The following is a 72,089-nucleotide window of genomic DNA, read 5'->3' as shown; positions in this document are numbered from 1 at the left end:
ATGAGCGGGGGGTGGGTGGGAACAGGGGAGACAAGGGGCATGAGCGGGGGCGGGGGGGAAAAGGAGGGAGACACGAGGCATGAGCCGGGGGTGGGGGGAATAGTAGGGAGACACAGGGCATGGGTGGCGGGGAACAGAGAAGACACGTGGGCATGAGTGGGGGTGGGGGGAACAGGGAGACACGTGGGCATGAGCGACGGGTGGGAAGGAACACGGGAGACACATGGGCATGAGCGGGGGTTTGGGGGGGACAGGGGACACATGGGGCATGAGCAGGGGTGGGGGGAACAGGGCACACATGGGGCATGAGCGGGGGGTGGTGGGGAACAGGGGAGACACGGGGCATGAGCGGGGGTGGGGGGGAACAGGGGAGACACAGGCCATGAGCAAGGTGTGGGGGGAATAGTAGGGAGACACGGGGCATGAGGGGGGGTGGGGGGGAACAGGGGAGACAAGGGGCATGAGCAGGGGGTGGGGGGAACAGTAGGGATACACAGGGCATGAGCGTGGGGTGGGGGGAACAGGGGAGACGCGTGGGGAGGAGCAGGAGGTGGGGGGACAGGGGAGAAATGTGGGCATGAGCGGGGGGTAGGGGAGAACAGGGGAGACACATGGGCATGAGTGGAGGGTGGGGAGGAACAGGGCAAACATGGGGCATGAGCGGGGGTGGGGGGAACAGGGCACACACGGGGCAGGGGCACGGGGTGGGGGGAAACAGGGGAGACACGGGGCATGAGCGAGGGTGGGGGAACAGGGCAGACACAGGCAATGAGCGGGGGTGGGAGGGAACAGTAGGGAGACACGGGGCATGAGCGGGGGGTGGGGGGAACAGGGGAGACCAGGGGCATGAGCGGGGGGTGGGAGGGGAAAAAAGGGAGACACGGGGTATGAGCGGGGGGGAACAGTAGGGAGACACGGGGCATGGGTGGGGGGAACAGGGGAGACACGTGGGCATGAGCGGGGGTGGGAGGGAGGGAGGGAACAGGGGAGACACATGGGCATGTGCGGGGGTGGGGGGGAACAGGGCACACATGGGGCATGAGCGGGGGTGGGGGGAACAGGGCACACACGGGGCATGAGCGGGGGGTGGGAGGGAACAGGGGAGACATGGGGCATGAGCGGGGGTGGGGGGAACAGGGGAGACACGGGCCATGAGCGGGGGGTGGGGGAACAGTAGGGAGACACGGGGCATGAGCAGGGGGTGGGCGGGAACAGTGGAGACAAGGGACATGAGCAGGGGGTGGGGGGAAAAGGAGGGAGACACGGGGCATGAGCAGGGGGTGGGGGGAACAAGAGAGAGACATGGGCCATGAGCGGTGGGTGGGGGGAATAGTAGGAAGACACAGGGCATGGGTGGCGGGGAACAGGGAAGACACGTGGGCATGAGTGGGGGTGGGGGGAACAGGGGAGACACGTGGGCATGAGCGAGGGGTGGGAGGGAACACGGGAGACACATGGGCATGAGCGGGGCTTGGGGGGGACAGGGGACACATGGGGCATGAGCAGGGGTGGGGGGACAGGGCACACATGGGGCATGAGCTGGGGGTGGCAGGGAACAGGGGAGACACGGGGCATGAGCAGAGGTGGGGGGGAACAGGGGAGACAAGGGCCATGAGCAGGGTGTGGGGGGAATAGTAAGGAGACACTGGGCATGATGGGGGTGGGGGAGAACAGGGGAGACAAGGGGCATGAGCAGGGGTGGGGGGAACAAGAGAGAGACACGGGCCATGAGCGATGGGTGGGGGGAACAGTAGGGATACACAGGGCATGAGCGTGGGGTGGGGGGGAACGGGGAGACGCGTGGGGATGAGCGGGGGGTGGGGGGGAACAGGGGAGACATGTGGGCATGAGCGGGGGGTGGGGGGGAACAGGGGAGACAAATGGGCATGAGTGGGGGGTGGGGAGGAACAGGGCACACATGGGGCATGAGTGGGGGTGGGGGGAACAGGGCACACACGGGGCAGGAGCAGGGGGTGGGGGGAAACAGGGGAGACACGGGGCATGAGCAAGGGTGGGGGGAACAGGGGAGACACAGGCAATGAGCGGGGGGTGGGGGGAACACTAGGGAGACACGGGGCATGAGCGGGGGGTGGGGGAAACAGGGGAGACATGTGGGCATGAGCAGGGGGTGGGGGGACAAGGGAGACACGTGGTCATGAGCGGGGGGGTGGGGGGAACAGGGCACACACGGGGCATGAGCGGGGGTGGGGGGAACAGGGCACACACGGGGCAGGAGCAGGGGGTGGGGGGAAACAGGGGAGACACGGGGCATGAGCGAGGGTGGGGGGAACAGGGGAGACACAGGCCATGAGCGGGGGGTGGGGGGGAACAGTAGGGAGACACGGGGCATGAGCGGGGGGTGGGGGAAACAGGGGAGACATGTGGGCATGAGCGGGGGGTGGGGGGACAAGGGAGACACGTGGTCATGAGCGGGGGGGTGGGGGGAACAGGGCACACACGGGGCATGAGCGGGGGTGGGGGGAACAGGGCACACACGGGGCATGAGCGGGGGTGGGGGGAACAGGGCACACACGGGGCAGGAGCAGGGGTGGGGGGAAACAGGGGAGACACGGGGCATGAGCGAGGGTGGGGGGAACAGGGGAGACACAGGCAATGAGCGGGGGGTGGGGGGAACGCTAGGGAGACACGGGGCATGAGCGGGGGGTGGGGGAAACAGGGGAGACACGTGGTCATGAGCGGGGTGTGGGGGGGAACAGGGGACACACGGGGCATGAGCGGGGGGTGGGGGGAACAGGGGAGACCAGGGGCATGAGCTGGGGGTGGGGGGGAAAAAAGGGAGACATGGGGCATGAGCGGGGGGGAACAGTAGGGAGACAGGGGGCATGAGTGGGGGGAACAGGGGAGACACGTGTGCATGAGCGGGGGGTGGGAGGGAGGGAGGGAACAGGGGAGACACATGGGCATGAGCGGGGGTGGGGGGAACAGGGCACACATGGGGCATGAGCGGGGGTGGGGGGAACAGGGCACACACGGGGCATGAGCGGGGGGTGGGGGGGAACAGGGGAGACATGGGGCATGAGCGGGGGTGGGGGGAACAGGGGAGACACGGGCCATGAGCGGGGGTGGAGGGAACAGTAGGGAGACACGGGGCATGAGCGGGGTGGGCTGGAAAAGGGGAGACAAGGGACATGAGCAGGGGGTGGGGGGGAAAAGAAGGGAGACACAGGGCATGAGCAGGGGTTGGGGGGGCACAAGAGAGAGACACGGGCCATGAGCGGGGGTGGGGGGAACAGTAGGGAGACACGGGGCATGAGCGTGGGGTAGGGGGGAACAGGGGAGACACGTGGGCATGAGCGGGGGTCAGGGGGAACAGGGGAGACTCGTGGGCATGAGAAGGGGGTGGGGGGGACCAGGGGAGACACATGGGCATGAGCGGTGGGTGGGGAGGAACAGGGCACACATGGGGCATGAGCAGGGGGTGGGGAGGAACAGGGCACACATGGGGCATGAGCTGGGGGTGGGGGGAAACAGGGGAGACACGTGGGTATGAGCGGGGGGTGGGGGGAACATGGGAGACACTTGGGCATGAGCGGGGGGTGGGGGGAACAGGGCAAACACGGGGCATGAGCAGGGGGTGGGGGAACAGGGGAGACAAGGGGCATAAGTGGAGGGCGGGGGGGGAACAGGGGACACGGGGCATGAGCGGGGGGTGGGGGGAACAGGGGAGACACGGGGCATGGGCGGGGGTGGAGGGAAACAGGGGAGACACGTGGGCATGAGCGGGGGGTGGGGGGAACAGGGCACACACGGGGCATGAGCAGGGGGTGGGGGGAACAGGGGAGACAAGGGGCATGAGTGGGGGGTGGGGGGAACAGGGGACACGGGGCATGAGCGGGGGGTGGGGGGGTACAGGAGGGAGACACGGACCATGAGCGGGGGGTGGGGCGAACAATAGGGAGACACGGGGCATGAGCGGGGGTGGGGGGAACAGTGGAGACACGGGGCATGAGAGGGGGGCAGGGGGGAACAGGGGACACGGGGCATGAGCGGGGGGTGGGGGGGAACAGGGGAGACAAGAGGCATGAGCAGGGGGTGGGGGGGAAAAGGAGGGTGACACGGGGCATGAGCGGGGGGAACAGTAGGGAGACACGGGGCATGAGTGGGGGGAACAGGGGAGACATGTGGGCATGAGCGGGGGGTGGCAGGGAGGGAGGGAACAGGGGAGACACATGGGCAGGAGCGGGGGTGGGGGGGTAACAGGGCACACATGGGGCATGAGCGGGGGTGGGGGGAACAGGGCACACACAGGGCATGAGCGGGGGGTGGGGGGAACAGCGGAGACACGGGGCATGAGCGGGGGTGGGGGGAACAGGGGAGAGACAGGGCATGAGCGGGGGTGGGGGGAAACAGGGGAGACACGTGGGTGTGAGCGGGGGGTGGGGGGGAACAGGGGAGACACGTGGGCATGAGCGGGGGATGGGGGGACCAGGGCACACACGGGGCATGAGCAGGGGGTGGGGGGAACAGGGGAGACAAGGGGCATGAGTGGGGGGTGGGGGGGAACAGGGGACATGAGCGGGGGGTGGGGGGGAACAGGGGAGACACGTGGGCATGAGCGGGGGGTGAGGGAACAGGGCACACACGGGGCATGAGCAGGGGGTGGGGGAACAGGGGAGACAAGGGGCATGAGTGGGGGTGGGGGGAACAGGGGACACGGGGCATGAGCGGGGGGTGGGGGGGAACAGGGGAGACACGGGGCATGAGCGGGGGTGGGGGGAAACAGGGGAGACAAGTGGGTGTGAGCGGGGGGTGGGGGGAACAGGGGAGACACGTGGGCATGAGCGGGGGGTGGGGGGAACAGGGCACACAAGGGGCATGAGCAGGGGGTGGGGGGAACAGGGGAGGCAAGGGGCATGAGTGGGGGGTGGGGGGGACCAGGGGACACGGGGCATGAGCGGGGGTGGGGGGGAACAGGGGAGACACGTGGGCATGAGCAGGGGGTGGGGGGAACAGGGCACACACGGGGCATGAGCAGGGGGTGGGGGGAACAGGGGAGACAAGGGGCATGAGCGGGGGGTGGGGGGGAACAGGGGAGACACGGGGCATGAGCGGGGGTGGGGGGAAAGAGGGGAGACACGTGGGCATGAGCGGGGGTGGGGGGAACAGGGCACCCAAGGGGCATGAGCAGGGGTTGGGGGGAACAGGGGAGGCAAGGGGCATGAGTGGGGGGTAACAGGGGAGACATGTGGGCATGAGCGGGGTGTGGGGCGGAACAGGGCACACATGGGGCCTGAGCGGTGGTGGGGGGAACAGGGGAGACACGTGGGCATGAGCGGAGGGTGGGGGGACAGGGGAGACACATGGGCATGAGCGGCGGGTGGGGGGAAAAGGAGGGGAACACGTGGGCATGAGCAGGGGGTGGGGTGGAACAGGGGAGACACGTGGGCATGAGCGGGGGATGGGGGAACATGGCACACACGGGGCATGAGCAGGGGGTGAGGGGAAAATAAGGGAGGTAAGGGGCATGAGCGGGGAGTGGGGGGGAACAGGGGACACGTGGCATGAGCAGGGGCTGGGGGGAACAGGGGAGACACGGGGCATGACCGGGGTTGGGGGGGAACAGGGGAGACACGGGGCATGAGCGGGGGTGGGGGGGTACAAGAGGGGGACACACGGCATGAGCGGGGTGTGGGGGAAACAGGAGGGAGACACGGTGCATGAGCAGGGGGTGGGGGGGTCGGGGGTAACAGGAGGGAAACATGGGGCATGAACTGGGGGTGAGCGGAAACACGAGGGAGACACGTGGCATGAGCGGGGGGTGGGGGCAACAGGAGACACACGGGGCATGAGCGGGGGGTGGGGGGAAAAGGAGGAGACACGGGGCATGAGCGGGGGTGGGGGAACAGGGCACACACAGGGCATGAGCGGGGGGTGGGTGGAACAGGGCACACACAGGGCATGAGCGGGGGATGAGGGGGGCAGGGGAGACACGGGGCCTGAGCGGGGGTTGGGGGAACAGGGCACACATGGGGCATGAGCAGGGGGTGGGGGGAACAGGGGAGACAAGGGGCATGAGCGGGAGGTGGGGGGAAAAGAAGGGAGACACAGGGCATGAGCAGGGGGTTGGGGGAGCAAGAGAGAGACACGGGCCATGAACGGGGGGTGGGGGGAACAGTAGGGAGATACAGGGCATGAACAGGGGTTGGAGGGGAACAGGGGAGACACATGTGCATGAGCGGGGTGGGGGGAACAGGGGAGACACGTGGGCATGAGCGGGAGGTGGGGGGAACAGGGGAGACACTTGGGCATGAGCAAGGGGTGGGGGGTACAGGGGAGATACGTGTGCTTGAGCGGGGGGTGGAGGGGAAAAGTAGGGAGACATGAGGCATGAGCGGGGAGTGGTGGGGAACAGGGGAGACAAGGGGGCATGAGCAGGCGGTGGGGGGGAACAGGGGAGACATGGACCATGAAGCGGTGTGGGGGGAACTATAGGGAGACACGGGGCATGAGCGGGGGGTGGGGGGAAAAGGGGAGACAAGGGGCATGAGCAGGGGGTGGGGGGAACACGAGAGAGACACGGGCCGTGAGCAGGGGGTGGGGGAACAGTAGGGAGACGCGGGGCATGAGCGGGGGGTGGGGGGAACAGGGGAGACACCTGGGCATGAGCGGGGGGTGTGGGGAACAGGGGAGACACGGGCCATGAGAGGGTGTGGGGGGAACAGTAGGGAGACACGGGGCATGAGCGGGGGGCGGGGGTACAGGAGGGGGACAGGGGGCATGAGCGGAGGGTGGGGGGTACAGGAGGGGGACACGGGGCATGAGCGGGGGGTGGGGGGAACAGGAGGGAGTCACGGCGCATGAGCGGGGGTGGGGGGAACAGGGCACACACGGGGCATGAGCGGGGGTGGGGGGAACATGGCACACACGGGGCATGAGCAGGGGGTGGGGGAACAGGGGAGACAAGGGGCATGAGCGGGGGTGGAGGGGAAAAGGAGGGAGACACAGGGTATGAGCAGAGGGTTGGGGGGAACAAGAGAGGGACACGCGCCATGAGCGGGGGGTGGGGGGAACAGTATGGAGACAAAGGGCATGAGCGGGGGTTGAGGGGAACAGGGGAGACACTTGTGCATGAGCGGGGGTGGGGGGAACAGGGGAGACACGTGGGCATGAGCGGGAGGTGGGGGGAACAGGGGAGACACATGGGCATGAGCAGGGGCTGGGGGTACAGGGGAGACACGTGGGCTTGAGCGGGGGGTGGAGGGGAAAAGGAGGGACACATGGGGCATGAGCGGGGGGTGGGGGGAGAACAGCGGAGACACGTGGGCATGAGCGGGCTGTGTGGGGGAACAGGGGACATGCGCAGGGGGTGGGGCGGAAAGGAGGGAGAAACAGGGCATGAGCAGGGGGTGGGGGAAACAAGAGAGAGACACAGGCCAAGAGCAGGGGATTTGGGGAACAGTAGGGAGACACAGGGCCATGAGCGGGAGGGGAGGGGAATAGGAGAGACACCTGGGCATGAGCGGAGGATGGGGGGAACAGGGGAGACATGTGGGCATGAGCGGCGGGTGGGGGTCGCAGGGGAGACACGTGGGCATGAGCGGCAGGTGGGGGGAAAAGGAGGGGGACACGTGGGCATGAGCAGGGGGTGGGGTGGAACAGGGGAGACATGGGGCATGAGTGGGGGTTGGAGGGGAAAAGGAGGGAGAAACGGGGCATGAGCGGGGGGTGGGGGGAACAGGGGAGACACGTTGGTATGAGCGGGGTATGGGGGGAAGAGGGCACACATGGGGCATGAGCAGGGGGTGGGGGGAAAAGGAGGGAGACACAGGGAATGAGCAGTGGGTGGGGGGAACAAGAGAGAGATACATGAGCCAAGAGCGGGGGGTGGGGGAACAGTAGGGAGACACAGGGCCATGAGCAGGGAGTGGAGGGGAACAGGGGAGACAGATGGGCATGAGCGGGGGTGGGGAGAACAGGGAGACACGTGGGCATGAGCGGCTGGTGGGGGAGACAGGGGAGACATGTGGGCATGAGCGGCGGGTGGGGGGAAAAGGAGGGGGACACGTGGGCATGAGAAGGGGTGGGGTGGAACAGGGGAGACACGTTGGCATGAGCCGTCTGTGCGAGGAACAGGGCACACAAGGGGCATGAGCAGGGGGTGGGGTAAAAGGAGGGAGACAAGGGGCATGAGCGGGGGGGAACAGGGGACACAGGGCATGAGCGGAGGGTGTGGTGGAACAGGGGAGACACAGGGCATGAGCAGGGGGTGGGGGAACAGGGAAAACAAGGGCATTGGTGGGGGAACGGGAGGGAGACACGGGGCATGAGCGGGAGGTGGGGGGAACAGGGCAGACACGGGGCATGAACGGGGGATGGGGGGAACAGGGCACACACAGGGCATGAGCAGGGTATGGGGAAACAGGGGAGACACGGAGCATGAGCGGGGGGTGGGGGGGAAAGGAGAGAGACACGGGGTATGAGCGGGGGGTTGGACGGAACAGGGGAGACACAGGACATGAGAGGGGGTGGGGGGTACAGGAGGGAGACACGGGGCATGAGCGGGGTTTGGGGGGGAACGGAAGGGAGACACGAGGCATGAGCGGGGGGTGGGGGGGCAGGGGAGACACGGGGCATGAGTGGGGAGTGGGGGGGGAATACGAGGGAGACATGGGGCATGAGCGGGGGGTGGGGGAACAAGAGAGAGACAAGGGGCATGAGCGGGGGGTGGGGGAACAGGAGGGAGACACGGGGCATGAGCGGGGGTGGGGGGTAACACGAGGGAAACACAGGACATGAGCAGGGGTGGGGGGGAACACGAGGGAGACACGGGCCATGAGCGGGGGGTGGGGGGCAACAGGAGACACACGGGGCATGAGCGGGGGCTGGGGGGGTACATGAGGAAGACACGGGGCATGAGCGGGGGGTGGGGAGAACACGAGGGAGACACTGGGCATGAGCGAGTGGTGGGGGGTACAGGAGGGAGACACGGACCATGAGCGGGGGTGGGGGGAACAGTAGGGAGACACGGGGCATGAGCAGGGGGTGGGGGGAACAGTGAAGGCAAGGGGCATGAGTGGGGTGGTGGGGGGAACAGTGGAGACACGGGGCTTGAGTGGGAGGTGGGGGAGCAGGCGAGACACGGGGCTTGAGTGGGAGGTGGGGGGAGCAGGGGAGACACAGGGCATGAGAGGGGGGTAACACAAGGGAGACACGGGGCATGAGCAGGGGGTGGGGGGAACAGTGCAGATACTGGGCATGAGCGGGAGGTGGGGGGTACAGGAGGGAGACACGGGGCATGAGCGGGGGTGGGGGAACAAGAGAGAGACACGGGGCATGAGAGCGGGGGGTGGGTGGACCAGGAACAGGAGGGAGACATGTGGCATGAGTAATGTGCGGGGGGTGGGGGGTAACACGAGGGAAACACGGGGCATGAGCAGGGGGTGGGGGGAAAAACGAAACACGAGGGAGACATGGGGCATGAGCGGGGGTTGGGGAGCAACAGGAGACACACTGGGCATGAGCAGGCATGGGGGAACAGGAGACACACAGGGCATGAGCAGGGGGTGGGGGGAACAGGGCAGATACTGGGCATGACCGGGGGTGGGGGGTACATGAGGGAGACACGGGGCATGAGCGGGGGTGGGGGGTACAGGAGGGAGACATATGGGGCATGAGCGGGGGTTTGGGGGGTACACGAGGTAGACACGGGGCATGAGCGGGAGTGGGGAGAACACGAGGTAGACACGGGGCATGAGCGGGGGTGGGGGGAACATGAGGGAGACACAGGGCATGAGCGGGGGTGGGGGGAACACGAAGGAGACACGGGGCATGAGCGGGGGGTGGTTGGAACGCGAGGGAGACACGGGGCATGTGCGGGGGGTGGGGGGAACAGGGCAGACACAGGGCATGAGCGGGTGGTTGGGGGGTACAGGAGGGAGACACGGACCATGAGCGGGGGGTGAAGGGAACAATAGGGAGACACGGGGCATGAGCGGGGGTGTGGGGAACAGTGGAGACACGGGGCTTGAGAGGGGGGCAGGGGGGAACAGTGGAGACACGGGGCTTGAGTGGGGGAACAGGGGAGACACAGGGCATGAGCAGGGGGTGGGGGGTAACACAAGGGAGACACGGGGCATGAGCGGGGGGTGGGGGGAACAGTGAAGATACTGGGCATGAGCGGGAGGTGGGGGGTACAGGAGGGAGACACGGGGCATGAGCGGGGGGTGGGGGAACAAGAGAGAGACACGGGGCATGAGAGCGGGGGTTGGGGGGAACAGGAGGGAGACATGTGGCATGAGTAATGAGCGGGGGGTGGGGGGTAACACGAGGGAAACACGGGGCATGAGCGGGGGGTGGGGGGAAAAACGAAACACGAGGGAGACATGGGGCATGAGCGGGGGCTGGGGGGCAACAGGAGACACATGGGGCATGAGCGGGCATGGCGGGAACAGGAGACACACAGGGCATGAGCGGGGGGTGGGGGGAACAGGGCAGATACTGGGCATGAGCGGGGGTGGGGGGTACATGAGGGAGACACGGGGCATGAGCGGGGGTGGGGGGTACAGGAGGGAGACATATGGGGCATGAGCGGGGGCTGGGGGGTACACGAGGTAGACAAGGGGCATGAGCGGGGGTGGGGAGAACACGAGGTAGACACGGGGCATGAGCGGGGGTGGGGGGAACATGAGGGAGACACAGGGCATGAGCGGGGGTGGGGGGAACACGAAGGAGACACGGGGCATGAGCGGGGGGTGGTTGGAACACGAGGGAGACACGGGGCATGAGCGGGGGGTGGGGGGAACAGGGCAGACACGGGGCATGAGCGGGTGGTGGGTGGGTACAGGAGGGAGACACGGACCATGAGCGGGGGTGGGGGGAACAGTGGAGACACGGGGCATGAGAGGGGGGCAGGGGGGAACAGTGGAGACACGGGGCTTGAGTGGGGGGAACAGGGGAGACACAGGGCATGAGCGGGGGGTGGGGGTAACACAAGGGAAACATGGGGCATGAGCGGAGGGTGGGGGAACAGGGCAGATACTGGGCATGAGCGGGAGGTGGGGGGTACAGGAGGGAGACACGGGGCATGAGCGGGGGGTGGGGGAACAAGAGAGAGACACGGGGCATGATCGGGGGTAGGGGGAACAGGAGGCAGACACAGGGCATGAGCGGGTGGTGGGGGGTAACACGAGGGAAACACGGGGCATGAGCGGGGGAAACACAAGACACGAGGTAGACACGGGGCAAGGGCGGGGGTGGGGGAACATGAGGGAGACACGTGGTCATGAGCGGGGGGTGGGGGAACAGGGGAGACATGTGGGCATGAGCGGCGGGTGGGGGTGACAGGGGAGACACGTGGGCATGAGCGGAGGGTGGGGGGAAAAGGAGGGGGACACGTGGGCATGAGCAGGGGGTGGGGTGGAACAGGGGAGACATGGGGCATGAGTGGGGGTTGGAGGGGAAAAGGAGGGAGAAACGAGGCATGAGCAGGGGTGGGGGGGAACAGGGGAGGCACGTTGGCATGAGCGGGGTGTGGGGGGAACAGGGCACACATGGGGCATGAGCAGGGGGTGGGGGAAAAGGAGGGAGACACAGGGCATGAGCGGGGGTGGGGAGAACACGAGGTAGACACGGGGCATGAGCGGGGCAGGGGGAACATGAGGGAGACACAGGGCATGAGCGGGGGTGGGGGGAACACGAAGGAGACACGGGGCATGAGCGGGGGGTGGGGGGAACAGGGCAGACACGGGGCATGAGCGGGTGGTGGGGGGGTACAGGAGGGAGACACGGACCATGAGCGGGGGGGTGGGGCGAACAATAGGGAGACACGGGGCATGAGCGGGGGTGGGGGGAACAGTGGAGACACGGGGCATGAGAGGGGGGCAGGGGGGAACAGTGGAGACACGGGGCTTGAGTGGGGGGAACAGGGGAGACACAGGGCATTAGCAGGGGGTGGGGGTAACACAAGGGAAACATGGGGCATGAGCGGGGGGTGGGGGGAACAGGGCAGATACTGGCCATGAGCGGGAGGTGGGGGGTACAGGAGGGAGACACGGGGCATGAGCGGGGGGTGGGGGAACAAGAGAGAGACACGGGGCATGAGCGGGGGGTAGGGTGAACAGGAGGGAGACAGGGGGCATGAGCGGGTGGTGGGGGTTAACACGAGGGAAACACGGGGCATGAGCGGGGGGGAAACACAAGACAAGAGGGAGACACGGGGCAAGGGCGGGGGTGGGGGGAACACGAGGGAGACACGTGGTAATGAGCGGGGGTGGGGGGAACAGAGGAGACATGTGGGCATGAGCAGCGGGTGGGGGTGACAGGGGAGACACGTGGGCATGAGCGGAGGGTGGGGGGAAAAGGAGGGGGACACATGGGCATGAGCAGGGGGTGGGGTGGAACAGGGGAGACATGGGGCATGAGTGGGGGTTGGATGGGAAAAGGAGGGAGAAACGAGGCATGAGCGGGGGGTGGGGAGGAACAGGGGAGGCACGTTGGCATGAGCGGGGTGTGGCGGGGAACAGGGCACACATGGGGCATGAGCAGGGGGTGGGGGGAAAAGGAGGAAGACACAGGGCATGAGCAGTGGGTGGGGGAACAGTAGGGAGACACAGGGCCATGAGCGGCGGGTGGGGGGGACAGGGGAGACATGTGGGCATGAGCGGCGGGTGGGGGGAAAAGGAGGGGGACACATGGGCACGAGCAGGGGGTGGGGTGGAACAGGGGAGACACATGGGCATGAGCGGTGTGTGGGGGGGACAGGGGAGACATGTGGGCATGAGAGGCGGGTGGGGGGAAAAGGAGGGGGACACATGGGCACGAGCAGGGGGTGGGGTGGAACAGGGGAGACACGTGGGCATGAGCGGTGTGTGGGGGGGAACAGGGCACACACAGGGCATGAGGAGGGGGTGGGGGAAAAGGAGGGAGACACAGGGAATGAGCAGGGGTGGGGGGACAAGAGAGAGACATGGGCCATGAGCGGGGGGTGGGGGGAATAGTAGGGAGACACAGGGCCATGAGCAGGGGTGGAGGGGAACAGGGGAGACATGTGGGCATGAGCAGAGGTGGGGGGAACAGGGGAGATACGTGGGCATGAGCGGGGGTGGGTGGGAACAGGGGAGACACGTGGGCATGAGCAGGGGGTTGGGAGAGCAGGGGAGACACGGGGCATGTTCGGGGGGTGTGGTGGAACAGGGGAGACACAGGGCATGAGCAGGGGGTGGGGGAAACAGTGAAAACACGGGGCATGGGTGGGGGAACGGGAGGGAGACACGGGACATGAGCGGGGGGTGGGGGGAACAGGGCACACACGGGCATGAGCAGGGGGTGGGGGGAACAGGGGAGAAATGGAGCATGAGTGGGGGGGAAAGGAGGGAGACACAGGGTATGAGCGGGGGGGTGGGACGGAACAAGGGAGACACAGTGCATGAGAGGGGGTGGGGGGTACAGGAGGGAGACACGGGGCATGAGCGGGGGTTGGGGGAACGGAAGGGAGACACATGGCATGAGCGGGGGTTGCGGGGGCAGGGGAGACACGGGGCATGAGTGGGGGGTGGAGGGAACAGGAGGGAGACACGGGGCATGAGCGGGGGTGGGGGGTGACACAAGGGAAAACGGGGCATGAGCAGGGGGTGGGGGGAAACACGAGGGAGACACGGGGCATGAGAGGTGGGTGGGGGGCAACAGGAGACACACGGGGCATGAGCGGGGGCTGGAGGGGTTCACAAGGAAGACACAGGGCATGAGCGGGGGGTGGGGAGAACACGAGGGAGACACGGGGCATGAACGGGTGGTGGGGGGTACAGGAGGAAGATACGGACCATGAGTGGGGGGTGGGGGGAACAGTAGGGAGACACGGGGCATGAGCGGGGGATGGGGGAACAGTGGAGACACGGGACATGAGCGGGGTGGTGGAAGGAACAGTGGAGACACGGGGCTTGAGCAGGAGGTGGGGGGAGCAGGGTAGACACAGGGCATGAGCGGGGGGGTGGGGGGTAACACAAGGGAGACACGGGACATGAGCGGGGGGTGGGGGGAACAGGGCAGATACTGGGCATGAGCGGGAGGTGGGGGGTACAGGAGGGAGACACGGGGCATAAGATAAGAAGGGGGTGGGGGAACAAGAGAGAGACACGGGGCATGAGCGGGGGGGAACAGGAGGGAGACATGGGGCATGAGCGGGGGTGGGGGGTAACACGAGGAAACACGGGGCATGAGCGGGGGGTGGGGGGAAACACGAGACACGAAGGAGACACAGAGCATGAGCGGTGGCTGGGGGGCAACAAGAGACACATGGGGCATGTGCGGGGTGGGGGAACAGGAGACACACGGGGCATGAGCGGGGTGTGGGGGGAACAGGGCAGATACTGGTCATGAGCAGGGGTGTGGGGTACAGGAGGGAGACACGGGGCATGAGCGGGAGTGGGGGGTACACGAGGAAGACACAGGGCATGACCAGGGGCTGGGGGAACAAGAGGGAGACATATGGGGCATGAGCGAGGGATGTGGGGTACACGATGTAGACACGGGGCATGAGCGGGGGGTGGGGAGAACACGAGGGAGACACGGGCCATGAGCGGGGGTGGGGGGAACACGAGGGAGACACGGGGTATGAGCGGGGGTGGGGGGAACACTAGGGAGACACGGGGCATGAGCGGGGGGTGGGGGGCACAAGAGGGAGACATGGGGCATGAGCAGGGGTTGGGGGAAAAGGGAAGACGTGGGGCATGAGTGGGTGGGGGTTACAGGAGGGAGACAGGGACCATGAGCAGGGGGTTGGGGGGAACAGTAGGGAGACAAGGGGCATGAGCGGGGGTGGGGGAACAGTGGAGACACGGGGCATGAGCGGGGGGGTGGGGGGAACAGTGGAGACACTGGGCTTGAGTGGGGGGAACAGGGGAGACACAGGGCATGAGCGGGGGGTGGGGGGGTAACACAAGGGAGAAACGGGGCATGAACGGGGGTGGGTGGAAGAGGGCAGATACTGGGCATGAGCGGGAGGTGGGGGGTACAGGAGGGAGACACGGGGCATGAGCGGGGGTGGGGGAACAGGAGGGAGACACGGGGCATGAGCAGGGGTGGGGGGAAAAGGGAAGATGCAGGGCATGAGTGGGTGGGGGGTACAGGAGGGAGACAGGGACCATGAGCAGGGGGTTGAGGGGAACAGTAGGGAGACACGGGGCATGAGCGGGGGTGGGGGGAACACTAGGGAGACACGGGGCATGAGCGGGGGGTGGGGGGAACAAGAGGGAGACATGGGGCATGAGCAGGGGTGGGGGGAAAAGGGAAGACGCGGGGCATGAGTGGGTGGGGGGTACAGGAGGGAGACAGGGACCATGAGCAGGGGGTTGGGGGGAACAGTAGGGAGACACGGGGCATGAGCGGGGGTGGGGGAACAGTGGAGACACGGGGCATGAGCGGGAGGGTGGGGGGAACAGTGGAGACACCGGGCTTGAGTGGGGGGAACAGGGGAGACACAGGGCATGAGCGGGGGGTGGGGGGTAGCACAAGGGAGAAACAGGGCATGAACGGGGGGTGGGGGAACAGGGCAGATACTGGGCATGAGCGGGAGGTGGGGGTACAGGAGGGAGACACGGGGCATGAGCGGGGGTGGGGGAACAGGAGGGAGACACGGGGCATGAGTGGGGGGTGGGGGAAACACAAAACACAAGGGAGACACGGGGCATGAGCAGAGGGTGGGGAGCAACAGGAGACACACGGGGCATGAGCGGGGGGTGGGGGGAACAGGGCAGATACTGGGCATGAGCAGGGGTGGAGGGTACATGAGGGAGACATGGGGCATGAACGGGGGGTACAGTAGGGAGACACGGGGCATGAGTGGGGGTGGGGGTACACGAGGAAGACATGGGGCATGAGCGGGGGGGTGGGGGAACACGAGGGAGACATATGGGCCATGAGCGGGGGGTGGGGGGTAACACGTGGGAAACACGGGCCATGAGAGGGGGTTGGGGAAACACGAGGGAGACATGGGGCATGAGTGGGGGCTGGGGGGTAACACGGGGGAAACACTGGCCATGAGAGGGGGTCGGGGGGTAACACGAGGGAAACACAGGGCTTGAGCGGGCGGTGGGGGGAACACGAGGGAAACACGGGCCATGAGAGAGGGGTGGGTGAAACACGAGGGAGACATGGGGCATGAGTGGGGGCTGGGGGGCAACAGGAGACACATGGGGCATGAGCGGGGGGGTGGGGGGAACACGAGGGAGACACGGGGCATGAGCTGGGGGTGGGGGGCAACAGGAGGCACACGGGGCATGAGCAGGGGTGCGGAGATCACGAGGAAGACACTGGGCATGAGCAAGGGTGGGAGGAGCAGGAGTGAGACACGGGGGATGAGCGGGGGGCAGGGGGGTACAGGAGGGAGACACGGGGCATGGGCAGGGGGTGGTGGGGTAACACGAGGGAAGACACAGGGCATGAGCGGGGGGGTGGGGTGGAAAAGGGGAGACACGGGGCATGAGCGGGGGTGGGAGGAACAGAGGAAACACGGGGCATGGGCAGGGGGTGGCGGGGTAACACGAGGGAAGACACGGGGCATGAGCGTGGGGGTGGGGTGGAAAAGGGGAGACACGGGCATGAGCGGGGGTGGGGGGAACAGAGGAAACACGGGGCATGAGCGGGGGTGGGGGGAACACGAGGGAGACACGGGGCATGAGCGGGGTGGGGGGTACAGGAGGGAGACACAGGGCATGAGCGGGGTGGGGGGGTACAGGAGGGTAACATGGGGCATGAGCGGGGGGTGGGGTGGAATAGGGGAGACACGGGGCATGAGCAGGGGGTGGGGGGAATGGGAGGGAGACACGGGCCATGAACAGGGGGTGGGGGAAAGGAGGAAGACATGGGGCATGAGCCGGGTGTGGGGGGGAACAGCGGAGACACTGGTCATGACCAGGGGGTGGGGGGAAACACGAGGGAGACACAGGGCATGAACGGGGGGTGCGTGGGGAGCAGAGGAGACACGGGGCATGAGCGGGGGGTGGGGGGGAACGGGAGGGAGACACAAGGCATGAGCGGGGGTGGGGGGAACAGGGGAGACACGGGGCATGAGCGGGGGTGGGGGGGAACGGGAGAGAGACGCAGGCCATGATTGGGGGGTGGCGGGAATGGGAGAGCGACACGGGGCATGAGCGGGGGTGGGGGGAACAGTGGAGACACGGGGCATGAGCGGGGGGATGGGGGGAACAGTGGAGACACGGGGCTTGAGTGGGGGGTACAGGGGAGACACGGGGCATGAGCGGGGGTTGGGGGGAACAGGGCAGATACTGGGCATGAGCGGGAGGTGGGGGGTACAGGAGGGAGACACGGGGCATCAGTGGGGTATGGGGGAACAAGAGAGAGACACGGGCATGAGCTTGGGGTGGGGGGAACAGGAGGGAGACACAGGGCATGGATGGGGGGTGGGGGGAAACACAAGACACGAGGGAGACACGGGGCATGAGCGGGGGGAGGGGGGAACAGGAGACACACAGGGCATGAGCGGGGGGTGGGGGGAACAGGGCAGATACTGGGAATGAGCAGGGGTGGGGGGTACATGAGGGAGACATGGGGCATGAACGGGGGGTACAGGAGGGAGACACGGGGCATGAGCGGGGTGGGGGTACACGAGGAAGACATGGGGCATGAGAGGGGGTGGGGGAACACGAGGGAGACATATGGGGCATGAGCGGGGGCTGGGGGGTAACACGGGCCATGAGAGGGGGTGGGGGGAACACGATGGAGACACGGGGCATGAGCAGGGGGTGGGGGGCAACAGGAGACACACAGGGCAGGAGTGGGGGTGGGGAGAACATGAGGAAGACACGGGGCATGTGCGGGGTGGGGGAGCACGAAGGAGACATGGGGCATGAGCGGGGGTGGAAGGTACAGGAGGGAGACACGGGGCATGAGCGCGGGGTGGGGGGTACAGGAGGGAGACACGGAGCATGGGCAGGAGGTGGTGGGGTAACACGAGGGAAGACACGGGGCATGAGCGGGGAGGTGGGATGGAACAGGGGAAACACGGGGCATGAGCGGGGGGTGGGGGAGCAGAGGAAACACGGGGCATGAGCGGGGGGTGGGGGGAACGGGTGGGAGACACGGGGCATGAGCGGGGGGTGGGGGGTAACACGAGGTAAGACACGGGGCATGAGCGGGGGGTGGGGTGGAACAGGGGAGACACGGGGCATGAGCAGGGGGTGGGGGAACAGAGGAAACACAGGGCATGACAGGGTGTGGGGGGAATGGGAGGGAGACACGGGGCATGAGCAGGGATTGGGGAACAGGGGAGACACCGGCTTGAGAGGGGGGTGGGGAGAACAGGGGAGACACAGGGCATGCGCGGGGGGTGGGGGGTAACTCAAGGGAGACACGGGGCATGAGCATGGGTGGGGCGAACAGGGCAGATTCTGGGCATGAGTGGGGGGTGAGGGTTCCAGAGGGAGACACAGGGCATGAGCGGGGTATGGGGGGTACAGGAGGGAGACACAGGGCATGAGCGGGGGTTGGGGGGAATAAGAGAGAGACACGAGGCATGAGCGGGGGGTGGGGGAACAGGAGGGAGACACAGGGCATGAGCGGGGGGTGGGGGGTAACACGAGGGAAACACGGGGCTTGAGCAGGGGGTGGAAGGAAACACGAGGGAGACATGGGGCATGAGCAGGGGGTGGGGGGTACAGGAGGGAGACACGGGTCATGAGCGGGAAGTGGGGGGAACAAGAGAGAGATACGGGGCATGAGCAGGGGGTGGGGGGAACAGGACGGAGACAGGGGGGGAAGGGCGGGGGTAACACAAGGGATAAATAGGGCATGAGCAGGGGATGGGGGTACAGGAGGGAGACACGGGTCATGAGCGGTGAGTGGGGGGAACAAGAGAGAGATACTGGGCATGAGCGGGGGGTGGGGGGAACAGGACGGAGACACAGGGCATGGGCGTGGGTAACACAAGGGAAACACGGGGCATGAGCGGGCGTTGGGGGAAAACGAGGGAGACACGGGGCATGAGCGGGGGCTGGGGGGCAACAGGAGACACATGGGGCATGAGCGGGAGGTGGGGGGTACACGAGGAAGACACGGGGCATGAGCAGGGGGTGGGGGGCAACAGGAGACACACGGTGCATGGATAGGGGGTCGGGAGTACATGAGGAAGACACGGGGCATGAGCGGGGGTGGGGGGAACACGAGGAAGACACGGGGCATGAGCGGGGGGTGGGGGGAAACACGAGGGAGACACAAAGCATGAGCGGGGGCTGGGGGGCAACAGGAGACACACGGGGCATGAGTGGGGGGATGGGGGTAACACGAGTGAAACACGGGGCATGAGCGGGGGTTGGGGGGAACCCGAGGGAGACACGGGGCATGAGCTAGAAGTGGGGGGCAACAGGAGACACATAGGGCATGAGCAGGGTATGGGGGTACAGGAGGGAGACATGGGGCATGAGCGGGGGTGGGGGTTAACACGGGGGAAACACGGGGCTTGAGCAGGGGGTGGGGGGTACAGGGGGGAGACACGGGTCATAAGCGGGGAGTGGGGGAACAAGAGAGAGACAAGGGACATGAGCGGGCATTGGGGGAAACACGAGGGAGACACGGGGCATGAGCGGGGGGTGGGGGGCAACAGGAGACACACGGGGCATGAGCAGGGGGTGGGGGGTACATGAGGAAGACACGGGGCATGAGCGGGGGGTGGGGGCAACAGGAGACACACGGTGCATGAACAGGGGTGGGGGTACACGAGGAAGACACGGGGCATGAGCGGAGGTGGGGGGAACATGAGGGAGACACAGGGCATGAGGGGGGTGGGGGGGGAACACGAGGGAGACACCGGGCATGAGCGGGGGCTGAGGGGCAACAGGAGACACACGGGGCATGAGCGGGGGTGGGGGTAACATGAGGGAAACAAGGGGCATGAGCGGGGGGTGGGGGGAACCCGAGGGAGACACAGGGCATGAGCTAGGAGTGGGGAGCAACAGGAGACGCATGGGGCATGAGTGGGGGGTGGGGAGAATACGAGGAAGACACGGGGCATGAGCGGGGGGGTGGGGGCAACAGGAGACACATGGGGCATGAGCGGGGGGTGGGGAGAATACGAGGAAGACACTGGGCATCAGCAGGGGTTGGGGGGAACACGAGGGAGACACGGGGCATGAGCGGGGTGGGGGGTACAGGAGGGAGACACGGGGCATGAGCGGGAGTTAGGGGGGGACAGGAGGGAGACATGGGGCATGAGCGGGGGGTGGGGTGGAACAGGGGAGACACGGGGCATGAGCAGGGGGTGGGGGGAATGGGAGGGAGACACGGGCCATGAACAGGGGGAGGGGGGAAAAGGAGGAAGACACGGGGCATGAGCGGGGTGTGGAGGGGAACAGGGGAGACACGGGTCATGACCAGGGGGTGGGGGGAAACACGAGGGAGACACAGGGCATGAACGGAGGGTGGGGGGGAACAGGGGAGACACGGGGCGTGAGCGGGGGGTGGGGGGGAACCGGAGGGAGACACAAGGCATGAGCGGGGGTGGGGGGAACAGGGGAGACACGGGGCATGAGCGGGGGGTGGGGAGGAAAGGGAGAGAGACGCAGGCCATGAGTGGGGGGTGGGGGGAATGGGAGAGCGACACAGAGCATGAGCGGGGGGTGGGGGGAACGGGAGAGAGACACGGAGCATGAGCGGGGGGTGGGTGGAGTGGGAGAGAGACACGGGCCATTAGCGATGGGGGGGGGAACGCGAGAGAGTCACGGAGCATGAGCGGGGGTGGGGGGAACACGAGGGAGACACGGGGCATGAGCGGGGGTTGGGGGGAAACACGAGGGAGACACAAAGCATGAGCGGGGGCTGGGGCAACAGGAGACACACGGGGCATGAGCGGGGGGATGGGGGTAACACGAGGGAAACACGGGGCATGAGCGGGGGGAGGGGGGCACCCGAGGGAGACACGGGGCATGAGCTAGGAGTGGGGGGCAACAGGAGACACATGGGGCATGAGCAGGGTATGGGGGTACAGGAGGGAGACATGGGGCATGAGCGGGGGTTGGGGGGATAAGAGAGAGACACGAGGCATGAGCGGTGGGTGGGGGAACAGGAGGGAGACACAGGGCATGAGCGGGGGTGGGGGATAACACGAGGGAAACACAGGGCTTGAGCAGGGGGTGCGGGGAAACACGAGGGAGACACAGGGCATGAGCAGGGGGTGAGGGGTACAGGAGGGAGACACGGGGCATGGGCCGGGTAACACAAGGGAAACACGGGGGAGCGGGCATCGGGGGAAACACGAGGGAGACACGGGGCATGAGCGGGGGGTGGGGGGCAACAGGAGACACACGGGGCATGAGCGGGGAGTGGGGGGTACACGAGGAAGACACGGGGCATGAGCGGGTGGTGGGGGCAACAGGAGACACGGTGCATGAACGGGGGGTGGGGGTACACGAGGAAGACACGGGGCATGAGCGGAGGTGGGGGGAACACGAGGGAGACACGGGGCATGAGCGGGGGGTGGGTGGGAACACGAGGGAGACACAGGGCATGAGCGGGGGCTGAGGGGCAACAGGAGACACACGGGGCATGAGCGGGGGATGGGGGTAACACGAGGGAAACATGGGGCATGAGCAGGGGGTGGGGGGAACCCGAGGGAGACACAGGGCATGAGCTAGGAGTGGGGGGCAACAGGAGACACATGGGGCATGAGTGGGGGTGGGGAGAATACGAGGAAGACACGGGGCATGAGCGGGGGTGGGGGGCAACAGGAGACACATGGGGCATGAGCGGGGGGTGGGGAGAATACGAAGAAGACACTGGCATGAGTGGGGGGTGGGGGTAACACGAGGGAGACACGGGGCATGAGCGGGTGGGGGGTACAGGAGGGAGACACAGGGCATGAGCGGGGGTTAGGAGGGTACAGGAGGGAGACATGGGGCATGAGTGGGGGATGGGGTGGAACAGGGGAGACACGGGGCATTAGCAGGGGGTGGGGGGAATGGGAGGGAGACACGGGCCATGAACAGGGGCTGGGGGAAAAGGAGGAAGACACGGGGCATGAGCGGGGTGTGGAGGGGAACAGGGGAGACACGGGTCATGACCAGGGGGTGGGGGGAAACATGAGGGAGACACAGGGCATGAACGGGAGTTGGGGGGAACAGGGGAGACACGGGGAGTGGGGGGAACGAGACGGAGACACGAGGCATGAGCGGGGGTGGAGGGAACAGGGGAGACACGGGGCATGAGCGGGGGGTGGGGGGGAAAGGGAGAGAGACGCAGGCCATGAGTGGGGGGTGGGGGGAATGGGAGAGCGACACAGAGCATGAGCAGGGGGTGGGGGGAACGGGAGAGAGACACGGAGCATGAGCGGGGGGTGGGTGGAACGGGAGAGAGACACCGGCCATTAGCGGGGGTGGGGGGAACGCGAGAGAGTCACGGAGCATGAGCGGGGTTGGGGGGAATGGGAGGAACACACAGAGCTTACTGTGAAACGCTCCATGAACCGATGAACAAAGATGGCGGGCGTCTCTCACAATAGACGCACTGTACGCTTCGCAGCAGTTGATCAGAGCTCACGTCAAATGTCCGAGTAGATCATGCAAGCGCTTGCCCAATCCCCGTCCTGTCCGCGAAGCGGACACAGATATCACTAATTTTTTGCACTTACATTTTTGTCATTTTTTTAAAAAACTACTGGACGGATTTACACCAAATAAAAAAAAGCACCCTTTCGGGACCATGCTCCCGCTGCAAATTCGGTGTAAATCCGTCCAGCGGCTTGTGCTGTAGGCGTGAGCAAATTTTTTTCCCATTATGTCTGTGGGAAAAAAATAAGTTTTGGGACCCCTCCTATAACTTTGCCTCCCCTGGGCCAAACCTCACCAGACTTTGCAGGAAAATTCAGAGTGGGCCATATACCTTTTTTTGCAAAGTTTGGTGAGGATTCGTCCAGGGGGAGCGAAGTTATAAGCCGGCCAAAAAGTGCTCTTCCTATGAAAACAGCAACTTAACCATAACTACATGGCCACTACTGTGGCCATGTAATACATCTACACACATACATACATAGGGCCCCATTCATGGAATTCTTTGCACGGTTCAAAGTATCTTTGCACTGCTGAAAAGTGACTTTGCACTGTTCATACAAACCCTGATTCATGGAACTGTGCAAAGTGTATGTTTGCAAATTCCATGAGTCAGGTCCATGATATATATACATAATACGTGATAAATGCACATACTTACACACAAACACCACCTACCTTTTTTCAGGGCAGACTCACACACGGGCAGGCAGCACACATGACGAATGCAGAGAGTCATACTCATGGTTATGGGCATGTGTGTGTGTCTGTGTTTGTGTGTGCCAAGAGAGTGCATGCCTCTCGGTTGGTTCAGTTATTTTTTCAGTCCTTCACTTGCAACCTGGGAGTCCAGCTTTTCATGGGGAAGCATAGTGTAATGCCACATGCGCAGGGACATGGGAAATAAGGCACCGCAGGGGGCCGTGGCAGTACACAGGGACTGGTGCTGCCAGCCACGCCCATAGTAAAGCTATTGTGGCGGTGTCCCTTACAGACTGGGGCTACCGGCTGCACCTGCATTCATGCCGCAGTCTTGAGCAGGTCCTATGCACACTCACTACAGAACACTGGCCTGCTACACTTCCCAATGCTCCATGGCCCTCTGTCGCATTTGAGGACCAGTGTGCATGCGGTATGTGGGCTGGCGAACTTGGCATCAAGTCTCAACAGGCAGAAATGTGAGTAGCGTATAATTTGATTGCTTGCAATATTTATTCTCTAAGCCACTGCAAGATGGCAGACACTGTTGCACTTCCTGGCCTGACCGTACATTCCTCTACCGGGTCATTGTCTAGGAATTCAGCCTATTTATTAGGCAGCCATTACAGCGGGTTATTGCATCTCAACAGCACTAGAGCCAAGCAGGTCGGTGTATTGCAGCTCATTCCGAGTAACTTCTTTACTGTATTTGAATTGCTGCGGTCTGTTGACTGGACATCAGCCTTTTTTCTCAGCTCTGGAACTTGGGTCTGGCGTCCTTCATGTCTTTTTGCCTGGTTGAGGATGGAGAGCTCGAGGAGGCATGGACGTCATTTGGGGGTGGCCAGGGGTAGCAAGGGCAACCCCTGTGGTCACAGCTGCTACCCTTACCCTCTCCTCTGCCACCCATGCCCTGCAGCGCTGGACTGCAATTTACTTTTTGAGGACACACTTTTACATCCACACCCGTGCATTGATTTAAACTTGATCTTTTGTTTTCTCTGGTAGTGTGGGGGCTGGGCTGCTCTGCTCGTGACTCACTGGCACCAGGTGTAGCCCAAAAGATACATTTTCACTACTTGAACGTGACATAATTTAATTTTTTTTAACACGCCGGTTACAGAGCATGAGACAAAGTTATTAGAACTTGGGTTGCTCCGTTGTTTTGCTTCAAATGCATTGCCCCTGAGCTATCCTCCCAGCCCCTCTCTCGAGCGAGGTTGTTAACTATGCTGCTGGCAGAGGCAAGCACAATCACAAGCGAGAGAGGAAGCGGGGCGCCATCGGCCTATTTATTCTCGAGGAGAAGACATGCAAGCGGGCCAGCAGGCTCCCATCTCGAGTAAGTCGCCATGTTACATTATACTGTGCAGAAGGTATTCTCTATAATGGAAAAGGTTGAATTTAGACAGAAATGGGAGATGGAGAAATTGGATTCAATAGAGGAATTGTGTGGGGCGGAAAGGACTTAGCGGGGCCGGCGGCCCTGTGAAATGAATACATGCACCATGAAAGATGCTGGATCTATTTGGGGGGCTGCCGCAGCAATATGTTTTCAGTTGCAATTCGAATCATACATATCAAATAATTCAAAATGTATTTGATGTTTTCCTATAAATAATAATTTTTTTGAATGATCTAAAATCAACTAGGCACCACACGGGTGCTTCAGACAGGGTTCTCATCCTAGGCAGTGGGGCCCCAAACATAATTTTCAAATGGGCCCCCACTCATCTACAGGCAGCCCTAAATTCTGCAGTAAAATTAACACTATCCGATTTTAATTGGGTAGAATACTGAAATACGTTAGTGTAGAGAGTGAAACAGAAAATAAGTTCCTCAACCAATTTGGCCCTCGAGTGCATCCATACAAAAGTGACATCATTGAATGTGTTTGTGCCCCTGTGGCTTGCTCCGCTAAAGATTGCTTTGCAACCCAATATATTTTCTCATTATGAGCCGATTGCTCATTACTGTGTAATGCTTTGCTTTCATTGCTGAGCTCATCCAACTTTGCTCATAAAAAAAGATGATTGCAAACCTGGCATTCAGGACACCCTCATCAACAAAGTCAAAATGCCCAAAGAAAAAATAATAGCACAGCTTAAAGCCCTTGCCAATCTGGACATTCCACACCCGCCCCCGCCACCCCTAAACCTCTCTCACAAATACCTCTCTCCGTCTTCAAAGAATGCACAGAGACAGAAGTAACTTATCTTCTCAAAAATATCAAACCATCCACTTGCAAAGGGGGCATCTGTCCCCCTACCATCATCAAAGAATGTGCAGACTCACTCACCCCCATCATCACAGCATTCATTATTGCAAGCTTCTCCTCCAGTATCGTACCACAAAGCCTAAAAGAAGCATGGGTTTGCCCACTCATAATAAAACCCACCCTACACCCCGTTTGCCCCAACAACTATTGCCCCATCACTACTGTTCCATTCCTCCTCAAAATCCTGGATAATGCCACCCACATACAAATCCAACAATATCTGGAATCCGATGCCATCCTAGGCAGAAGACAATAAGGCTTCTGCCTAGGCCATGGCACAGAAACCGCCCTCCTAGATCTTAAAAACCAAATCACCAAAATAATGGATACTGGCAAACCTGCCCTCCTGCTCCCCCTCAATCTCTCTGCAGCGTTTGATCTTGTTGACCACGATATCCTCACCCCATACCTGTCCAACGCCGCCCACTTCTCTGACAAAGCCACTTCTTGGATAACCTCCTTCCTAGAAGGAAGGGCCATGAAGGTCTACTCTAACCAGCCAACGCAGCCCCCACCACCATCAACTGTGGAGTCCCACAGGGCTCATGTACTGCACCTTCCCTTTACAACCTGTTCACCAAACCTCTATTAGACATGTTGGATGCGCTTGGCATAGCATACACAAACTATGCCGACGACACCCAAGTCCTCCTCCCCCTTACTGGAGATTATGACCATGAATCAGAAGCTCTCCTCCAGATATATGCCACCATCCAAACACGGATGACAATCAATGGTCTCTGCCTAAATGGGGATAAAACTGAGATTATCATCTTAGGCCCCCAGAAAATTATTTCCAAACTCAACACTAAATACTCTCACTTCACCATTGACTACACTAACATATCTGTCTCTACATCTGTAAAGAACCTTGGAGTCTACTTAGACTCTACACTTTTGATGACAAGACAGGTCAGCGCCATCTCGGCTGCCTCTCCCCACACCACAAAACTCATAAGTGCCATAAAACCCTTTCTAACCGCTTAAAATTGCCTATCCATAGCCAGAGCCACAATAGGAGCCAGACTCGATTACTGCAATGCCCTTCTGGTAGGCACCTCCACAGAAAACATCAATAAACTGCAAATAACACAAAACAACGCGCTCCGCACAGCTCTTCACATTCTTAGAAGTGACCAGATATCCCAGGCCAGACAAGAAGCCCACTGGCTCCCAGTCAAGGAGCGGATCAACCTCAAAATCCTCACCCTTACACACAAATGCATCAATCTCACCGCCCCATCCTACCTATCAGAAACGATATCCAAAAACATATCTGCCCGCCCCACAAGAAGCCACCTTGCCAACCAACTCTGCGTACCCTCCATAAAAAGAGCCAACGCCAGCGGCATTGGCTTCCCCCACATAGCACCGAAACTTTGGAATGTCTTCCCCAACTCACTGAGAGCAGAACCTTCATTACTCGCCTTTCGCAAATCCCTCAAAACCACACTATTCATATAACCCGCACTACACCGGAGCGCTCCAACCCTCTCCGCCCTGCTAACCCACTAGCTGCAATCTATATGCTTCCTGTTATATTTCCCTGTTCTTTGTACCCCCAAGATGAAACGTAAATGCAAATTCATACTACATGCTTGGTCTATGTATCTCCTAGATGAACCGTAAATGCAAATATCAATGTAACTACTAAACCTTTCCTTTGTAACCAGCAATGTATATATGTAACAGCGCCACGATGCCCCTGGGCTGTTGTGCGCTTTAAAAATATGAATAAATAAATAAATAAATAAGATTAACCAATATGTGTACTCTTATGATGTTGTTTGTGATTTTTGTGATAGTATTGAAAATTGGCAAAGTGTTGATATATAATGGGTGTAAAATAATGTGATGAATTGGGAAAAATGTGAAAGGTTTGTAATAAACCAGACATGTAATTACCGTTGTGGCCGTAATAATAATTTGGAATGGGAGGCAGAGCCTCCAGGTTCTGACGTGGTGTTACTCCCCATTCTGGAGTCTTATAGTACCCCTTACAGGCATAGAGCAATTACCGCATACAGCAATTGAGCCGGAGGGAAGGCCTCCATTTTTTGGGAAGTATATATTATATGTGATTTCATCGCTGGGAAAAAAAAAACATTGAGGGATACTGAATATTATTAAACTAAACGCCCTTCCCAACATTTTTTAGGACTGGTGCAATTGCATTAACAAACCCCAGTCCTAGAATATATGTGGAAAGTGTGGATAGTGGGTTAAAAAAATATTGAGTGCTTCTCAAAGTTTTTTCAACAATTACATCGCTGGGTACCAAAAAAAAACATCAGTCAAGTGCTCTAGGTTCACTTCCCTTTCCCTCCAAACTTGTTTTATCGCCCAACCTTTCCCTCTGTAAATGCAGATTTACAGACCGGAAGAAATGCGACACGCCCGCAGAACTCCATTTCATTTTAAAAATAGCCGGAGATTAAGCAACTAAGGGGATTCGTAGCCAGTCGAGGGTGTCGGAATGTCGAGCCGCTGTGTTTCCTGTAAACAGGATTCCAAGGGTTGCCAATCACAGGACCTCTTAACACCGTCCACAGCCAATCAGAGTCCGGCCTGCTCTTGTCAGACCAGCAGAAAAAAATGCCTTCCATGCTGGCGCACTACACTTGCGGGGGTGTGAACATATGGGAGATGGCGTAAAATGCCAGCTGTGGTTATCAAAGCCGAAAGCTTAAATGATTTCAGAAGACAGCTACACTTCTTAATGAAGAGAAGCAAAGGGGATATTGAAACAAAAGGTGGCAGGTGCAGGGAATGAAAACGAGGCGACGAGCGGAGTTGATGTCCTTTTAAATAAAACTTGTGTAATGACTGGCCTGCGGTCACGCAGGCCAGTCCATCCATAGCTGGGGGCACCAAGCACACACCTTGAAACTGTTGTAGTGGAACGGTGGGGGCATCAACCGTACTGAGTTGCAGGTATCACCCTGAGGGGCCGTGATCACGCCGGTCAATGGCCTGGGGGCACCTAGACTGATGTGCAGGATACCGCCGGTGTTGCCCAGCAGGGGCACCAGCATCTCACAGCAGGGTTGCCCAGCAGGGGCACTGTCCTTTTTGAGGGCCCTGCAGGGCAGGCCCTCAGCCAGATACGCAGCGCCAGCATGGCGTTGGCAGTAACCACACGGACCACCGTGTTCAGTTACTCCAAGTCTGAGGAACGGGAGGCCGCTGATTCTTTTTATTCAGTGCAGTCACGTGGTCACTGCCAAAAGCAATCAGCACGAGCCCTGGGAGATACCATGCTCCCAGGAGGGTAACACACTACACTCCTCCCTTTTCATAAGGAACAAAACAAAAACCAAGCATTACTGGACATCAGACCAAATTAAATCACTAACAGAACCCTTGTCACTTTGGGGGCAAGCAACACATATAGTTAGGCTCTGACAGTTACACACACAAAATATGCATTTACCATGTACTCATTTTTGGGGGTGACAGAGTTGGTAGCAGATTGGGGGTTTCATCACATTATCAAAGGACCCTTCATTAAACTGGATGAGTGAGGTCTGTAGCCACTGAAAGACCCCAACGAGAGCACGTGGCACTACATAAAGTATGTCCACACCTACGGAGGTGCACAACTTCACATAGCTCATTGACTGAGCCTGTTTAAGCAGGTCCAGGTTTGCAGGCTCCCAGCCTTCATGGGGATGTCTATGGTGTCCACCTTACGCACTCGCACTCGCAGATCATACCCTGGCCAGTATCAGTTCAGTTCAGGACAGTCACACCACAGTTCCGGGGCCGGCAAAGCCGCACCTGGGTGGGGGGGGGGGGCGCCAGGAACCACATCGGCCTAGTCCATATATAGTGGGGGAACAGCGACACACCCCTGATGGCACGGGTGTCTGGGCTACTGTCTCCACTCCCTCCAGATTCCTTTCTTCTTCCTGGGGAAGCACCATCCATTTACCTCCCCACCCCAGGCAGGGGTTGTTGGCAGGACACTGGCAGCATTATAGGGCGCACAAGCACTCAATGTTGAGCTGCAAGCCCCCTGTGCTAGACTAGTTCTTGTCACAAATCTGTGGTGGCAGAGCATCTGGGCCACAACACTCCATTTGCTCCCCCAGGCAGAAGTTGCATTTTCCTACTCACTGTTGATGCTAGCGTGCATGCTGAGCACCCATGGCCTGTGCACTGCTGTCATCACTGCATCCCCGAGGCCCAAGTATGCTGCATGAAGCCACAAACAGCCGCGTGACATGTGTCTGTTTCCCTATTTTTTTTCTTCCACTCCGACCTCACCACCTGTTGGGCCCAGGATTCTGCCTGGGGCCACTTGCTGTTGCATGGCACTTTGCATCCTGTACAGGCCTTCCACCTTTATCACTGTGCATTATGGAGCACCAATGGTAGGAGCAGCAGACATGGCACAGGCCTGGCAAGAGCACCAGACGTGGCACAGTGCCAGCCTGCCTAGGCGCTTTCCTTCTTTGCTCTTAACAAGAGCACTGCATCACTTTTCTTTTCCCCATGCCCCAATGCGCAGTGCCTCATTAACCTGGGGCAGCCGCGCCACTTTGTTGGTCTCTGTGCTGGCTCTCTGGGCACTCACCGCCGATGTAAATTCAAACGCTCCAACAAAGAGCGTGTTATTTTCTGTTTTGCTCCTTCCGGAGTGCAGCAGCGTTCACCCGTAGTGGATCGGGTTCTCCCTGGGCCAAGCTGTCACAAGGGCACTGTGCGCACCATGGGCCCGAGATATGAGGAGGGCCCATCCTTGGACATACCTTAGTGCTGGGGCTCAGTGGCTCCTGGGTGCGTCTCTCGTATAGTTAGAGGATCTTAGCGATTGGGTGGCGTCCGTTATGGTTAACATCACATCATCCGCGTATAACGCTATTTTATGCTGGGTAGGACCTACTTGGAGGCCTTTAATTCTGGGGTTAAGACGGATTCGCTGGGCCAAGGGTTCCATAATTAGGGCGAAAAGCAAGGGGGACAGGGGGCATCCCTGTCTGGTCCCACAAGATAGGGGGATCGGAACAGATAGAAAGGCGTTGACTCGGAGCATGGTTTTCGGGGATTGATAATTCGCCAGGATGAATTTCTGAAATGTAGGACCAATGTGAAAAGATTCTAGAGTGAGTCGGAGGAAGGACCAGTCCACCTTGTCGAAAGCCTTAGTCGCATCCAGAGCCAGCACTGCCAGTTTTCGTGAATCTAGTTATGCGATCTCCACCAAGTTCAGGACTCTGCAAATGTTGTCTGGGGCTGATCTATTCATTATAAAGCCTGTTTGGTCCGGGTCGATAATGTCCGGGAGCACTTTCGCCAATCTGTTGGCCAGCACTTTTGAATATATATTGGCGTCCAAATTCAATAGGGAGATTGGCCTGTATGCCGCGATGTCCTTCGGGTCCTTCCCTGGTTTCAGCGCCAAGACTGTGATCGACTCTTGCATCGATGGGGTAGTTTTTCCAGAGCCAGCAAAGGAGTTGAAAAGAGTTGTCAGGGGGGTCACCAATTGGGGGCGAAAGATTTTATAGAAGCGGGTCGAGAACCCGTTGGGGCCTGGGGCTCTTGGTTTAAGACTCTTGATGGCTTTGTCTACTTCTTCGCTCGAGATCGGGGACTCCAGTTCGTCTCTGGTCGTCTGGGAGATCTGGGGAAGCGCTGCCTCGCGGTAGGATTGTTGCTCTTTGAGCGATCTAGTAGATGCCGTCATCGTGTCTGTAAGATGGGTCACCGCAATATGCTGTTTGTCTCTTTCTGCAAATTGGACTCTCCCTTGCGAGTCCCGGAGGCCTAGGATTGCGTTTCTCTTCTTGATTTTTGCCAGCTTCTCCACCAGCAATTTGTTGGCCTTGTTTCCTTTAGCATAGTAACTTTGCTTAGTTTTGGCCAGCATCTGGGCTGTGCCTTCCGCATAGTGAGCTTCCAGTTTCTTCCGGGCTATCTGTAGAGCTCGGTGGGTTCTAGGCGTCCAGTTCTTTGCTTTGCATATTGCTTCCGCTTTCTCCACTTCGTCCTGCAGGGCCTAGCGGATTTGTCGCTTCTTTTTGTGATAGGTAGCTCCTTGGGAGATCAAGACCCCTCTTACCACTGCCTTCATAGCGTCCAATGTGGTGGCCGGTGAGGTGTCCTTGTTCTTATTTTCCTTGAAGAAGTCTTTGATAGCTTTCGTCGTCACGTCTCTCAGGGCCATGTCGTTCAAAATCGGGTCGAAGAGCGACCATTTGCGTTTCAGAGGTGGATCTGGGTCATGGGCTCTCATCGTCAATATAATTGGGGCATGATCCGATTGGATTCTGGGGCCGATGATAACGTCGTCTGTGAACGCTAACGCCTGGGGAGAAGCCAACAGGAGATCAATGCTGGAGTAGGTTCTGTGGACATAGGAATAGAATGAATAGTCACAGGAGTCTGGGTGTAGAACTCTCCAAGTATCCACCACATCTAGAGTTCGGAATCATTTCAGTAGAGCCGTCGCAATGCTATAATATTTGTGAGCCGGGGGGTGAAATTTATCCCTAATTGGGCCTGGAACCCCGTTGAAGTCCCCGCCTATTATTGTCTGGCCCTCTATAAATTGTGAAAGGGCTTCCTCCAGGGTAGAGTAAAATTCCTCCTGCTTTTCATTTGGCGCATAGACAGAGATCAGCGACTATAATTGCCCATATATTTGGCATTTGATCGCTACAAATCGGCCTTCCGGGCATAGTAAGGAGTCTAGAATTTGAGGACGGAGATCCTTGGCGAAGAGTATTGCTGCTCCCCCATTCTTGGTGCCATTCGATGCTATAAACTGGAGTGGGAACTGTCTGTTTCGAAGCCTAGTGAAATCTGCTGGGATCAGGTGGGTTTCTTGGAGAAATACCACTGAGGCCTCTTCATCCTGCATACGTTGTAGAATAGATTTCCTCTTCTGTGGCAAGTTCAAACCTCTGACGTTGAGCGTCAGGAATCAGACTTTCTGGTGTGGCTGTAGGGTTTCATGCTTTGCTTCAAGTGATTGAGAGATCATTGGAGGGGAGGGACGGTGGGGGTCAGGCATCATCCATGGGCTTAATTTCGTTGTTGCTCTCCAGTGATCGTGTTTTCTGTACCCTCCAATGGGAGGATAAACTTGTCATTTTAGGGGAGGCCGGAGTTTCGTTTCTGGACAGTCCCCCAGCCAACAGGGCTTTCAGTGGTCCATTAGCCAACAGGGCTAGGGCCATCAGTCTTAACCGGGTTCGTCTCCAAGGGTGATAAGGTGGCATACACCTTGGGGTGGGGGGTATGGACCGCGAAGGTCCCGCGGCGAACTTATCAGGTAACATACTTCAGCGGGCAAGAGTCTCTGAGCCGAGGTTCTCGTAGAAATGTCTTATTTTCGGCGTTTTTGACCAGGGCTGATGGGACTGCTTTCGAGGAGGCTGGTCTAGGTCATCGGGAGTTGAGGTTGGACTGCGAGGAGGCGAAGATCTTGGAGAAGCTGAGTGTAGGATCGATTCGGCATCCTCCAGGTGACTTATCGAGCGCTGGGTCCCTTGATAGGTGAGTGAGAGGGCCGTCGGGAATAGCCACCGGTATCTGATCTTCTGGCTCTGTAGAAATTGGGTCAGGGGCTTGAGAGCCCTCCTTTTTTGGAGGGTCATCAGGGAGAGGTCTTGGTAGATCTGTAAGTGGGTGCTCATAAAGGATAGTTCATCTTTAGTGCAACTAATCGCTGCCAGAGCTTCTTTAGTGGAGTAGAAATGGACTTGAGTGATCACGTCTGGAGGGGGATCAATGGGTACCCCTCGTCTTGGGCGTAGCCTGTGGGTTCGGTCAAGGATCAGTTGGGTCTGATCCAAATGTGGGAGAAGGGTTTGAAAGAAGTTTCCAATGTATTCTGGGAGGTCTTTATCTAGGATGGATGAGGGCACTCCGCGAATGCGCAGATTATTTCTTCGGGCCATGTTTGCCAGGTCTTCCTGCTTAAATTCCAGGAGCTCGCTTTTATCCTGGAGGGTCCGAATCGATCGTTGCATCTCTATTATAGCTGCATCGTGGCTCTAAGTCAGGTCCTCGACTTCACCCAGTCTCTGTTCAGCTTCTGTAACCCGTTGGTCCGTGCTTTCTAGTTTCGTGGTGAATTCGGAGATGCATGATTTAAATTCTTCCTTAATCTCCAGCATAAAGGCCAGTATATCCCCTTTCGTTGCTAACTTTCCCTGTTCTTCTGAGGGCTTTTGTGGGGTGAGTTTCTGAGGGTCTGTTTTCTTGGCTTTATCTGCTGTTAACAACATCATGGAGATATCCGAGTTTTTGGTTCCCTTTATGGCCTATGTCATTGTAGTGGTTTCAACGCTCTCGGGAGTCCAGATAGGATGTTGCAATAGGTTGATCTGTAGGTCCTCTGCTCAGGTGGGGGTCTGAAGCTTTGTATACAGTGTTAAAGAGCCAGGGTCTCTCTGGGAGAGGTCCTTAGTGTTGTTATGTGGGTTTGGCGATGTTTGGGAGCAAGGAATTTCTGGGTTGCCAAGGGGTTGCCCCCAGGAGCAAGCAGGCCAGTGGTAGGGATGGTGGGCCGGGGTGCCCCAGGAAGAGGTTGGGTCGGAGGGGAAGGTTGGGCCTTGTGTGGTGGGCTTTGGCACACTGATGGGGGGGCAGCTCAGGATCAGTCCTCCGCGGCTGAGAGGCCGGGCCTGACCGTAGTTCACCCCCAGATATCGCACAGGGTTCGTGGTTTGTCTGGTAGGGGAGGCACTTCATCGCCGTGTCACTGGTCTCGGGTCTCTAGGGGGAATGCTCTGCGCCACCTCCAGGGAGAGACAGACCGAGGCCTCCTCCGGATCGGTTGTGCTTGTGTGCTTTTATTTTGTTCCGGCTGCAGGGCCTTATCGGGGCTAGGGACAAGGCCTGCCAGGATTGCGCCACTTGCAGATCAGGAGCGGGGGGACAGCAACAGGTGCAGGCTGTATAATGCCACAGGGGCACCTACCTGGATTCCGGAGCTTCCGGTCGCTTCCCAACCGCGGCTGTGCCGCCGCTCGCTTTCAGCCATGTTCCTCGGGCAGGTGGAGAGGCCGGTCCACCACTCCGCATAATCCGGCGCTTTCGGGCTCCTGCAGCTCTGCTACTGATGTAGGTTGCGTCCCACCTCGGGGAGGATCGCAAGGCTCCGGGACCTTCTGCAGGTGGTGCGACGGCCCCGCGTAGGCCGAGCTGAGACCGATTGACTGGAATCCGCGGGTCCGCCACACTTCCACTGCCGCCCTCCTCTGGGATGCCGCAGTTGTATTGACTGTTGCTCGGGGCTGCCGTGCTCTTTATCGATCCCTCAACTCTGCTTCGACTTCACCTGGGTTGATTATTCGTTTATGCCTCGATTAGGCCGCCTCACAGTCGCTCCGCCCGATACTCGCTTCCCCGGACTGGGGTTGTCGCACTCGGCGGCCATCTTGGAGGCGAGATCTTGGGCCCAAGGGGGGATCTTTAAAGGTGCTATTTTAGCAGCTCCGTGTACGCCAGCCGTCGCCGAAGGTTCCAAGGGGTGCCTCAGACTCTCATGCTTCCCTGGAATAGCTGTTTATTGTTGGATGCCTGCTGCAAGGGCTGCATTTCGCTGGATGCCGCGGGACTCAAGCGGAGGCCATTAAAGGAGCATCCACATCGCTGCACTCCAGGCCACGCCCCCCCGGAAGTATGTTTTTGAGAGTCAGTGTGGGTGGATAACTTTGAGAATGAGTGCCTTGGTGTGGGAATTGGTGCATGTGTTTGAGAATATGCACCCATGTCTGAGATTGGGTCCCTGAGTTTGTTTTATTTGGGAATTGGTGTAATTTTCTTGGCACACATCATCACTTGTATTTTACAATGGCACGAATTGCACTTAATGTAGAAATAGGCATCATGAAAACGTATATTTTTATGGCAATGCTGTCTTGTACAAGGGACATAGGCATGGTGAAAATATGCTGATCAGAGGCAATGCTGGCATATAGGGGCTCTGCATCATGAACGTGTTTTACATTGTCATTGTTGGCATATGGTTAGGGAATAGTAATCATGGAAATATGTGTTTTAGGATGGTAATGGTGGTATATATAGTGTGGGCAGGAACTTCATAAAATTGTGTTATAAAAATGCTGCTGTTTGCTATTTGTGACCTGGCATATGGTGATTTTCCTTTTTCATGCGTTATCCCAGAGAACCTATTGCAATTTATATGGCATGGCGCAGAGGTACCTTATTGTTCTATCTCAATTCTTATATTTATTTCAGCAGTAACAAAGCAAAAACCAAACAAAAAAGAATACTTCCTATTTCAGTTCCTGCTTTCCACAGCAGTGATTGTGGGTTGAGCAGGATGCAGGTTTTATTCGGGTGTGTTTGTGAAGGTTCGGCTAAATTTCATCTTATTATTGGGATATTTTGGGTGTTTGTTACAGGATGATGATTGGGGCCATGGCGGCCACAGGAGCAGAGGCACACTCTATGGAAGAAGAATCTAATGTGGAATTATTGGATGTTGAGCCTTGGATACCCAGGAGCAGGGGTTCATTGACACCTCGGTGGTGAACTTCATTAAAAATAATTTAGCATTTATATAGCGCTACAAACTGCTTTTTGCTACCCACAGTGTGTGGTGCTCATTTATCGACCTTGGAATGATGAATGGCTGAGTTTGGCCCTGCCAGGATTCAAACCGGTGTCAGCAGGCTCCGCACAGATGTCAAAGCAAGCGCTCTACTCGCTGTGCTAGCAGACCGACATTGATAGACTTTTGAAAATGATGTCAACAATGCAGTGGATAAACCATCATTTGCCTGTAGGAAGCTTATGCCCTCAGAGAGACGTTTGTGGGGAGGTGAGGGACACCCTTTAGCAGTCTCTAAAAAGGCAGCGGTAAAAGAGAGGCATGTAAGCCTGGTGGATGAAGAGCGGGATGCCGTCATTCCTTTGGTAAAGCCCAGCACTGAAGACTGGTCTCTAACTTAGGCTAAGATGGTCAGGAAGATTTATTTACTACCTAAAAAAGCCAAAATGATTCCATTTTTGGATTGGTGTGTTTTTGCTTGCAACTTTCAAGTGGATGGGCTGTTGCCACCCAATGTATAAACAGTTGGCATTATCGCACCCCAATTCTCTAGAAAGGACCCGGGTGCAATGGGTGGTGGGGAAGGCTGATAATTGATTTTGATTTTGTATGATCTCTGCTGCCATCAATAGAAAATTGAAGGAATAATGCTGCCATCCTAGTTTGGGAAATGTGACCACGTGTTACTCCTCAGGTTGATAGCAAGATTGCTTTGTTCTTTACAAAATACACAATGGGCTTGTGCGGAGGGGTCGACAAGTCCTCATTTTGTTCCTGGATTGTATTTTTAATACGACATGCCGCAGGGTGGTTCAGGCCGAGGAGACCAGATTTCAAGATCAATCTCTCGACCAAATAGGCTTTAGTATTTGGGCAAAGGGAGCCCTTTGTTTTCTCTGGAAGTCAATATACTGGTGTCCCAAGAGAGAAGACAGGGAATCCTCCTGATAATCTGTCCCACGCTAGGGGGTTTGGCAGCAGCTGAGGATTGAGGCTCAATGGGAAAACTGTTATGAGGTGAGGACTTCATTAAGGAACTACAGACACATGACACCTTAAACTTATTGGACTTCACTAAAACATGTATTGGTGACTCAGATTACCCGCAGGGCTGTATGTGAAGGGCCATTTAGATAATTAACCTCGCCCGCTCAACAGTATCAATCCCAGCAGGAGTACCCACCTCCGATGTCCACATTATCCCTTTTCTAAGGTTAGTCCTTTAAGGGAAGAGGCACCAAATGTGTTTGGTGGTGTGAAGCCTTCTCTCAGCTAGGCTATCTGGGCTTAGAACTTCTATTCGGATGGATGGCTCAACTATTTATAAACAAAACATGGGTCTCCCATTTTTTTAAGTCAGTACTAAGATTCAGATTTGATTCCATGGCAATCCCCCATTTAAAAGCTCTCAGGCAGGAATGTCAATTTGGGGCCAAATGCATGACCCCTGACAACTCCTGTGCGACCCCTGCCTCTGTGACCCCTGGATAAGTTGACACAGAGTCAGAGAGAAACCGAAAGAAAAGAGGGCTCTCAGAAGAGAGCCCTCTTCACATTCATTTCTTGTTTAAGTCACTCTGACTTAAGAAAGACATTATTTTCATTACTGTTTTCCATAACAGAAATAATTACTTTTTGAAGTCAGACTTCAAAAAGGACCCCCCCCACACGCACACACAGCACCTGGAAGGCTCTGGCTCCCCTGATCTGTGCAGGCCAGGAACCGGAACTGGTTCCTTGTGTGTGTGGAGCATGGAAGCCAGAGTGGCGTTCCTTCAGAGGAGTTCCTCGGAGCAGAAGGTAAGAACATTCTTTTCTTGTAAATGTGTGTGTGTATGTATATGCATATTATGAATTATATGCGAGTGACTGCAATGATTTATAGGTGGCTGTGTGTATGAGTGAATGGTGTGTGAATGGGTGTGCTTGTGTACAATGCTGGCTGACAATCTTAATTACTCCTAGTCTTACTCTTCCTCATCTCAGTACTTGCCTATGAAGCACCTTGCCTCGTACGTAAGTACTGGGATGAGGAATAGGGGCATGCAGGCAATGCTGGCAAAGGAGTTAATTTTGAGGGCTGGAGGCTGAGAGTTGGAGGGAGGGGGACGTGTCGGGAGGATGGGGCAGGAAGGGGTGCACTATGATGTAATGGGCATCCATAATAAAGCAGGCATGATATGTGTTATTAGTGGCTAGACTCACATTTTGGAATAGCCAGTCTAGTCATTCTTTAAATTGGCATGACATTTTTACCGGGCATCTTTGATAAATTAAGCATGACAAGTGTTATTACCGTTCTAGGCTGACATTTGAGCGCAGCCAGTATAGCAATATCTTACTGTGGTTGTGACGTTTTAACAGGGCATCTATTAAAAATGATAAGTGTTATTACCTGTCTAGACCGACTTTGGGTGCAGCCCCTCTAGCCATTTCTTACGGTGTCATGGCATATTTTTCGTGGCATCCATAATGAAGTAAGCATCGTAAGTATTATTACGTGTCAGACTAGCATTTTTCTGCAGCTAGACTAGCCATTTTTTACTGTGGCTTGATATTTTGTTCTGGACATCTCTAATCAAGCAGTCATGATGTGTGTACTTTCTTGGCTAGGCTGGCATTTGGATGCAGCCAGTCCTTACTGTGGCATTGTATATTATTCTGGGCATATATGATAAGTAAGCATTGTAAGGGAGGCATGGTATCACAAGTATTATACTGACACAAGAGTTCCAAGTTTCAAAACCTTTATTAAATTCTTGGGGTTTGGAAAAACTCGCATGTTGCCCTATAGCTATGATGGGAGTAGTCTCTAACATCAAATACTAAAGAAAACACAGTCCTAGTCAGTCTTTTTCAAATCAAAATGGCCAATACTAAGAAAACCTAATGCCAGCCATATCTCTTATACAAAAAGTGTGTAAAGGAGAATATGCATGCAAAGGAAAATCAGTGTTGTAACATAAAGGATGAAGGTGGCTGAGTTGGCTCTCCTCCCCACGTTGGACAGCACAGAGTAAGGCGGCCCCCTTAAACAGGATATTATACTCTGGCTCAGGTTATAAAAGAAAAGGCAGTTCAAAAAGTTGGTCAAGGCCCACTTGGCCTTCCATGTTAAAGTCACTTATCCTAGCTTTCCAAAAGTTCTTTCACAGTTCAACACAAGTTCACGTACGTCTCCCTCAGTTGGGTTCAGAACTTTCAACCAAAAAGTACCCAATTCAATGTAGTTCTACCTCAGCTGGGCTTGGACCTCCCAATCACAGCACTTGCATGCGTTCCATTCCCCAAGCTTCATTTACATTCATTAAGGGTCCCCTTACCCTAACCTATTTCATATTCCAGGTCTCCCTCAGTCAGGCTCAGACCTTTAAGTGATGTAGAAGACTTTCACATGTGCAAGGTTTTTACTGTAGACCTGCGCAGGACCACTTTACTTTCACTTCAGCTCTCCTTTTATGTTATTTGTCCCATTTGCTATTAGTCTTGGTAGTTCATACCACAAGCAAACAAGTTCAAAGAAATCTTTCATTTATATAGCATTCACCTTTGCACTGCCCCTTTTGCCGGGGTTAATCTTGACCATTGCGCATTTCAGAGTTTGCTCACTTTGCCGCTTTATAACAAGACATCAAACCTTTCATGGAGACTTTCGAGTGGGATACTTACTTTTGCCGGACCACTCAGCTACTCTGTATGACTGTCTTCACAGATCTTGGTAACTTAAAAGTTCATTACTAGTTTGTTTTCTTTCTCGTCTCATCAGCACGCATGAAACCTTCAATTGTGAGATACACTGTTGCGGCTTCAATCTTTCCTTGACACAAAGAGGCCTTTCATGTCTTTCGCTAAATCATTGGCTGTGTGCATTTCTTTCTTGTCTTTGCAACTTTGATTCACAAGTCAAGGTTAATACCACAGGCTTGGCCTCGCCTCCCCAACTCTGTCGATCACCTGGGAGGGTTACTGGCATCCTTGAAACACAATGCAGGTTTCTTCTCATCTAGGAATTGACATTTTCAGCATATCCTTCATGGTTTCCCAGAGGCAATGATCTCCTGCAGGGATCTTCAGGGCTTCCCTACCCTTTGATATAGTCCCTCGATCGTTCATCCTGCTCCAGTGGGTTTGCATTCACCCCGAAAGATCTGCTCCTTCTCATGTTTCACCTTGCTCAGAGTGTGTCTCTATGTTCTGCTTTTATTCCGTGTGGGGAGAGCTAAGGGGTATCAGATGTATGTGATTAAAGTCAAGTTCCTGACTTTGGCTGACTTAATTAGTGGGACATGTCCAATGAGATATGTAAGTGTTAGCCTCTTCACTCTCAGTCACCCTCTTCCTCGGCACAATGTTTGTGTAGAAAGGGGGGAGTTGGGATGTTGGAGAACCCTTTAAAATAGGATGGGGTATGAGTACGGTAAGGGGGGAATACTGTGTCTTACCATCAGTTACCTCACCCCCACTGCCTGAAGACCCTCCACCCAGGTGATCCTCCCACACTGGTCCACCCCAGGGTCTGGATCCAAAGGCGATGACCGTGACTTGGCCACCTGAGATAGTGAGATCCCCAGAGGCTAGGAGGTGAGACACCCTTTGGTTTCTCACATACCCTTTCCCTTTCTGTATCTGTTCTCTCTGGACTTTCCCTTTTCTAGGGTTTTGAAGAGAACAGTTAGATGATAGGTACCATTCCATATTACTCTGTTGTTCTTCCTTTAGTCCTCGCATAAACTGGGATCTGATGGCACTATTTACTGAATATCCCATACATTTTGAGTGAGTTGTTTGTTTCCTTAAGTATTACCTATCTCAAAATGGGTCACCTCATCTTAGGGGTTCAATTATGTCCAGTCCCATGTGGGAGAGGTGTAAGAACACAATTATGTTGGTGATTGGGTATGAGGTGAAAATGTGCATGTTGAAGGTGTTAGGTCTATAAGGAGTGTGGAAAAATTAAGGAAGTCACTGCCTATAATGGCTTTCATGGCCACTTGCCCAGGATCACAGGAGTGGCATCATCAAGTGGAGGGAGCAGGGAGCATCATAGGTCATGCACGTCCCTTTGGGATGTTTATGCATGGAGGGCCTGGTTGGACACAGTCCTGGCGCCTGTGGCGCCAGGCTCATGGAAGAACTTAAACAAGACACTTTCATTATGGGCAGAAGTGCTTAGAATGGAACAGGAACTCTTTTTTATGGGCAAGAATACTCTCAAGAACTTTCATTTCAGTGTAACTAGTCTGTGTGTGGTCTCCATCTGCATCTGCACTTGCAACTTCTAGGAGTTGCAGGGTGTGGCATTCAGGACTGTGCCAGGGGGCGTGGCCTTAAGAGCTCAGCTATAAAAGCCAGCCCAACCCCAAGGCACACGCTTTGCGTTATTCTACACCTTCGTGCAGCGTAACGCTCATCGTCACCTGGGATTCAACTTACCTGAAGAGATCCTGACATCTACATTCATACTCACCATCCGGAGCATCGGGCTCTCATCCGAACGCTCCTTTCTGGCACCGCATCTCACCTTCAAACATCTCAGAGCGCAGTCATCTTCTTCCTGGCACCGCTGCTCACCTGTAAACATTTCGGAATGCAGACAGCATCATCTGAGCACTGCGGCACGATGCGCTTCATCCGAAAACACAGCACCTGCAAAAGAAAGGCAAAGGACAAGGTTAGACACATAACAGACATTTGTTAAAGGTATGCTGCCATTTAACGTCACGCATTCCTAAAGCCATCACTCACCTGCTGCAGGACATTTGCGGTCGCATCCATCTTCCGCTCAGCCGTGTTCCACGCCTTCACCGCCGTACTTAGGCCGCATTTCCATCTATTGGGAGAAAACAGAGAGGAACGTTATTCAGGGGAAAATTACAATGTTGAGAGCAAAAAACATCAAGACATCGAGAGAAAGCAGAAGGGAAAAGACAAGAGACGTTGAGAGAAAGCAGAAAGAGGCGCTTAGTCGCAGCTGGACTGGATTAATACTCTGGAATCAGTGAAGGAACTTGATTCCATTAACAAGCGTCCCTGCCAGAAGTAGCAAGACGGAGAGCTCATCATTCATACTTACCAGGAGCAGTGCCACCGATTGTCGTCGCCCACAGCTGATCCACAGGGTACAAAGCCAGAAGAGGGTGATCTAATTCCAGGGAGGGCTGCAACTGTGCCCCAACGCATCTGCAGAGACCAGGTGAGCGTAACAATGACCTCTTCTGGAAGCCCTGGGATAACGGCTGATGAAATTAGTGTTGGATCCCCTCTGGTATTAATTGACATGGGTATTTTGGTTATGCAATTATGTTAACAAATTAAAAAAAACAAATAGACCATTTTGAACGAACCCAAAACATTGACAAAAAAAGAGAAGAATTTTGGTAAACTATATATATGAGTTTGGGAATGGGAATAGTGGTTTTAGGCATGGGCCATAAGGACAACAAACAAGTGGGGGCCAGGGAGGGAGACCCCCCAAATATAATATGTGTTGTTTTTTTCAGATGTTTAGTATTCGATCAAAATTGATTATTTGTTTTAAAATTCGAAAAAATCACATGTAACCAGTATTTTGTTGCAGATTTAGTTGTCCCCATGCACGCAGGTAACCCTAATTAGGGTTGACTTCTCAAGGTCTGCTGGTGAAGCTAGATTGGTTCTTACTGTGGTTTGTTTGCTACCGGAATTTATTAACGCTTTTACCACCTTTCCATTAACCACAGCCCTTTCATAGGTGAAATCTGTTGGTGATTGACATAAACATATTCTAAGTGATTCTGTATTTTTTTTCTGGATTTTTCCATTCCTCATCTCTCAGACATCATATTTCCATAGGTTCTTCCCTTTGAGATTTTAGACAGTGTCTGGCTATATGAACAGTTTCTCTGCATTAGAAACAGACAGGGGGAGGAGGTTTAACGCTTTTTGGCTCCTCTCTTCTGGTCTCCCTTCGAAGTCTAGTTTCTAGTCTTTTTAATTCTACCCTTTCTATCATTGTCCATTCTTTTGGTTAAGAAAGGTTTCCCTCTTGCCCTGATGTGTATATTATAGAGCAGTACAATGTTTTTTTGATCTTTGTTATCCTCTCCACTATGCAGGGCAGGGACGTATTTCACGGCCTACAAATGGGATTGAGCTGTTTCAATGGCTAGCATGAAACTGTAAGAGGATTCAATTCAGCACTACAGCCAAGTTAACGCCTAGTCTAGAATACTGAATGAAAACCCTTATTGATATATCTTTAGGTCCAGTTCATGCGTTCTGGATGACTACCCTTGTATAACACCCCTCTCTTGGAATCCCCCTGACCCCACTGAGCCAAGAAGTAGTTCTGTTTTGCAAGTTTAAAAGGTTTATTTGATAAATTAAAATATATATCACGCTTTTTAATAAATTAATAATTGAATAGCACACTTAATCTGATATGATAAAGATCAACAACGGAGAATCTGGCACTCACACACTTCTTATAATCACTAATGAGTTGACATGAAATGGATAAGATAGCACACTGGTAAATAGGAACAAAAGTATAATGTGGTAGAGGATGGTTTATGTAGCTCAGGTGGATGCAATATTCAATGAATGTAGTACAGAAAATACGCAATATGATTCAACCAGACAATGTAATCACTTTTCTCGGGCTATTCCCTCCCCCCCTCTTTATGCAATGCAAAGAAATGGGAGGAAAACACACAGTTCTCAGAAATGCAATCAATGTAATCAGTTCAATCCAGCAAGCTTACAGAAAACAGATAGGAGTTTTGAAAACACAGGCAATGCTTGGATATGTGCTGGCAATGAATGAAAAATATGCTAAATTTGCTTTTAATTCCCTTATAGAGGTTCAGGGTGAGTGGTATCTAGTTAATATTAGTCCAGGCTCACACTAGCAATGATGCAGGGATAGTTAGCAGGTTACATGAATTTCTGGCCAATGAAATCAGGCAGCAGCAGTTTTTTTTACATGTGAAGAAATTGCAAATCGCGGTAAAATTCGCGGATGCGCCGAGCGCTATTACAAAGGAACCGCAAGGACTATCTCTACCGTTTTGGGGTCCTAGAAAAGCCTGGGATCTCAGCTTCCAAATGAAAGTTATTGCAAGTCTCTAGCCCAAACGGTTGCGGAGATATGAGTAATTTAGTAAAGGTCGTTTTTGGTTTTGTAAATTTTAAACGCACACTTTTTCAAAATGACAAGTGACAAATTTTTGCAGCTAGAATGACAGGTGACAGCTAGGAGGCAGTTCTACTTAGGTTAAATAGATTGAATTAGATGAATTTAAACTAAGAGATGTGTTCTGAGTTTTGCTAAGTACTCACAAGAGATTTTGAACAGGAAAGCGACTTGGTCACGGACTTCAGTCTGGTCAGGTCTTTCCGGGTTCTGCTCACAGCGCCTGGCCTCTGGAACTGCTCACAGGGGTCTGGTCTCTGCTAGGCACCGGTTCTTTGGGTCTCTCTGCTCTGGATAGATTGAAGTCTCTAGTTTGGCTTTCTGGAGTTTGATGGAGGTAAGTATGGATTTTTCCGGCAGAGCTTTCAGCGGCAGATGAAAAATGAATGTCCTATCTGTCCTGTCTGTCTGCTTTTATGTGTTTAGAATGTGGGTGTGTTCTAGCATCACTGACCCTACCTCTCTCTCAGCTTCTAATTGGTCAAGCTTCCATTCCTCCGCTTGATTGGCAAACTGAACTGTGAGTCAGATTGATGTCATTTTACAGCCTGCAGAAAGTCCACTCCTCCTGTCAACTTACACACAAATCTAGATTTGAAACCAATACATATTTGCAGAGGTACATATTGTTTTAAAATCATATGCACCCATCATGCATTACAGGAGGTATCCCCTGTTCAAACTCTGCTCTTCCTGGGAGCTTGCATTCAGAACTGGCACATATTTCACTTTTTAACTGATTTTGCAATTTCTGACATGGACCCAACTTTACATACATGTGTGCAGGGGGTAGGGACATTAACTGATGAAGTTTCAGATTTTTAACATGCACACATTTAGAGTAATATCCACTTTTCCGCCACAACCCCCCTGAACATACCACCGGTTCCTACCACGTCTTAAACTGTGGGCAGAAAAATCACAAGAATTATGGTATCATTTATAAAATTTTCACATGTCCGCACTATGAATTATTCATCTTTTTAAAGTTATGTTCTGGCTCCAAAGGGGTGTGGTTTACCCTCAGCACAAGGTTGAATTTCTGGTTCTTTCCAGTTCTGCCAAGCCAGCTTGCTCTCACAGGCAGTGCTCCTCCCAGCTCCTGCCAAGAGGAAGCTACAATTTACGACTGCGGTAATAAAAACCTTTGCCTGAGTGAAGAGGGCTTTGTTCACTCTCTTGCAGAGCACAGATAATTCAATTATCAGATAGATGGCATATCCTTAGCCTGGGCAGCAAAAGGAAGGTTGGCCTGGGAACACAGTGGTGACTCAAGTTTCACTGCTGATGGGTAGTTGCTAGGCAAAATCAAGTTCCTTAAGCCAGACCTTCAGCTAACTTTTTGTTGCTTTTAAAATAACTTGTAATTTTACACATGCAGCTAGGATGCTGATTCTAAGTGCAAAACTATGACATTTCAACAGTTACAAAGGCATGTGACACCAAACATAGGTCACTCATTTAATTTAACATTTTCGATTTTGGTGGTTTTAAATCCAGTTGCAGTTAGGCTTAAGCTGCTGACTCCATAGCATTTTTGTTATAAGCATTGTTTTTGGGCTCTTCATTTCCCAGATTTTGTAGGCACACAAAACTCCATTCTGCCAAATGTCTGCTGGTGTTCAGTGAATATTTTGCACATGTTGCAAGGTTTGAAATAGGCATTTTGCTTGCCTTCAGAAAAACACACAGAGTGGTTTTAAAACGCCGGCTTTTGGATAGTGGTGAGTACTGGTACTGCACTCAATTTTGGGATTTAAGAAATGAATTCCCCACACTTCTAGGTTGCATTTGGCAATCAGCATTGCCATTCCCAATGGTTTCAGACTACTGTGCGGGTAGTCCAATGGTGGTTTTAAAGCGCTTTGAAGCTAACCGGCGCTACTGTTTTTCCTTTGGCAACCCATTTCCCTCATGGCAACCCGGCCTTTCATTCTCGCACTGGTGGGTGGCAAGTGAGGCAACCATTTTGGTGGGCGCACAAACTGCGCAGCTTTCCTGGATTTCAGCGCACATGTGGGTTTTCCGCCATCTTGAATTTTCTAAGCCCACAGCACCAAATGTTGTAGCAGGGTAGCTTAAACGTGGGTCAGGACACCCAACAAGTCCCCCCCACGCGACTGCACTTTGAATTTGAGTCGATGGGGAGTCGCGTGCACAAGGGTTTTGACCCATGCACCGGTCTGTCCGCATAATCTTCTTCCTCTTCTGTAGATGACACAGTTCAGCGTTTTCTTCTCCATCCGGTACTGATCGATCGGTTCTCCTCGCCGGTCCTGATGGGAAGATTGGGCGGTACCCCGGGCCCGTTGCGTCTCTGCTCCCGGTCTCCGGATCGTTCTTCTTGGTCATCCTTCATGGTTTCATCTCTCCTAGGATGATAAAGCAAAAGCGGCAATATCTACTCATAGACGTTTTTCCACCACTGTTGAGGTAGTGGGGCAGCATATGCATTTTATCATAACGAAACATTACATTCTTATTTTGAGAAAAAAAAAAAACAGTATAACTAAGAGACAGTTTCATGCAAATCACAATATTTTAGAGACTAGATGTGGTATGTTTTATGGTTGGAACTGAATTAGTCTGAGACAGTGCCTGCTAGGATTCCAGAGGATTCCTCCAGTTGTTGCAGAGTGTGCCTGGGATGGCAACATTTCAACTGGTTTATGTGGACCCACTTGTCTTCCCCCTCTGCCGAACCGCCTTTGGGGATGCGGATCTTGTAGGCCACAGGGGAGATCTTATCGACGATCTCAAAGGGTCCCTTCCATGTAGGCAAAAATTTGCGCTGCTTGGCCTGGTTCCTTTGGAAGTTGTATAGATAGACCCGGTCTCCCACCTGATATTCCTTCCTGGAAGTTTTCAGGTCATAATGGGTCTTCATGCTATCAGCCGATCTTTCTAGATTCCGCTGAGCATAAGCAAAAGCATGTTGAAGGTGTTTCCTTAAATTCTCTACATACTCATGAGTAGTGGAGGCATTTATCAGTGTCTGCTCTTGGGTCCTATAGAGCAAATGCTGAGGAAGCACCATCTTGCGCCCAGTCATCAACTCAAATGGTGACATTTTGGTTGCAGATGAAGGGGTAGATCTGATAGCCATTAGGACCAGAGGTAATCGGATATCCCAACTTGGCCCAGAATCTGCCACAAACTTCTTTAATATGCTCACAATTGTCCGGTTATATCTCTCTACTGCCCCAGAAGAAGCTGGTCTATAAGCAATATGCAGCTTTCTCTTGACCCCCAGTATCTCCCACATCTTTGTCATTACTTCACTGGTGAAGTGGCTACCTCTGTCTGACTCAATCCTTTGAGGTAGACCAAAACGGGAAAAGATGTGGTTAATCATCAAGGCAGCTGCAGTTTCTGCCTTGCAATTTGGGGCTGGGAGACATTCCACCCACTTGGTAAACAAGCATGTGACGGTCAACATGTACTTATTCCCCCTAGCCGAGCGAATCACGGGGCCTACGAAGTCGATTTGTAAATCTGACCATGGCAGTGTCATTCCCCTCTTTTGTAAAGGCGCCCGGTGCGTGAGGGATGATGGCTGAAATTGTGCACACACAAGACACCCCTTCAAGTATTGGTCGAGGTCCTGCCCCATGTGTGGCCAGTATGCAACCTCTCTTAAGATTTCCAATGTTGTGTGAAACCCCCTATGACCGGCAGTGGCCGCATCATGGGCGTGACTTAACATCAGGCTTCGGAATGAGGTAGGAACCACCCACTGATCGTGGCCAGCTTTGGATTTCCTTACCAGCAAACCGTCTTGGATCCGGAACATTTTGGGACATTTCATCAACACTCTTAGGTCCTCTTTCCCAATGTAATCGGTATCCGTCAGGGGAAAGTTCTCAGGGTCCTCAAGGTGCTGGTAAAATTTACCAATTATTGGATCCCCCTTCTGAGCAGTAATCAAATCAGCATCAGGGGTCTCCTTACTCCATTGTGCAATTGAAAGGTCGTTGTGAGCATTTGTCTGGGACCTAGTGATAGCAGTGACCTGGATTTCCCCCAACAGGGACTCAATCTCAATTAGATCCCCTTGGATGGCCCCGGTTTTGGCCAGCTGATCAGCTAAGTCATTTCCAGTTTTGTCTGGTCCCTCTACTTTGGAATGACCCTTGATCTTTTTCCAATAGATGGTCATCTCATTCGAGGTGACCAGATCATCAATGTTTTGGATCAACTTCCCATGTTTCAAGGGTTTGTTGTTAGCACATAACATGCCTCTGGTTTTCCAATTAACCAGGTGCTCCACGAACCCGTTCCGTACATAATCCGAATCTGTGATTATGACCAGTTCGCGGAGTTGATGCTGGACAGCAGTGAGGATGGCCTGATGCACAGCCATCAATTCTGCCACCTGACTACTTCGGGGACCAATTTTGAATCCGGCGGAGGGTTCTGGGGACTCATTCACCCATGCATTCCCTACGCCGGCCACTAGTTCTTTCTCCCCGTTGTAGTCAACATGGTAAGAGCATCCATCCACATAGACAGTGGGCATTCCCTCACACTTGTCTTCTTCAAAGACTTTGTGTGGGGAATTAAGGTATGCCTCCATGTTGTCCTTTATTTTTAGACTTTCGTCCTCGAGACAGTTTTCTCTGGCACAATCATGCAAGTCAGCCAGACCTTGCGCGAGGGGACTCTTCTTGTTTTGGCCATATCTGACCTCCACAGGAAAGCCTTGCATTGACAGAATCCAGGAAGTAATTCGGGAATTACTCACATTTCCGGCCCGGATTCTGTCACTTTGGAGATATTGCAGAGGCTGGTGTGGAGTCTCCACTATGATGTGTTCCCCCTGGATAAACGGGCGGTAATTCTTCAATGCCCACACCGTTGCCAGGAGTGCCTTCTCACAATCGTTGAATTTTTCCTCCACAGAGGATAAAGTTTTGCTCGCATAGGAGATTACTTTATTGACCTTGTCATGCTTTTGGTATAATACTGCCGTCAAGCACGTATTAGAGAACCCCGTCTCCAGGAAGAACTCCTTGTTTCTGACCGGGTAAGCTAGGCAAGGCGCTTGTGAGAGGCTTCTTTTGAGTTGTCTTACTGCCTCGGCTTGTTCTGGACCCCATTCCCACTTGACCCCCCCCTTCAGGAGATGAATCAGGGGTCTGGTGATCTCCGCGTAGCCCTCAATGAACTTTCTGCTGTAATTAGTCAGTCCAAGGAGGCTCCTTAGTTCCCGCAGAGTTGTGGGGTCTTTCAGTTTCTGAAGTGCTTCCACTTTCTTTTCCTGGGGACAGAGACCCTGAGGAGTAATCTCATGCCCCAAGAAATTAACACGGGTTCTACACCACTGTGCTTTCTGAAAGGAAAGTTTTGCTCCGGCGGCCCTCAACTGTGTCAGAACATAACGGATCTCCGCTATGTGTTCCTCCACAGATGAACTTTTGATGAGGACGTCATCTACATAAGCCAGGTTACCCCTCGCACCCAGGTCGGGCATGGCCTTATGTAGGAAAATATTGAACTCATTACCGGAGTTAAGGTATCCGAAGGGAGTCCGGGTCCATGTGTACTGCTGGCCCCCAAAGGTAAAAGCCAGTTTGTATTGGTCCTCCCTACTGACAGGCACGGTCCAGTATCCATTGGTCAGGTCTATTGCAGTGAATACCTGTGACCCCTGAATCTGGGCCAGCCCTTGGTCAATGTAGGGAAGAGGCCATCGGGAAGTGTGGACCCGTTTGTTGAGCTCCCTGAGGTCAGCGCAGAGTCTCCACTGGCCGTTTGGCTTCAATATTCCCAGCACCGGATTATTGAAGGTGCTGTGGACTGGACGGATTATTCCCCGGGACTCAAGGTTCTTAATTATTTCGGTAAGGGACTCCATTGATGCGAGAGGCAAGCGATATTGCTTCACAAACACTGGAGTCATGCCAGGGTCCGTGGGGATTGTTGTGGTGTGGATGTCGGTGCGACCACAGTCATATGAGTCTACCGCAAAGAGATCTTGGAAATCCAAGAAAACTTGTTTCAACTTTTGCTTTTGTTCCAGAGTCACACAGGCATCAGCTAGGTTGACTCTCTCTTCCACCATCTGCCTGAAGCCTGGAAAGACTTCTGGTTTGGCTATCTCCGCGGCCTCCTCCAGCTGGGTGGAGAAGTCCCTGGTCAGAGTGCTGATTTGGACCGGAGGCTTCAGGTGGGAAAGGCAGCCCTCATGGACCTGGAAAATCACCTCATCCCTCCTGAAGTCACAGGTCACATCTTCCTTACCATAGGGGCAGGAAGTGTACACCAGGAAGTTCCCCCCATGCCGGGTAAAAATCCTGTCTGGTGTTGCGTTGTCATCACTGTCACTGTCAAAACAGTCCTTGGGGATGGGTCCTAACAGTTCATTTACAAGATCAATGGAGAAATGTCGGTCATCAACCGCCATTCCAATAATGGTGCCTGCGGCTAGAGTAATACTCTTTAAGTCGCTGTTATCCACCTCTATTAGAATGGGGTCATGTTCTATGTTGACTAATGGAGTCGGGTTTACCCCCAACCCTTGCTGTTGGAGAGAAGCATTTAGATGTATGTAAGCATCAGGGTTTTTCAACTCTTGTCCCCTTTTAACTTTCACTTCCAGGGAGAATTGTCGGGTCCTTTCTGGGATGGTGACTTCCTCTTTAACCTGAATTTCGACTGCATAAGGTAGCAATTGAGCTGACCTAAATGCTTTTTCTGGATCATCAAAGCCCATGGGATTATCCGCTAATCGGGACCAAGCTTTGAAGTTTATTAGGTCCAAACTAATGGCAAAGCGATTGAGAATGTCACTGCCTAAGTAAAAGGCGGCAGGGACGTCTCGCACGACCCAACAATTGTGGCCTATGCTCTTGTTGCCAATGGAGATTTTGAGCATACACCTGCTTGGCAGGAGATGTTTGGAATTAGGTGCTTCCAGGTCCATCTCCCATTTGTCTATCAGTTTGAAGGTGGGAATGGCTGGATCTTTTGGGAGTTGGCGGAACATGGCTTCGCTGATGAAGCTCTTACCGTTGTTCACACACACTCGAGCGAGAACAGAGTCCTTCCCATCATTTAACTGAACAGGGATGAACAACTGCTCTCCAATTTGCTGAATATCAGCCAGACTCTGAGCTGATTTCACATCTTTCTGGACTATAGGAGTGGGAGTTTCAGATTGTGGATTGGTATAGAATTTCAGAGTGTTTCCTTCCAGCGTGGAATACCACCTTAAACTGGAAGGAAGGTTGATTTTCAGAAATAGAGAGGACCCCCCATCACCAGTCTGTTGTCCTACTGCTATTACTGTCACGTCTGGAATCTGGTTGTTCTGGAAGTGAAATTCTACTTGGTCAGATTTTTGTTCAACCATGTGGCAGGTGCCGTTTAAACTAACATGGTTGACACTCTGTTTTAATTTTATTGGTCGGCTAGTCTGGGTCCAGAGGACCTTGTTTACGCAATCTATTAGGGGTGACAACCTTCTCAGGAGGTCATTCCCTAGTAAACAAGGGGTGCCCTCTGGGGTCACAACTATGACCGGGTGTTTCAACTTGTGTCGCCCGATCTTAATGTCCAAGTCTGCCGTCCCCTCGACGGGAATTTCCTTCCCGTCAAAGTTCTGCAGTTGTCCAGGAAGAGAGGTGAGAGGAATTTGGTAATTCTCTCCCCTTCCTGCATTCAGTTCGTCAAAGGCCCTTCTGGACAGAAGGGTAGCTTGAGATCCAGTGTCCACCAGTGCTGAGATTGTACCCTGCCCCTGTACTTGTACCGGGGCATAATATCTTCCCTCCTTCTCCTCAAGGGGGCACAGATAATGTACATTTTTGGACAACTGGTGGGCTAATTTTCTGGTTTTGGACATCGCTAGCGAGGAGATTTGGGCAGAATTCTGTGGAGAGTCTTGGGAATCTGAAAGAAAAAATTTGCAACTGGAGATCAGTGCCATTGTGGGTTCCCCTGGCTCTGGTTCTGGGCCGCCCCCCCCTTTTTGGAGGCAGTCACCAGGATGGGTTTGAACCAGGGGATTTTCTTGCTGTTGGTTCTGGGATGAGATGGCGGGCGGCGGTAGCTCAGTCTCCACATCTCCCCAGTCTGGATTTGCATCCCTAGGGACCCATTTTTCTTTGGGAGGAGTTCCCCCCTCTCTAAAGGAGAAGATCCTTTTCCCAGGATCCTCTGAGGATCCCTCCCCCTCAAATTGGAAGATCTGTACCTCCTCCTCAAACTGAGTCTGTTTGGGTCTTTTGTTTCTCCTACCCCCCCTCTGCTCCTTAGGAGGCAGACTTTCAGGGGCAAGAGATTTTGTTTCCGGTTCCTGGGTTTCCAGGGGCTGTTTACAAGTGAGGAAGGAAGCTTCCTCCAAGGCTTTACACCCCCCTTCCCTTTGTGCCTCCTCCCTGGGAACCGGTGATTTATCGGGGTGCTGCCCCCGTCATTGTTCTGGAGCACCAGGTCCAGAGTTGGGTGCGTTCTGCGCCGGCATGCTGATCTGAGGGTTCTGCTGTGCCCTCAGTATATGACCCATATCCCGCGCCATGTTTTGAACCTGGCGCTCTAACTGGGAAACCCGCTCAGGCTGATACGGGGCCCTGTTTTCTCCCCTGGGCTGATCCCGGGAAGGGTAGCTGTCCCTCCTCTGGTAGTACCCCTGGTTGGGAAGATTTTGGTACCCCTCCACCCTTGGCCTCCCCTCTCCCGGATTCAGTGGTCTGGGCTCAGGGAATTGAGGAAAGAAGGATGGATGATTTTGGGGTTGGAAGTCGGGTGGATATCTGGGGAAAAAGTTCTGCCCAGGGTTTGGTAAATTTCTGCCCTCCTGTGGGAAGTTTGGAGGGAAGTTCCCTGGGTTAGGTGCTTGTCTGGATCCCCCCCCTTGGGCTGGAGGAGTCCACACATAACCCAGGATGGGTCGATTACCTTTGTAGCGAGGACTTACATAGTCAGGAGAGCGAGGGACCCCATTTGTGGGGCTGCCTCCCTGGCTCCCTGTCTGCGACTGGCCCGAGGACCTTCTGGGCCTAGCATTATTAGGTGCAGGTAGGTTTTTAGGCCCCCCCATCTCCAAATCCAAAACGGGGGTGACCTTTACCTCTGCCACCTTGGCAGCAGCAGGGGTGCTGTTGGCTTTGGGGTTTTTCTGGGCATTGCTTTTATTTTCTATGGGCTTCTGCACCTCATAGATGCGGGTAGCCTGTTCAATGACCCAGTCTAAAGATCTTTTCTCGTGAAAATCCCTCACGAGCTGGGTCATGATATATTTGGGCAAGGCATGGAAAAACGTGTTTATAAATTCACGGCTATCCGTGCGCACCCTTCTTGTGGTCTGTGCAAAAGCCCGCTTTAACTCCTGCACAAATTCTTGTGGGGCCTGATCCTCCCCACATTGCAAATTGTAGGCTGCCTTGCGAGCCTCTTGAGGATTTCTGTGAACAGAAAAATGTTTCAGGATGGCCGCCTTATAGGTGGACCATCTTAAATGATTTTGGTCCTCCAGCCCCGCAAAGAAACTGGAGTATTCCGGGGAGAAGGTCCACTTTACATATTGAATGCAGCTTTGGCTGTCCTTCAAATGGAAAGTCTCCATCATTTGTTCAAACAACTCTAAGTGCTCCCAAACAGAATACTTAGCGTTCTTATGGTAAGGCGTGATGACGCTCCTGATCGCCTTAATCTGCTTTAAGGGGTCCTTGAGCAAGGCCCTTTTTGCCTTATTGGCCTTTTTGGTTCGGGTAACCCTTGTCCATTCTTCGTCGGACTCAGAGGCACTGCTCCCAGAGGTTCCCGTCTGTTCTTCCAGGTTTTCCCGGATTCTGCGAGCCTGGGAATGGCTGGCAGAATGTGGGGACCTGGTCTCCTGTGTCCTGCGCAGTTCAGAGGAGTCTTCAGATTCCTCCTTGCTGTCAGGATTTGATGGGTACCCCCTCCACTGACCTAACTGGGCAGAGGTTTTCAGGATGCCCTTAATGGGCCTACTCTCCTGGGGTTCCCCACTGAACTGTATTGTACTTGGGTGCCCATACCCGGATGCCCACCCCTCCATTCCTGGATGGTACTGGCCTATGAGCCCCATACTCTTAGCTGGATAGTAATCTGCCATCCCTGTGGCCCTGTGCTCATGTGCGCCAGGGGACACGGGGGTGGTAGAGTCCAGGGACTGGGGAAGATGAAGGCCCCTGGTGTTAGGGCTCCTGCGGTTATGGTCAGGAGTCTCTCTTTCCCAGCGGACCTCATCTCTATCCGCCCCTACTCCCTGTTGCAATGCAAGAGCCTGCATTTGTGCTTTCAGTTCCTCTGTTAAGGCCTTACTCGACTCTATCAGTTTCTCCTGCATCGCTACCTGTTGCTGGAGCCTATCATTGTGTTGACAGAGGGCCTCATTTTCCCTCTGTGCTTCCTGGTTGGTCCTGGAGAACTGGGCCAGTCTTTGCTGCAGGAGGGTTACCTCCTGAGCTGTGTCCCTATTGGCCTGCTCCTTTCTTGCTAGAGCATCCTCCACCCTTCTGGTGTGCTCTACCAAGTTCTGGTTTTCTTTTTGGAGGTCACCCAGCCCCTGGTGGGCCAGGTGATTTTCTTCCATTTTCCTTTTTAAATGGCAGACTTCCTGGCCCAAGGCGTCTCTTTCCTGACTAAGAGCCTGCATTTGTGCCGCCAGGTCGTCCCTTTGCCGTTGAAGGGCACCAGCTTTTTGGCGCTCCTCATCAAACTCTGCCTGGGTATCCAGGTCTTTCAAGATCAGCTTGTTGCTCTCTACCTTCACTCTATCTAGATGACTTTGCAGGGTGGCTACCTGCTCCGTGCATGCCCTGTTAAAGTCTAATTGTTGCTCCAGCTTTTTCTGGCTCTGCAGTAAGGAGTCCAAACTGTCTTGGTGCTCCTTCTGTAGGGCCAGAAATCTGGTATCCTGTTCTGACTTTTCCTTTTGCAGCACATCCATATCCTCCTTTATTTTAGTGATGTACCGTCTGCTGTCATTTTCTGACTCCTGGCTCCTCTGCAGCCTCTGCTCAGAAGAGTCCAGATCAGATTGGGCCTTCTGTAATGCCATCTGTTGCCTATTTGCCAGATTTTGGCTTTCCGCACATCTATCCTGCATGTCTCCAACGTATAGGTACAGGTATGCTGCTATCCTGGCAATCTTATTGTGTTCCTCTTTGGCTTTAGGAGCCATATATAGTTCACTCAGGGCCACATGTAAGGGACCCTGATCTCTATATATATCTGACCCTGTTTCAGTGACCTGTTGTGTGATGGCCTGCAACCACACATCCTGGCCCTGTTCGGTCCATTCACCTCTCACAAATAGCTTATGCAAGAGGTGCTCTCTGGCTATTTTCATGTCTACTAAGGTCGTCATTCTAGAGATTGGTCTCTGTCCTGACTTACAGAAGTTTGTATTTTATTTTTGCAGAACAGGACTTTTCTTGGAGTGTCCCTTTTGAGGAATGCTTCACAGCGTAATGCAGCGTGGTGATCCGACTGGATGTATGTATCCCGTCAGTTAGCACACTGTATTAATCTGCACAAATGGTAAATCTAACCCAACGTCTCGGCTCGAGCCCCCAATTTGTAAGAGGATTCAATTCAGCACTACAGCCAAGTTAACGCCTAGTCTAGAATACTGAATGAAAACCCTTATTGATATATCTTTAGGTCCAGTTCATGCGTTCTGGATGACTACCCTTGTATAACACCCCTCTCTTGGAATCCCCCTGACCCCACTGAGCCAAGAAGTAGTTCTGTTTTGCAAGTTTAAAAGGTTTATTTGATAAATTAAAATATATATCACGCTTTTTAATAAATTAATAATTGAATAGCACACTTAATCTGATATGATAAAGATCAACAACGGAGAATCTGGCACTCACACACTTCTTATAATCACTAATGAGTTGACATGAAATGGATAAGATAGCACACTGGTAAATAGGAACAAAAGTATAATGTGGTAGAGGATGGTTTATGTAGCTCAGGTGGATGCAATATTCAATGAATGTAGTACAGAAAATACGCAATATGATTCAACCAGACAATGTAATCACTTTTCTCGGGCTATTCCCTCCCCCCCTCTTTATGCAATGCAAAGAAATGGGAGGAAAACACACAGTTCTCAGAAATGCAATCAATGTAATCAGTTCAATCCAGCAAGCTTACAGAAAACAGATAGGAGTTTTGAAAACACAGGCAATGCTTGGATATGTGCTGGCAATGAATGAAAAATATGCTAAATTTGCTTTTAATTCCCTTATAGAGGTTCAGGGTGAGTGGTATCTAGTTAATATTAGTCCAGGCTCACACTAGCAATGATGCAGGGATAGTTAGCAGGTTACATGAATTTCTGGCCAATGAAATCAGGCAGCAGCAGTTTTTTTTACATGTGAAGAAATTGCAAATCGCGGTAAAATTCGCGGATGCGCCGAGCGCTATTACAAAGGAACCGCAAGGACTATCTCTACCGTTTTGGGGTCCTAGAAAAGCCTGGGATCTCAGCTTCCAAATGAAAGTTATTGCAAGTCTCTAGCCCAAACGGTTGCGGAGATATGAGTAATTTAGTAAAGGTCGTTTTTGGTTTTGTAAATTTTAAACGCACACTTTTTCAAAATGACAAGTGACAAATTTTTGCAGCTAGAATGACAGGTGACAGCTAGGAGGCAGTTCTACTTAGGTTAAATAGATTGAATTAGATGAATTTAAACTAAGAGATGTGTTCTGAGTTTTGCTAAGTACTCACAAGAGATTTTGAACAGGAAAGCGACTTGGTCACGGACTTCAGTCTGGTCAGGTCTTTCCGGGTTCTGCTCACAGCGCCTGGCCTCTGGAACTGCTCACAGGGGTCTGGTCTCTGCTAGGCACCGGTTCTTTGGGTCTCTCTGCTCTGGATAGATTGAAGTCTCTAGTTTGGCTTTCTGGAGTTTGATGGAGGTAAGTATGGATTTTTCCGGCAGAGCTTTCAGCGGCAGATGAAAAATGAATGTCCTATCTGTCCTGTCTGTCTGCTTTTATGTGTTTAGAATGTGGGTGTGTTCTAGCATCACTGACCCTACCTCTCTCTCAGCTTCTAATTGGTCAAGCTTCCATTCCTCCGCTTGATTGGCAAACTGAACTGTGAGTCAGATTGATGTCATTTTACAGCCTGCAGAAAGTCCACTCCTCCTGTCAACTTACACACAAATCTAGATTTGAAACCAATACATATTTGCAGAGGTACATATTGTTTTAAAATCATATGCACCCATCATGCATTACAGGAGGTATCCCCTGTTCAAACTCTGCTCTTCCTGGGAGCTTGCATTCAGAACTGGCACATATTTCACTTTTTAACTGATTTTGCAATTTCTGACATGGACCCAACTTTACATACATGTGTGCAGGGGGTAGGGACATTAACTGATGAAGTTTCAGATTTTTAACATGCACACATTTAGAGTAATATCCACTTTTCCGCCACAACCCCCCTGAACATACCACCGGTTCCTACCACGTCTTAAACTGTGGGCAGAAAAATCACAAGAATTATGGTATCATTTATAAAATTTTCACATGTCCGCACTATGAATTATTCATCTTTTTAAAGTTATGTTCTGGCTCCAAAGGGGTGTGGTTTACCCTCAGCACAAGGTTGAATTTCTGGTTCTTTCCAGTTCTGCCAAGCCAGCTTGCTCTCACAGGCAGTGCTCCTCCCAGCTCCTGCCAAGAGGAAGCTACAATTTACGACTGCGGTAATAAAAACCTTTGCCTGAGTGAAGAGGGCTTTGTTCACTCTCTTGCAGAGCACAGATAATTCAATTATCAGATAGATGGCATATCCTTAGCCTGGGCAGCAAAAGGAAGGTTGGCCTGGGAACACAGTGGTGACTCAAGTTTCACTGCTGATGGGTAGTTGCTAGGCAAAATCAAGTTCCTTAAGCCAGACCTTCAGCTAACTTTTTGTTGCTTTTAAAATAACTTGTAATTTTACACATGCAGCTAGGATGCTGATTCTAAGTGCAAAACTATGACATTTCAACAGTTACAAAGGCATGTGACACCAAACATAGGTCACTCATTTAATTTAACATTTTCGATTTTGGTGGTTTTAAATCCAGTTGCAGTTAGGCTTAAGCTGCTGACTCCATAGCATTTTTGTTATCAGCATTGTTTTTGGGCTCTTCATTTCCCAGATTTTGTAGGCACACAAAACTCCATTCTGCCAAATGTCTGCTGGTGTTCAGTGAATATTTTGCACATGTTGCAAGGTTTGAAATAGGCATTTTGCTTGCCTTCAGAAAAACACACAGAGTGGTTTTAAAACGCCGGCTTTTGGATAGTGGTGAGTACTGGTACTGCACTCAATTTTGGGATTTAAGAAATGAATTCCCCACACTTCTAGGTTGCATTTGGCAATCAGCATTGCCATTCCCAATGGTTTCAGACTACTGTGCGGGTAGTCCAATGGTGGTTTTAAAGCGCTTTGAAGCTAACCGGCGCTACTGTTTTTCCTTTGGCAACCCATTTCCCTCATGGCAACCCGGCCTTTCATTCTCGCACTGGTGGGTGGCAAGTGAGGCAACCATTTTGGTGGGCGCACAAACTGCGCAGCTTTCCTGGATTTCAGCGCACATGTGGGTTTTCCGCCATCTTGAATTTTCTAAGCCCACAGCACCAAATGTTGTAGCAGGGTAGCTTAAACGTGGGTCAGGACACCCAACAAAACCTGGTCTATTCAATTGCAACACCGCCTTTTGTAAATATGGAGGTAACGAGTTTACAAATTGTTCGAGGGTTGTCATTTCTACCAGTTCATCCAGATTTTTATTTAGCTACCCATAAAGATATTGTACTTTTAATTTGTTCTCCTAATTCTAATGGGGTTTCTCCTAGATTCAGTGGATACTTCTTAATTTTTGCCTGTAGTAGTTGCTAGTGTGACCTACTCTTTTAAGAAGTCCCTCTTTAATTGAGGTAAAGGTGGCCCCCAATGTGAGATTGAGTAACTGGGAGGTAGTTTGTAAATCCCCTTTCAGCAATGGTGCCAGGTAATACATTTTTAGATTTTCACACCACCCGAATTGCTCTGCTTGCCGGTCAAAATTCAATAAGAAATTCCCCAGATCTTCTCCATCTTGATATGGTTGCAATACAAACTGAGGTAATAGGGGTTTGGTCTGTAAAGCTAATCATTTTTTAAGCTTGATTGAGGACAGTTTTTGGCTTGCATCTGATGGGCTGCCAATTGAGCTACCACATCTTCTATTGAGGCCATATTCTTCGGGGCGGGGGGAGGGTTCCCTCTGTCGTACTATCAAATTCTGAATGATAAATGGTCTCATCTTCTTCTGAGGAAGTTTCAGAACTTTCTAGACTTTCGGAGCTTGATTATCATTGAGAAGGAAACCTCACAGCATCAGGATTTATATCTGCTAAGCCTGATCCAGAGGGTAATTCAGCGTTAAATATAAAAGGTTCTGGAAAAGGGGGGCTCAATGCACTAGTTCTAATGAAAAACACCAAAAGGTCTTACTGTTAGAACCATTCAATCCCACTGCTGTATGCAGTAATGAGAAAGAGGAAAAAGTATGTAATAAGACATGGAGGATCTTTACGAGTTTGGAGGTAGCCATGGTGCTATTAGCGCCATGGCTACCTCCAAACTCGTGTCCGGATCCGGGTTCTTTGAATGGGGACTTACCGGGTCATTCCAACCTTGGAGGACCCGGTAAGTCCCCATTCAAAATACCCATCCCCATTCCCATAAAAGCCCCCATAGGTCTCAGTGGGAATGGGGAGGGAGCTAATAACGGGCCCATTTATAACAGGCCCGTTATTAGCTCTGTGGTCCCCTTGCAGGACCCGCAAAGGATGTCTGGTCTGACCAGACGTTCTGAGCGGGTCCCGCGAGGGAACCTCGTAATGCGGCGGTAAGGGGTTAATGCACCGGCATCCTTACCGGTGCCGTTAACCCCTTACCGCCGTACTCGTAATCACCCCCTTGGTCTTGAAAGAATAAATCTTGTTGGATGACAATGATATGGATTTGGGAACCTCTTTAATGCATTAAATTCAGACTGAGCTACAATTTCAATAATTATTTTCTACCCTTCTGGTGGTATCACGATAATCAGCATGGGTTTTCGAACGTCTATCAATTGAGTAGTATCCCACTCTGACACCATATGTAAGGGAGGCATGGCATCACAACTATGACACTGACACAAGAGTTACAAGTTTCAAAACCTTTATTAAATTTGTGGGTTTAGGAAAAATGCCTACTTTGCCCTATAGCTATGATGGGAGTAGTCTCTACCATCAATTAAAAAAGAAAACACAGTCCTAGTCCGTATTTGTCAAATCCAAATGGCCTATTCTAACAAAACCCAATGCCTGCCCAATATCTTATTCAAAAAGTGTGTAAAGGGGAATGTGTATGCAAAGGAAAATCAGTGGTTTAACATAAAAGATCAAGGTGGCTGAGCCAGCTCTGCTCCCCATGTTGGACAGCACAGAGTAAGGCAGCCCCCATAAACGTGATGACACACTGGCTCAATTTATTTAAAAAAAAAGGCAGTTCAAAATGTGGGTCGATGCCCGCTTGGCCTTCGACTTTATAATCACTTATTCCAGCTTTCCAAAATGTCTTTCACAGTTCAACAAATGTTCATGTTTATCTCCCTCAGCCAGGCTTGGACCTTTACAATCACAGCACTTGCAGGGGTTCCCTTCACCAAGCTTCGTTCACATTCTTTAGGGGTTCTCTTCCCCTAACTTATTCCATATTCCATGTCTCCCTCAGTCGGGCTTGGACCTTTCACTGATGTCAAAGACTTTTGAATGTGCAAGGCTTTTACTATAGACCTCCGCAGGACCACTTCGACTTTCACTTCAGCTCTCCCTTTATGTTTTTTGCCACGGTGTCTCCTGGTAGTTCCATACCACAAGCACAACAGTGAAAAGCATTTGCATTTTCACTTCCCCCTTCGCCGGGGTTAATTTCAGACTTTGTACACTTTGTCGCTTTATAACAAGACATCAAACATTTCATGGAGACTTTTGAGTGAGCTACTTCCTTTCTCTGGCCAACTTTGCTACTCTGTATCACTGGCTTCACAGTTATTGGTAACTTAAAAGTTCACTTCTGGTTTGCTTTTTTTTCGCCTCTCATCAGCACGCTAGCAACTTTCAATTGTAAGATACAGTGTTGCGGCTTAAATCTTTTCTTGACAAAAAAACAGCCTTTGATGTCTTTGCTAGCTCATGGGCTATGTGCATTCCTTTCTTGTCTTTGCGGCTTTGATTCACAAGTCAAGGTTAATACGACAGGCTTGGCATCGCCTCCCCAAATCTGTCGTTCACTTAGGAGGGTCACTGGTGTCCTTGAAACACAATGCCAGTTTCTTCTTGTCTAGGATTTGGCTTTCTCTGCATGTCCTTCATGGTTTCCCAGAGGCAAGAACCTCCTGCAGGGATCTTCAGGTTTCCCTACACTTTGCTCTAGTCCCTCAATCAGTTGTCCTGCTCCAGTGGGTTCACCTTTGCCCCAGAAGATCTGCTCCTCCTTGTGCTCCACCTTGCTCAGAGTGTGTCTCTATATTCTGCATTTTATCCGTGTAGGAAGAGATAATGGGTATCAGATGTATTTGATTAAAGTCAAGTGCCTGACTTTGTCTGACCTGATTAGTGAGACATGTCCAATGAGATAAGTGTTAGCCTCTTCAGTCTCAGTCTCCCTCTTCCTCAGTCCAGTGTTTGTGTAGAAAGGGGGAGGGAGGTAGAGTTGGGATGTTGGAGAATCCTATAAAATAGGATTGGGTAAGAGTACAGAAAATGGGGGGAATACCATGTCTCACCATCAGTTGCCTCACCTCCACTCCCCGAATAGCCCACACCCAGGTAATCCACCTGCACTGCTCCACCCCCAGGGTCTTTATCACCTGAGAGATCCCCGGGGACCAGCAAGTGAGACTCCCTTCTCCGCACAGCATGGAACGTGGTATAACGTGTTTAGATTGGCATTTTGGTGCTGCCAGTCTAGGTATGTCTTACTGTGGCATGGCATTTGTTCCTGTGCATCATCAAGGCTACATCACACATGATAAGCTTTATTACCTGTCTGGCCTACATTGTGCAGTCAGTTATGAAATGTCTTCATATGGTGGAATTGCATTTTAAATAGCAAAGCGGTAAAATAGCTCACTGGGTTCAGCGCTCACTGCTGCGTTCTGTGTGTGATTTGCAGGTCACATGTTCAAATCCTGGCAAGGCCTTGGGATGATAATTGTATGTAAATATGAGCTCTGTACATGGCTTAAGTTTGGCTTAAGCACTATATAAATAAATTATTAATGTAACCATTAAAGCCCCTGTGCACTGAAATTGACTTGGATTTTTGCATACTGTGTTATCGCAGCAACTGACAATGTAGGGGATCTACTTTTTATATAATGACATGTTACATGCATAATACGGAAGAAACTGGCCGTACAATGCTAAAGTTGATTATCAATGGCAGTTCCTTAGCCTATTTTGTTTGTGCTTATAGTTTAATCATATACTTCAAAACTCTCAGTTCATTACAAATGTCAATATATTACTTCAGACACAGTATTCTATAACAAACATTACAGACATGAATTAATTCAACACAATACAATATAATACCATATACTATGTACCCATCAGGTTTACATTTTGCACCTATCTGACACATTTCTACCTCCCCTACTTTATTATGGGGGACTAATTGAGAAAAACACCCCCCCAACCTTTTGTGTATCACTATTAAAATATGAACTAAAGCAATGGTCATTGAGATAGGGAATCCATACCAGAGCCTAGCCGACATGGCCTCACTGTTTCAATCCTCTAATCTCCATATCAGCATTCCCAACCACATTTTTCTTAGCCCTAGTGTTGTGCTAGAGCCAATCAGACAATGCCTCCTCCATCTTTTTACCGAGCCGATAATAGGCCTGATTCATGGAATTATTTGCGCTGAAAACGCAGATTTGCGCGCCTTTCTGCCCGAAAATCCCCATACTTTAAACAGGGATTTTTGGGCAGAAAGGCAGGCAAATCTGCGTTTTCAGAGCAAATAATTCCATGAATCAGGCAGAATTTCTTTCTTGCCAAGGCATCCCTCTTATGGGACCCCATGTTTGTAGGGAGCTTCGTAAGTTAAGACAAAAGGAAACAATATTTTGGCCTTGGAATCTCAGCACTAAGGACTGTATCACCCTATATATCCCCAGGTGTGTGATTAGCTCCCTTTGTAGTTTATACAAGGACATTCTCCTTTTATCTTTCCCCATTTTACAGTTTCCATTATGTTGAAAATGTTCACCAGGCTTTCCATCAATGTAAGTTTGTCTGAGTACATTTCAGCAAGAATCAGGCCACAGCGCTTCACAAACTTGCTCATTGCTTTGACGTATTTATTGCTTAAAGAAATCTTAAAATCTTCAAATAGTGAACCCAATGGTGGAATCAATATTCCCTTTGCCTATGTTGTACTATTGGATCTAACCTTGTCATATCATGTCTCCATCGTTGGCATATGAAGGCACCACCTTTCTGAAAATATGGTTGGTATCTAAAATATGCTTCAGTATCTATTTGGTATTTTAAAGTTTTTACGTTTATGTACTTTTTTTAAGCCTGCAGGCCAATTCCGGTGATGTCACCAGGGTTAAAGAGGTACAGATGCCATCCGGGTCAAAGGTCAAGTGGCATCACTTCTTGTGATGTCATCAGATCTATGATGTCGCATCCGCTGCCCCTTGCGTTTTGGTGAATCGACGTCCCTACTCTCAAGTGGGACCTTAGGTTTTCCTATTAGGTTTTCTCTGATATCTAAGGAGTTATGGGGTGTACTCCTGATGGTAGCTGGAGAGGGTGATCCTTTTAATCTCCATGGGGGGTTCAGGGGGGGGCAGCAGCGTATTTCTGGTTTAGAAGAGGGGGAAGAGGTTTTGGATCTACAAATGTCAAATAAAAATCAATCTCAGGGATCTCAACAAATTCCCAGACTCCCACCATTTCGAGAAGGGGGTGATTGCCTTTTTGGAAGATGTATTGAGGCCGAAAATTTAGTTGCGACAGCCAGATCTAAAACACAGATACATAAAAGTCGCGATTTGGGAGGAGCACAGTAGGTTTTATTAGTCCCGATGGCACAGGAAGTGTTAACAATTCTTAGCCTTTCGGTTTGGTCTGGCCTCAGCCCCTTGGTGCTTTACAAAACACATGAGGCTGGTAGTTACTTTCATCAGGGCTCAGGATACTCGGCTTCTAATCTACCTGGATGACATCTTGATCATGGCAGGGTCCCCAGATATAACGAGGTGGCACCTTCAGATTACAGTGAGTCACTATCAATGGGGAAGAGTCTAAAATGTTTCCTTCTTAGACCATGCCATTTTGGAGGTTATTAGTGAGTTCAGGAGTTTGGTCCTGAGTCTGCACTCGTTTAAAGTCAGGTCCACCAGGAAGGATTTGGGCAAGGATGATTTGGATGCCTACAGGATAGCTCTGCGGCAACATGTTCGCCTTGAAAGCAAACAACACGAAGCAACACAGGTTCGATCCCCGGGTCCGCGCTTAGAAACCTCTGGGTATTTAAGCGCATTATAAATACGCAACTAAGGAAAGACAATTACACAACTAAAAAACAAACAATTCTTGTAACAGTGTCTGGATGCCAGCGAGCTGTCTGAGTGCTTTAAAAATGCAAAAAATAAAATAAATAATACAATTTCGCTCTGTAGGTTTTCTTCAAACCAGCACTTGAAAACAATAATGAAATCTAAAAGCACATTCCTACATTGGCATCTTTTTTTCAAAGGCGTAGACCCTTCACTTTAACCTTACTAGACCGTTTTTTCGTGCATCGTCATGGTTCCGGAAATGTTGTGTCTATGGACTCTCCGGCTGACTCTGTTTGGACAATGGAAATACTGAAGAATGGTAAGGGAATCTTCCAGTCACAGTTTCCTTGTGTATTCAGTAGGTGACAAATAGTCACAGGTTTCTCATTTAGCGCCTTGATCTAATTTAGCAGTAGTTTGTTTGTGCCTACACCTCTTTGCGCCAAATTTCTGATGTAAATGAATAAAAGTACGTAGTCAAGTTTCTTCAAGAATATTTTCTTAATTTATTTGATATATGTTCTGCCCATATGGATGACACGTGTTTCGGCGTTTCATTGGCGCCTTTTTCAAATCCGGGCCTTATTGAATGTAATGCGAATCTCCCTTTCCTTATTTCCGGGAATTAGTTTTTAGTTGAAGTGTATCACGGTAGTTCCAGGGTTAAATCCCACCTACAAAATTCTCTTGCTCATGCCTCAAGCATCGGGGGTCCTGTTTTGGTTCTGGCAAATCCCATGGATTTGCCAGAACAACAAAAGCACAAAGCACAAACTACAGAACAGTAAGCACAAACAAACTACTGCTTACTTTACAAACGGAGCTGAGGGACTCTATGTCTCCGTGTTGACCTACATCCTTGCGACACAAGAATAAAATAATAAAATAAGAAAACCATTGCCAACTTTAATAGCACTAACATACGGGTCGCGAGAGTACACCTTATGAGATCCCCACTCAAGAAGTTCCTCACTCGGTAGATTGATCTAATTTAGTCTGTCTGTGGCACCTTATAAATTCTTATCACTAATCTCATTAAAAAAATGCATCCTTTTGATATAACACTTCATGCCGGGATACTCTTAATTCTGTTATCACCATATCTGCGGAGGAAGGATAGGTCAGGGGCAACACGTTTGCCTTGGAAGCAAGACAACGCAGTGCAGCACAGATTTGAATCCCGATCTTGCGCTTCGAAACCAGTCCTTGGTATTAAGCACATTATAAATGAATAATTATATTTAAAGGCACTCAATTCACCAACGTTTGCAAGCATTTAGGGCTGAGTCATCCCTATACTGATGGAAATCAGCACACAAATTTGTGAACTTCGGGTTGTACAACTCCAGTCCTCGAGGGCCATGATCCTGAGGGGTTTTCAGGATATTCCTCATTAATGTTCATGGGAAAAATGTGCATACATTTAGAATCATTGTATGCAACTGTATTTAATAAATATTAATGAGAGGTATCCTGAAAACCTGACATGGATCTGACCCTCGAGGCCTGGAGTTGGACAACTAGAAGGATCAGTCCAGACAACTCTGAAAAACAGAAGCAGATGTCTTCCTGCTTCATTATGAACACACAACATACAGAGACACGTCAGTTCATGATGACATACCATTTTTCACCATTTTGGCAAGAGGACTCTGTTTTCATCTGGCAAAGCCACAACATTCCAAGCATGGCAAGCAGCAATAGGATCAATGAGTGGAACCTTGCAAAATGATCTGACGCCCGTCTCCCGACTGCCCATCGAGACTCCATCCCATGCTGGGAGCTTCAAAACCCTTCTGCAATAGGGCATAAGGTTGATAAGTCCACTTAAACCCCTCCAAATATGTGCAGTTCACTGAATAAGCCAGTTGTTATCCCGCAGGCTCCACAATGATTTTTTTTTCCCGCTGTGGCTCAGCCAGAACCGAGAATGGAAACTTTCCTGGCCGAGGCAAAACCTTTCAAAATACAGCGGCATGGTTCTCCAAATTTCAGAGCGGTTTAGAGCTTTAGATCAGGTCCTGTTTATAATGCAGCATCTTTAAATCCCAGAAATCAATGGCAGAAGTGGTAGACAAGTTCATATTTCGATAGTCGATTCTGGCCACGGGATTGTGCTAATGTCTAATTTCGCAATTTAGTGATAACCAGGGGTTAATTAAAACCTTGCAAAGCTGCATAGTTGTGGGATATGTTTTAATTTAAGGTCTTTGTGTATTAAACATTTTAAATAGCTATCTGAAAATAAGGTTTCTTAAATGGGTGTTACAGTTACATTGCCCAGCAACAAAACCCCAATTATTTGCCACTTATGATTCCTATAGCAATCATAGCCACCACCATTGCAAAAGAACCACAACTCTGTCACCAACATGTATTTTCTATGCATGATAACCTTTGCTGTGCTCTGTAAAACAGAAAACCGTCTTTCAAAATGGCTCTCCTTACTCTTGGCCAAATTTCGATGGGCTCTAACCAGAATGGGATACTGTTACATTTTGTGACCTCTTTTGTGTTGCTTGTTTTGAGCATGAATTGTGGAGACATGTTTGTTCGTTATGCTTCCATAAAATGGCTTTATGATCAGTGACTGTGGGGATGGGACTTGGCAAATTGTGTGTTTCTGTTGTTGTTGATGGTGGTGGCTGAGTTATGGTTACTTAGGGGTCATGGCTGCAAACTTTGTGGGGTTTTGTTAATTTGCAATGCCAACATAACTTCCACTTATCAACATTGTTTCACCGATTTTCAACATTTTCTTTAGGATAATCTCAACCAAAACGTCCTCTTAACTAAGTATTTTCAATGAATTTCAATTGTTTTTTCAATGATTTACCCTATCAGACCCATATGGGGAAAGGCAGCGGTTAATCCTAGAGGGTACTTTGCCCGCAGCATGTGCTGAGGCCAAAGCCCAGGAACCTCCATGACATCCGAGGAGTCACGTCCACAGGGCATGGGCTTATGCCATGCTCACAGGGCACATTTCTGTGGTGGGACCTTTGGCTCTTTGTGTGCCTTCCCAAGAGCACTAAAGTAGCTAAAGGTTGTTTCCTCATCCCCGAAGGCACCGCAGATGACCACTCAAGCTGGCCATCGAGCACAATAGCCATCAGTATGGACTTGTGCATTGCCCTGGCTGGAGCCCCAGCAAGATCCTAAACGTGTTTTTATTTATTTACTTATTTATGCATGTATGTATGTATGTATGTATGTATGTATTTATTTATTTATTTATTTATTTATTTATTTTTAACACACACAATTGACCCGCAGGCATGATGGTGCATATAGACAAACAGCGAACAATACCACAGGAAACATAAAACATAAAGCATGATATTATACAACCTAGAAAAAACCTGGTAAGCTCAATGAAACAGTTACTTAACCCATATTATACTAATCCCACATACTGGTGATAAAAGTAGGGGAAATAGGTTTTCCAACTAGCAGTGCAAATATAGTATTAATTTACAGTTTGTGACCACTTTCGGGAAGTAGTTACAGATGCCAAGAAAATGTGGTAACGTGCTAGACCCACATTCCACGATGACACAGTCACTGTTTGGTAAAGAGTACCACTCGCTCAAGTTAATTCGGCATGTGACTTTCAAATCGGAAGATCTTACAACACCTGGACCTGTGTGCGCTGTTGGCACAACCATGCTAATACTTTATTGCGTAGGGATTCTCTTGTCTCGTTTCCAGGTACTTTACCATTATTAGAAATGACAAAGTTTTGATTGTCCATGATCAGGTCGTGGGTACTGATGTCCTTGATACTTGGCATTTGAAGTTTTTTTTTTTTAATCGCACATTCCACACAGGTGCCTGCTTAGGAACGGCTGTACCTACTGTAACACGTGCTTTAGGTTTGTGGTCATGATTATAGACAAGTGCAGGAATTACAGAGGGAGTTTCCAAATCTGGACCCTCTGCGTTTAGTGATAACTTTTGGGTCTGACCTTGGCAGGGTCCAGAGGTCATTTGTCTGCCATTATTAATCCACAGGCCCCAGCAGTGGCCTGTCCATACTCTTTTGACTGGGGTGGCCCATGTGGGGCACCGACTTGTGCAGGGGTGGCATGAAGCATGAGCACACACACACATAATGATCATAGCTTAGGATAATGGGGTGGAACCTGGGGTGGCCATCAGATTTCAGGGGTATCAGGTGCCAACCCAAGGCCACACCTTTATGCCCCAGTCCAATGTCCTTGCCAGTGGCCACTTTCCTGGGGCACAATATTCATCCATGCCTTGATGCCCACCAAGCCACTTCATCTGAGCTAAACGCACGCCCTATGGCCTCCTTCCCTCAATTGTGAAGCTACAAGACACTATCCAGGACCTGTAACCATTAGTAGTGATGACTTAGCCTTGACCATGACCCAGTCCTAGCCAAACCACCTGAAGTGGCCACTGGGCCATGCATGTGGCTGCTCAGAGTAGCCCTTTTCCCTGATATTTGTGAGAATGTTGGCCAAAATTGATTGCCTATGGTCATGGCCATTGGTCAATTACATGAAGGCATAATTTTGGCCAACCTCCGGGCTCAGTCAAGAAACATAAAGATGAACAAATGCCTATCATGCAACAAGGCATGTGGCCAATTTGCCCCAAAGCCGATCCGTGGACCTTTACTAGCACTACTTACCTGGTCTGCCTTCCAGTGGTGTTCTGTGTGCCACTTAGAGGGTCTGCAGTTGTCAAGGTGGGACATCTGACATGCAATGGGCACGCCCAGTTGCTATGGTCTATGGGCACTTTGCTTGGGCCATTGTAAAAGAGGACGAGATATGCACTGACGGGCCCATAGGCCAGTGCTCATCCCATAGTACTTGTAGGGCAAGATAGCTGCACCATGTGAGGAATGGGGGTCCCGGATTCACTTACTTCAACACGACTCAATAAGGAGGACTCAGTAGTTTGGCAAAGGGAAGTCTGTTTAATGACAAGTACATCAAACAGGGAAACAATTGGAAATCAGCATCATGGCGATCGCCTGTCTCGCTTCACTTCCTCGAACTTAAGTTGAACAGCAACTTTTATACATAAAACTCGTCATCATTGACGTCTAACTCTACACATTTGTCATGCAATATAATTGGTTAGGAAAGGTAACTTAAGTATAGGTGCTATATTTGTATGTGGTAATAGAGCGTGCAGATTGGATAATTCTTATCGGGTGGGTGTCTACGCCCAACCCTCTACATCAGGCTTGTCCAACCTTTTTGAATGTGGGGCCGAAGCATTCACTTTTTGTCACCCGGAGGGCCGGCGAGCCAAAAGTGAACACCCTGACCCAAAGCAGTATATTCAAAAGCGATGGTGTGTGACCTTTCACACAATAGCATCAAGGGCATAGCCATGCAGTCCCAAAGATAGCTTTTGGTGTCGGGGGCAGTGATGAAAGGTTAGTTTCTTGTGATTTCTTCCAGTGTGTATGTGTTGATATTTCTCGGAAATAGTGGGGGCGACCGAGCGTAGCGAGGGAGCTATAACAATATAGGGAGGGTTTGGGGGGGTCCCCCCGCCAAGATTTTTTTTTCCAAATATGGGGCTGAAATTGTGCAATTTACAGCAGGAAAAGTGACCAAAAAGCCATATGTTTACAATCAGTTCTAAAGGGGAACATGTACATTCCATGTCACCAACAGCAGACAAGAACATTGTAGAACACAACACATTTTAATGATCACTGTGTCCACAGTGTAAGACAGCACTGTCACTGATGTAAAACATTGACATGCTGGTTGTGCCCAAAATATGCCTCTGTAGCAACATGTCTGTGCTGGCTGTTACCAATTTAGGCCAGCATTGTCCTCTACAAAGCATGATTGATGCTGCCTGAGCATGTGCAGTGTGCCCAATACATATACCGGCTTATCTCTTTAATACACATTCATTACTTCTGTGGTAATGAAAGAAGCATAATCCAATTCCAGAGGGCACATGGGGCAGTAAAAGTCCTCCGCCACGGCCCGGTTTATTGGTCGGACCCAACATTGCAGAAATCAATTAATTAATCGTGTCCACGGACCCGACAAACATTGAATAAATAAATCGGGCAGGGGAGCCGACTTATGAATTTCCCGGGTGGTGCCCAAATATAGGAAGTGACATAACCAGGACTTATATTACCGCATTTGCACATAGTCGCCAACTTGGTGCGAGGGGGAAGGGGGGGTGCAGAACAGTGGAAACATTGGCTTGCATGTATTGCATATACTGAAGGCAAGTAAGAAGGAGGTTTAAGCCTTCCAGTTGCATCCCAGTAGGCCAATACTGCCCCTACTCCACCCCTCTATAATCATCCAGGTTGTAGTAGCCCTCAAAAGGCAGAGCAACACAACTAGGATAGGAGAACGAAATGCCATCCCATCCTGTGAGTGTGTCAAACCTCAGAGCAAAGACTGTGCGTGTGCCTTGGAGCACAATCTCACTAATTTGGTGCAATTCGCGCAAGTGGGTGCATGGGAATGCCATGCGTGTGTGTGGGCTGCAGACCCCGGATCACTTGCTCACTTCTTCACTGTGAAACTCTGTCCAAGGCAGTACTGTCCCAATGGTGAGAAGTGTCATATTTTCACATTAACTATGCTTAAGCACTTTGGGTTATTGAATAGTGCTGCTACATTCGGAGTAATTCCATCCTTTTAAATATATTAGCTCTTGTATAACCACAACAGTGTTGATTTATTCTGATGATGATGAAGATGATGTTAGACTTGCTCAATAGTTCTGGTTCTGTATCATTAAATGTACTTCAGATCTTCGGAGTCTCGGGAGGATAGCTCAGGAGCAACACAGGTTTGATCCCGCTGGGTACATTTTACCTCTACATCGGTGCACCCCTCTTACCAAGATGGGTGCACAGATGTACAAATACACCCAACCCAAGAGGGGTGCACAGATGTACAAATACACCCAACCCAAAACGATTTTTTAGAAATTGGGGGACAGACTTGCTTTGCATCTGTGCCTCCATTTCTAAAAATCGTTTTGGGTTGGGTGTACCTCTCCATCCGTGCACCCCTCTTGCCAAGAGGGGTGCACAGATGTACAACTACACCCAACCCAAAACGATTTTTTAGAAATTGGGGGACAGACTAGCTTTGCATCTGTGCCTCCATTTCTAAAAATCGTTTTGGGTTGGGTTACTTCTACATCTGTGCACCCCTCTTGCCAAGCAGGGTGCACAGATGTACAAATACACCCAACCCAAAACGATTTTTTAGAAATTGGGGGACAGACTTGCTTTGCATCTGTGCCTCCATTTCTAAAAATCGTT

Source organism: Ambystoma mexicanum, chromosome 14, assembly GCF_040938575.1.
Source record: "Ambystoma mexicanum isolate Mex_15411 chromosome 14, UKY_AmexF1_1, whole genome shotgun sequence".
NCBI lineage: Eukaryota > Metazoa > Chordata > Amphibia > Caudata > Ambystomatidae > Ambystoma > Ambystoma mexicanum.
Note: the sequence above shows the minus strand (reverse complement) of the source record.